The 72,089-nt window shown below is 42.6% G+C and overlaps 2 protein-coding genes across 3 annotated transcripts; both read right to left on the bottom strand.

The window, feature by feature from the left end:
- Window positions 1–47,518: 47,518 nt before the first annotated feature.
- LOC147458703 (aspartic proteinase nepenthesin-2-like) lies at window positions 47,519–58,093 on the bottom strand. 2 transcript variants are annotated; one of them, XM_086510143.1, is made up of 3 exons: window positions 50,242–58,093; window positions 48,967–50,041; window positions 47,519–48,500 (listed from the first exon to the last, which is right to left on the bottom strand). In XM_086510143.1, exons 2-3 carry the CDS (start codon window positions 49,059–49,061, stop codon window positions 48,143–48,145), a joined length of 453 nt encoding a protein of 150 aa, XP_086366269.1. In that variant the 5' UTR covers window positions 49,062–50,041; window positions 50,242–58,093; the 3' UTR covers window positions 47,519–48,142. The 2 variants fall into 2 exon arrangements, with proteins under 2 accessions (XP_086366269.1, XP_086366270.1); XM_086510144.1 differs by having other exon boundaries at window positions 47,519–48,504; window positions 50,242–58,092.
- A 4,100-nt stretch (window positions 58,094–62,193) lies between these two features.
- On the bottom strand, window positions 62,194–64,726 carry LOC147458702 (uncharacterized). Its single transcript, XM_086510142.1, has 3 exons — window positions 64,178–64,726; window positions 63,935–64,064; window positions 62,194–63,604 (listed from the first exon to the last, which is right to left on the bottom strand). Exons 1-3 carry the CDS (start codon window positions 64,308–64,310, stop codon window positions 62,470–62,472), a joined length of 1,398 nt encoding a protein of 465 aa, XP_086366268.1. The 5' UTR covers window positions 64,311–64,726; the 3' UTR covers window positions 62,194–62,469.
- Window positions 64,727–72,089: the final 7,363 nt, after the last annotated feature.

Raw genomic sequence — 72,089 nt, 5'->3', positions numbered from 1 at the left:
GAGAACTCAAGTTTCAATGGTATAGCCCCCACTAAAAGAACAAGAAAGAAGTGAATCTCCTGCCACCTCGGCGGAGATGGCTCCATAAAGACGGCGGGCATAACGCTCTCCAACGCCCCCTAAACAGAGAAGACCATCGCATACTTCTCTACACCATAATTCAAAGAGGAACGAGAGAAAACAAGAGAAGAAAAAGGCAAGAAACATGTCACCCTCTTTTCCATCTTCTTCATCCTCTTCCTCTTTTGAAGAAAGTGATGGTGCAAAAAAGAAGGAATGAGGAAGAAAAAGGCGAGAAAGAGGTCCCCCTCTTCTCCATCCTCCTCATACTTCCTCTTCTGAAGAAAGTGATGGGGCAGCTCTTGAACCACCTAAAAGAAGAGGCCATAGGAAATCCTATGCCGCATGGAAGACGCCGTTCAAGCTCAAAAAGTTCAAAGAGGAAGAAAAGAACATATTCCTTACCTATGATGTCACCTTTGGTGCTACGGACAAAGTCTTGGCCTTCATCCAACAATTCAATGTGGTGTTTGGAGATGAGGGCTTCACGAAGTCCTCTAAGCTACGACATGTAGCTATGCATTTTCAAAAGTCCGCCACACAATGGTGGTCTAGCCTACGGGCAAACAGTGAAGCTCCACAAACATGGAAAGCTTTAAGAGCTTCCATCATGAAGCAATTTCTAGCTACCGATGCCAAAGACAAAGTACTTACCGAATGGTGAAGCTTGAAGCTCTCTCCCTACGAATCTATCCACAAATATGTAGACAAGTTTTGGGACTTACATCTCAAACCACTGTCTTTAAAAAGATGGATGTTGGAGAGCAAAAAAAACAATTTTGTGCGGGTTTAACTGAAGATATGGAGAATTATGTAAACTCCCAAAGGCCACGCACCATATCTGCGGTCATACACCATACCATGGTGGCTTCACGAATCAATTTTCAACAAGGGGCTAAGAGAAATCCTAAGCCCACGGAAAACAAGGACTATAACAAGCCTAAGGGGAAGGACAATGTCCAAAAGTCTCCCAAAGGCAACGCCAACAACAACAAAGCTAAGGAGAAGGGAGTTTATAAAGGAAAAAATAAACTCTCTCCTGAAGAGCTAGAGCATTATCCGAAAGATAACTGTTGTTTCAAGTGCGGGGAGCAAGGGCATGCCTATTGTGCTTGCCCCCACAAGAATACACGTAATGAGCCTCCTAGAGCTACCTTGGTCGAAATTCAATAAGAGGATGCTCATACAAAGGATCTCCTCTATGCCATGCTTGGGGAAAGGTAAGAGAAGATGATGTTTTTATTCTCTTTGACTCTGGTTCTACTCACAATTTCATATCCGCAGAGTTGGCCACCCTGCTAGGCATCCAAGCCTATGAGATGGGAGATGTTCTACCTGTTGATGGTACTTTCAAGGGGCAACAAGCCTCAGTCACTCCCTTAATTGGGAAATTGAGGCTCCATGTCCAAAGCTATGTGGACAAGGAGGATTTCTTTATCTCTCCTCTCAAGCACGAGGATGTAATCCTAGGGGCACCATGGTTTGATTGCATGGCTGCCAATGTTAAATTCCCTGAAAGGAAAATATACTTTAGGTTCAGGGAAAAAGATATGTGCATAGATGCTAAGGCTTTAAGGAGTACCATACCTCTTATACATAAGCAAGCTTTCAATAAGTCAATAAAGAGCTCTATTTCCATGTACATGAACTTTGTTAAAGATTCTCAAAATGAACCTAATGCTTTAGCAAAAGAAAATATAAACAATCAAAAGGAATTAGAGTTATCCAATTTTCTCAAGGGGTTTCAAGATGTTTTTATTGATGATATCCCTTGTGAACTACCTCCAAAACGAGGCAATGATGACCATGCAATTGAACTTCTTCCAAGGAGTTCACCGCCTAATAAACCTCCTTATAGAGTTTCACAAGCTCAACAAGAGGAGATTATGCGGCAAGTGCATGAGTTAATTGAGAAGGTCATTCTTAGGCGTAGCTCATCTCCGGTTTGTTCACCAGTGTTATTAGTGTAAAAGAACGACAACACATATCGTATGTGTGTTGACTATAGAGCACTAAATACAATCACTATCAAAAATAGGTTTCCCGTTCCATGGGTAGAAGACCTATTTGATAAGCTACAAGGGTCGACCTACTTTAGTAGGATTGACCTAAAAAGTGGCTACCATTAAATAAAGCTAGTTGATCAAGACATTGCAAAGACCACATTTCATACTATGTTTGGTCTTTACGAGTACAATGTCATGACTTTTGGCGTGACCAATGCACCAGCCACATTTAATTTCTTGATGGAGAAGCTATTCAGTCCTCATCAAACCTTTACTGGAGTGTTGTTTGATGATATAATCATCTACTCTAACTCACTAGATGAACACAAGCACCACCTCCCAATAATATTTCAAGTTTTATGAGAGAATAAACTTTATATTAATCAAAAGAAAAGTGAGTTTTTCTTACAAGAGATTCAGTATTTAGGTCACATTATCTCTCAAGATGGCATCCAAATGGATCCATCAAAGCTAGAGGTAATAAAAGGATGGCCTAATCCAGGAAATCTACATGAACTAAGAAGCTTTATAGGTATGTGTGCATACTATAGATGCTTCATAGAAAAGTTCTCACAAATCGCGGGACCATTACATGACCTAACAAAGAAAAACGTTAGGTACATATGGTCCACCAAGGAGAACAATGCTTTCAAAAAGCTTATCTCTAAACCTATGCTTACACTTCCGAATCTCTCAAAGCCATTTGAGGTCCAATGTGATGCCTGTGGTGATTGCCTTGGAGCTGTTTTGCTCCAAGAAGGGCACGCCATATCCTACAAAAGTCGAAGGCTCGACCATGTTGAGCAAGCTCTAGGCATATATAAAAAGGAACTCTTAGCAGTTCTACATGATCTAGACTTGTGGAAGCACTATTTATTGGGGACTCCTTTCATTCTGCGGACGGATCACCAAAGCCATAAGTACTTCATAACGCATGCCAAGCACTCTGCCAAACAAATAAGGTTGGAAAATTTCCTTTCGCAATTTCATTTTCATATTGCTCACATTGCTGGCAAGCATAATCAAGTAGCCGATGCACTCTCAAGACGACCGAGAGTGAATGCGTTTTCCATAGCGACTCACAATGATCTATCTTCTATGATAGATGAGTACGCTATTGATCCTGATTTTAGAGATGTAATTTCAGTCCTTGCACTAGGGAAGAAAGAAGAACCATTTAGCCTACAAGATGGTTATCTTCTCTATGGCAATAGACTATGCGTTACTAACTCACTACGTGAGAAAGTAATGTATGAATCTCATGCTCCTCCTTATGCGGGGCATAGAGGGATTCGATTACCCTAAAAGGGATAGAAACATATTTCAATTGGCTTGCCATGAAAGCAAACATACAAGAGTATGTTTTAAAATGTGTGGTATGCAAAAGACAAAGTTTGATAGAGGGAAGCAACCTGGTTTGCTTCCACCTTTGCCAATCCCTAATTCACCTTTGCCAATCCCTAATTCACCGTGGGAGAGCATATCCATGGATTTTATCTTTGGATTGCCCAAGTACATCCATGGGAATATAGGAATATGGACAATAGTAGACAGGTTTAGCAAACAAGCACATTTCATACATGTCAAAAAGACTATCAAAGCCCATCAAATGGCAACCCTCTTTATATCGCAAATCTTCAAGTACCATGGCTTGCCAATGTCCAGACTGTCGGATAGAGATCTTAGAATGACCAGTAATTTTTGGAAGGGTCTCTTTGAGAATTTAGGGACAAGGCTAAACTTCTCTTCGTACTATCACCCACAAACGGATGGCCAAAGTGAAATAGCTAACCTAACAATTCTTGATCTACTAAAAGCCTATGTAACAGAAGTAGATCAAAGGTCCCAATGGTAGAACTACTTACCGTTGGTGGAGTATGCCTACAATAACACTGTACATATCTCCACTGAAAAGCACCTTTTGAGGTAATTGAGGGAATATCCAAAAGTCCCCTGCTACTTAAGGTACACTAGAAGATCTTCGCTTCTCTGCACATGAGTATAGCCGTGACCTACAAGAATCTTTCCAAAAGATTAAGTATGCTATCTCTATCTCACATCAAAGGCAAAATCCTGCTGCTAGTAAGTTTAGTTCATGGTTGGGTTTAGTTTTAATGGGACATTTGAGGCTGCGATTGTCTTGACACTTGTGCATGGGCCTTTGCACCATCGATCCCCTCACCTCCCCTTGTTGAAATGCTATATGGTGGTTTAGTGCTTTGCAATGTGATAAAATGTTGACCATCATAAGGGAGAATGATGAATTGGTTTGGTATCCATTAGTAGTCATGGTTCCATGTGCTTTGAATCTTTTCGAGAAAATATTAATCTCAATTTGATGATGATACCATTCTTGTACTTAATAAACGATAAATCTTCGATGTTTCACATTTGGGATTTGCTCAACATGTTTTGTACCGCCTAAGGCTCTAAGAGAAATCACTACAAAGCACAATTTTGAGATATCTTGGGTTTTATCGAAGAGAAAAGAAAGTAATTTTTGTTAGGAGGTGCATTTAAAGGGAAAGTCAATACTTGATAAGTAGACAAAAGGGGGTTTTCATGAGTTAAGAGAAATTGAATACTTTCAGAAGTTAAGTAGAAAGAAATGAAAGCTCTTCTCTCGTTGTCTGTATCCACGTCTGTCTCTCTCTCTCTCTTTCTCTCTCATATATATGTGTGAGCATAAAGATATGTCCCCTTTGTCACTATTTTTGTCTTTGGTGATCGTGCTTTCTCCCTTTTTTTTTTTTTTTGGGGGGGGGGGGGGGGGGTTGGTTTTTAAAAATAGCAAGGGCACATGCCCTCCATGCCGACGTAGGAAGGGGATGCATAGAGGCCACTAGGAGCGGTGCCAAGCAGGACAAGGAAGCCATAATGGAGAAAGAACAACGCTCGAGGAGCAAGAAGGGAGGACCAGGCAAGTGAGTTTAAGGCGATATGTTTGTGATGAGAATGGGATCGTGCTAGCTAGGGTAGATGGCAGAGAAACATAGTGCAAGCGTGTGTAAGCGAGATTATCACTCAAGTGAATTAGGTTCCAAGATAGATTAGCTTGGACTCATAATCACAATCTTGACTATTGACTTAGCTTAGCACAGGCTCACCAAAGACAAGCATCTAGTGCAAAATAGAGTTGTGTTTATTCATTCATGAAACGAGCTTTAACTAGATCTACAACCTTGCTCCATAACACGTGGGATAATTCCATCTTCTCTCCATGACTCACACTTTACAATCCTCCCCTAGAGATTTGCACTATGACAAAATACTGAAGATGCAATATCCACACATGATAATAAGTTGGTATCCACACAGCCACATAGGCTGACAAAATCACACAGGATGATAATAACCACACAGGAAAATAAAAGTCCTCCCCTACAAGTAGAGAGGCTGCAACTTCAAAGTATGTCATCATAGAAGGCAAAGTTGTTCTCACCTTTGTCTTCTACCATGTGAGATGATCCTTTATTAGGTCTTTTTTCTTTGTAGCTTCTGTTGTTGTTTCTACTACTGTTTCTTTTTCCACTGCTACTGCCTCCATTTGAGTAGCATTGAGAAGGAGGATGTCCCTTCTTACCGCATTTGTTGCAAGGTTTGTTTGTGTAGCAGTCTTTCACTACGTATCCCATTCTTCCACATTCATAACACTTTCTTCCAGCTGATGACATCGATGGCGAATATCTTCCCCTTGAGGATTTTGGGACAAAGGCCCCTCCTGATGAATCTTTATGCTTTCTTTCTTCTACTTGGATTGAGTTGATGACATCTTGGAAAGGTGGAGTTGGTTCTTTTTCTTCAAGAATTGTGACTAAGTGGTCATAAGAAGGTGGAAGTGCACTTAATAGTACGATCACTTTGTTGTCTTCTGGTACTTCGACCTGGATGTAATTTAGTTGCGTGCCAATGCTCTTAAGCCTATTTACTAAGCTAGCAATGTCCTCCCCTTCAGTCATAATGATATGGTAAAGTTGTCTTTTGAGACTAACTTTACTTCTTTTGGCCCTGGCTCCAAAATTACTTTCTAGAACATGCCAAGCTTCATGTGAATGCTTACATTCATCTATGAAATTCACATAGCTGTCATGCAAGGAGGTGATGATGATTCCTAACGCTTGTCCGTGTTTGGCCAAATTTTGTGCACTTGATATGAGTGTTGATGCTCTAGTATTTACTTCATCAAGTTTGGCTTGTTGCTCTAAGGTAGCATTGCTAATAGACCATAAACATGTTTTCATTAGGTAACCCCTTAACTTTGTTTCCAGGTGTGAAACCCCTCCACGTTGTACTTTGTTTGCTAGGTGTGAAACCCCTCCCCTTTGTACTTTTCAATTCCCTTTTCCCCCATTGTGCTAATAGAGGGGTCTTAGCTTAGGAGACTCTCCTAGTCAGTTTCTACCTCTTTACATGAGCACAAATTCCCTTTGGGGATGATAGAAAATTTATTTGCAATTTATTGTGCTTGGATGCAAAATTTTAGGGTTCATTGAGAGAGAGAGAGAGAGAGAGAGAGAGAGAGAGAGAGAGAGAGAGAGAGATCTACTTTTGATTATTCCTTTGTGAAGTACCTCTTCACCTTTTGGGTGAAGCCCCCCTTCACAAAAAGGTTTTGAAAGTTGAAGCCTTGAAGCTTTGAGTGTTGCCTTTGATTGCTTGCTTGCTTGCTTCATGAAGGCCTTTTTGATGCCTAGCTGTGCTCCCTCTTTGAAGTCTTGCTAGCTTCAATGTGTTTGTAATTCAAAATTGGCTCCTTTGAATGCTCAGACTCTTTAAATCTGGTAGCTCTCAAAGAGCTTCAAGTGGAAATACCCCGTGGGACGAGAGCGGGAGCACGTGTGATAGCATGTTGAGGTTAGCGTGCTTTAGCAAGAGGGAGCTCTTGGGTGTGGAAAGCGATGCTTTTGTTGAGCTCTTGTGTAGTAGGAGAAAGTTTTTGGGTCAATGCTTGCGGGAAGTGGGAGCACTTGTTTAGTAGGTGGCCTTCGGGCCCCAGGGGGGTTCTTGATACACCAACAGTGTGGAAGGGGGGTTGTCTTTTGTGGGCCGGGAAAATCGGGCAGATGGGCAAGACCTCTGAGCAAGTGCGGAAACCACGGGCAGTCGGGCAGTTAGACCCGGCAAGCACGGTCAGGGTGGGCAACTGGGTAGGACCACGGGCAGACGGGGGCAGGCGCTCGAGCAGCAAGCAGCTAGCCGGTACGACAAAGCGACTAGAGGTATCGGTGCTTTATTGAGGCAGGGTGCCGAACAATCGTGGGGTTTGCAAAGGTGACCGGTTGCACCCGTTCGCGGACCCTTCTGGCAGATTTCAATCAAGCTTATGTGGCCTACTTGCATCTACCCAGTGGCCTCGTGACTACGTGTGTGGACGCCCTTGATTTTTGGCTTTGCATGGGTTCCCACCAAAGTGGGGGCCAACCACTTGATTAATTTGAAGACCTTCTTTCCACAAGAGTTGGTGAGCCTTGAATGCTTCCCTTAGGCGCACATGCACACACAATTTGAAGCTGAGTTCTATAGCGAAGATTCTAGATTGTAAATTCGATTAATAAAAACATAATTTGGGGTATTACTTCTTGAGACCTAACTCAAATTTGGCATGCATAGCTCAAATGAGAGCTCTCCAGACAAGCTACACACACACATTAATTGCAAATGATAATTTTGCAAAAATAAGGCACAACTATTGAATGCAAAATGCAAGTTCCTAATGGAAAATTAATGAACTCTGACGTTAGTTAATCTTCCAATTAACCAATGATTAGTGGCCCCAAGCTCGGCCCAAGAGTCTTTAATTCAAGGACATGCTCATGCTAGCCAATGGAATACTAATTAAGAATGCGGTATGCAATAGAAGAGCAAACCTAATGGATCTAGCTAATGATGATTAATGAATGCTAATTGTACAAACATGCAAATTCATAATGGCAAACCTAAGCTAGCATACTCGTGGCTCTGATACCACTTGATGAAAGTGGGATCATGCTAGCTAGGGTGGATGAAAGAGAAACATAGTGCAAGTGTGTGAGTGTGTGTAAGCGAGATCATCACTCAAGTGAATTAGGTTCCAAGATAGATTAGCTTGGACTCATAAACACAACCTTGAGTATTGACTTAGCTTAGCACAGGCTCACCATAGACAAGCATGTAGTGCAAAATAGTGTCTTGTTCATTGATTCATGAAATGGGCTTTAAGTAGCTCTACAGCCATGCTCCACAACATGTGGGATAATTCCACTCTTCTCTCCTTGACTCACACTTTAGGACAAAGCTCACACGAGGGGGGGATGAGCTGGGTATGGAGTGGAGTGACTATGGGTGTTTGGGAGACTGGCTTAGCTCAACTATCACAGAGCGCACATCCTTGGCCAACATGGGTTCGAACCTAGGAGGAATAATTCTTCCTTTATTAGCAACACTGTTGGTGGTTACGCCGTGACGGATGTCAGCACAACGAGAACTCACCTAACAAGATTTGTCAGCTAAGGACGAAGTTCGATCCGCACGCATGTGGAAGCAAGCATAGGGTGTCAACCTACACTCGACTGACTATTGACTACTTCCTACAGAGATCTCTACCCAATGTCTAAGTTACAGCCTTCAAGAGTACACAAGAGGAGATTTCCTACAACGCTTTCAAGAGCCAAATACCCATCAAACGTTCTGGAAATGCTACGAAACTTGAGGGAAATCCTATTAACACCAATAGGTCGCTCTCCCTAAGTTCCGTGACCCAAAACCCCAACCCTAAGCACCCGGTGCAGAATCGCGTAGGATGTCTAGTCAAAATTTGCAGGTCTACGTTTTCTGAAACTAGCATTCCTAATGCGTAGCTTATCTCGATTCGGACACGTGGATATGATGCAATAAGAAAATAGACACCAAAAACTCACCAAAACCCTAGATAAGGCTCGTGGGTCTACCTCGCAAAAACGGGCCGTACGCGCGCAGTGATGAGCTTGGCGTGTAGCTCTCTTCGGCAGCAAGGAGCTGCACTTCTCGGTTCTTCAAATGGATCACCAGGGCATGCGTAGCGAAGCTCTGAACTCTCACTCTCTCTCTTACATAGAGTACGCTCAACTCACACAGACAAACTTATGAAAATGACAAAAGGTTTTTTGCATTAAGGTCAAAAGTGGTATAAATACCTTACAAATCTCAAACCCTAATGTTCCAATTTAACCATTTACTAAGTCTAAATGTCAAAAATGGGATACAATTTGGAAGCTTTTGCAAACCCCACTATTTACAAAGGTGAAATAATGGCGGTTTCTTCTCAATTAAGGAATGATCACAAAGGAAATTAGTATCCCGCCAGGCAATCATCCTCCATTGAGTGTGTCCAGCCGCTAACACTCCCCCCCTCCTAGATCATGTCGTCCCCGCCATGACAGTAGAACTGCTTCTTTAGTGGAGGCTTTCGCGCATCTTCAGAACAGACTCATACTGTGCATGCTGGGCCAGTAATGTAGGGCCGAATATATCTGTATCGATGGTGAAGAAACCGGTGTAGAGGGCTTCTTCAAAGGCCTGGAGATGGTACGAGGGCAAAAATATTATTCGTTGGTAGAGGGCATGTATCACCTCATGGGAAGGTTGAGCAGACAGTTCATACGCACATCTATATGTATCTTGGAAGAAAAATATGTTGTCTGTTGCCTGTCCAGGTTTAAAGATCTCAAAAACTGCCATAAGGGTTTTACATATCTTCCTGAGCATAATGCAAGAGAGGTCAGGCAAACCAGTGAACAATTTAATGGCGCCCGTTAGGGTTTTCACCATGTATTGCTTACTCATTCTCTCACCTGCCTTCAAGCGTGGAAGCTTTGGGTAGTTGAGCCACGTGGGGTGGCTTTTCTTCAGCAATTCTTGTTCTTTCCAGGTCCGCATCCTTGGTAGGGGGAAAAAGCTAAGGTTGTCTCTGATTATTTTAGGCGCCTCTACTAGATGTACTAAATACTATGGGTATTTAGTTAGCCATGCCTTCCTCCATTTTGGTTGAGAGTCCACAATAAGCTTAACACCTTCTGGTTTGGTGATATCTTCTTCGTATAGTGGCACTATTGGCTCCTCTTTAATCCTCTTGTTTAGAGTAGCAACTTCATACTTGAGAAGAGGATATGGGAGACAAGGTTCCATTCATGTCGAATGACATTTGCATCTAATTTCTCAATGGTCATAGACTTCAATATCCCAGTGCATTTCTTCTTTGGCAATGTCTTTTATGGCCACTTCTATTGCCTTTTGTAGATTGTCTTCTTCTTGTTGTGTCAGATCTTGGGGCTCTTGGGATGGTCCCACAAGGATGTCCTCTTGCATTGTTGTGTCCACTGGATCTGACACATTGTCTATATCAATTCCTTCCATAGCTGCTGGCCCTGTGCTCAATTGTGTCTCTTCAGTCTGCTGTGGCCTTTTAGCTCATCAATCTACTTTTGATATTCTTTCTTTTCCTGTTCATCTTGATCCCCCATGGTCACTAAAAGGTCGTTCAATTCAGCATTTTCTTTCTCAGCCTCTTCTAGCTTCTTCATAGTGTCTTCATTTTCAGTTTGCATCTTCTTGAGATCCTCGTCCATCTTCTTTTTCAAGGCTGCTAGCTCATCTTTCATGGCCTTGTTCTCATCCTCCAAACGGCTTTGCATCACTAAGGAGCCCTTGTCCAGCATCAACCTTTGTCTCTTCTCTAGTGTCAACTCCTTTTGGAGTTCCTTCATCTGTTCTTCATACATATCCTTCTCTGAAGCAGTGCTAGTCGAGGCCGCATCTCTGACTCTGCTCGGAGAAGCCCTTAGCCTCTGGATTGTCTGATCTTTCACTTTTATTTGATCTTTCAGCTCTATAACTTTGTCCTGGTTGGCCTCATGTTCTAGCTCAGCTTTTTCCTTAGCATTCCTCAAAGTCTCCACTTCTTTGGACTCATCAGCAAGCTGGAGTGTCAAGTTGTCCCTTTCTTTCTCTGCATCCGTCAAAGATTTGCCGATTTTCTTATACTCCTCATCTGCTCTTTGAAGCTTTTGGTCTGCTGCCTGACTCTGACTTTCCAGCTCTTGGCATCTTTTTAGTTCCACGTCCAGATCAGCTTACAGCTTGGCTTGCTTCTGTGTGTTCTCTTGGTCCTTTTTTTGCAGTGAGTCCACCTCGGCTTTGATTTGAACTTCATTTACTTTGAGATTATCACACTCAATCTCAGTGGCCATAGACCTTGCTCTGAGCCCAGTGAGTCTTTGCATCACCTCATCCCAATCATTGGCTTGTGGCTGTAAATCCATTGTATATGTGGCCATTTCCTTCAACTCCACCAATCGAGGGCTCAGCATATATTCTTTGGACCTAGTGCTAGACAACTGAAAAGTTGCATGAGCTGCCTCTTCTTGAGAGTATCCAGCAGCTAGTAGATCAAGGAATATTCTATAGTTTTTTGCTTCTGGATCTGGCTTCTCTAGCTCTGGTTCAGACTCTTTCTCTTTGTCCTGTTCTTTCTTAGAGACTTGCAGCTTCTCAGATTTAATTAACTCCTCAGCCTGTAGAGGTTGAGGAGGACTAAGGGAGGAGGTGGTGATGGTGGAGGGATGGATTCTCGGCTTGATGGTGGGGTTGTTGCTTCTTCTTGAAGTCCTGATCAACCTTTGTTTTCCTCTCTCTTTCTGCATTTTCTTGCTCTTTCAGCAGCTGTCATCTCACATCATCAACTTCTTCTTCGGTAAAAGGTATGTTTGGGATATTCTCAGCTGTAGCATCTAAGATCTCGAAATTCTTTATATAATCTTCAAAGTGATCCCTTTTAGTCGTTCGAGAAGATCCAGACATAGCCTCAAGTGAGGGCTTCCATAATTCGCTCAGATCCCCTTTTAGCATCCTCTTAGCTCTGAAACTCTCCATTAGTCTTTCCAGCCTTGCTGCTTTCTGTGACTTTGTTTCCTTTACTGGCACCTATAGAGTTTCTTTCTTCCCCTTCTTGGGCTGTGGTGGCTCTTTTGGCACTGTCTCTAAATGACGCTTCAACCTTGTGGCTACCCTTGGAGCCTTAGGAGGCTCTTCTTCTTTGTCTTCCTTCAGCTTGAGCCAATCATTTTGGGGGGGAGGTAGAGGCCAATTTCCCTTGGCATCCAATGCTCCATAGATGAATTTGGTTATCAACTCACCAGGCACAATATAAGTGGGATTTTTGGTCCCCATTCTCACAAGGTTGTAGTGAATGTAAGCGGCATAGTCTATCTCCCTCGGGCGGCTCTTCTACATCGCCCAAGTGAAAGTGGTGGCAATAGCTCTAGGTGGCATCGTGTATTTCTGTGGCCGCTTGGTACACATGTGGAAGTACTGATTGTATAATTGGCTCATGATGGCCACCTTCGTTATTTTTCTTCTCTGAGTAGACCTTAATGTCATCCCGCCTCTTAGTCACATTGTCTCCTGCATTAGAGAGGTCAAGTGTTGCTGCCACCACTTCCTCTGTGATGACAATCATCTTATTAGACTTGCCTTGCAGATCTGTAACTCTGGCTATGCCATTCTCTTTGATTGTGGTGACAAATTCCCACACTCTTTTAACATCAATCCCTGCTGGCAAGGCTTCAAAGTAATGGTGGAGATCTAGTTTCTCCAAGTAGTCCCCCATCTTGCTCCTGACGAATTCATTGAGCTCTTGATGGATCATGGGTAGCTCCACTGCATTTCCCTCCGGATCTTTAAACACTCCTTGGTAGATTCTCAGATCATTGGATTCTTTTAACATCAATCCTTGCTGGCAAGGCTTCAAAGTAATGGTGGAGATCCAGTTTCTCCAAGTAGTCCCCCATCTTGCTCCTGACGAATTCATTGAGCTCTTGATGGATCATGGGTAGCTCCACTACATTTCCCTCCGGATCTTTAAACACTCCTTGGTAGATTCTCAGATCATTGGCTTCTAGTAGGTCATCTTGAATCCAAGTGCTTGTGGGCTTCAAGGTTCCCTCTGGGATAACAAAAGACTCCACTTCTTCTAAGTAGTCCTTGATAGCCATCCTCTTCTTCTTTGCAGGCGACTTTGTGGCTGCCATGGATCCTGTTGCACTCAGTAGTCCTAAGTTCTGACTACCAAATGACTTGAAAATTGAAATAAGAACTCAAAAGGGACTAGGGAAGCCATGCTGTGTCCACAGTAGGTTTTTGGCTGAAAAATAAGCATGTAGACATCCTATGCGTAGTATGTCTACTTCGTCTGATTTTGATGAAACTTGACATGCTTGTGGCCCTTGACCTGTACAACATGGCTATGTACTTGGAATTTGGTTTGGACATCAAAAAGTACAATTTTGAGCAGATTTAGGCTTTTGACTCACAAAATGGGTGGGATGTCCTATATGGATGGGCAAATGATATCCAATTGGATTGAAATTTGATGTATAGGCTTCTTATACCATGTAAAAGACTCCCATGATGTCAACTCCTGCATAGAAGGTCAATATGACCCTACAGACATCCTACGCGTAGGATGTCTCTTATCTCAGAATGACTTGATTTTGGTTCTGTGGATAGCCCTTAGCATGTAGAACATGGCCCTGTTCTTAGATTTTGATTTGGATAAGCATTGGTGTTGTTAGGAGCATGTTTAGTGTTTTTAGGCTCAGAAAAGTGCATCTTTGAGGTTTTGGGGGTCAAATGTGATGGGTATGGCTTGAAATTTGATATATGAGCTTGTGAAGATGTTATAAAGATATGTGGGACTCAAAAACACCAGCTAGAGGTCAGATAGGGCATTTAGACATCCTACACGTAGGATGTCTATTTCACTATTTTTTCATATCTGACTCCACATTTAGCTTGGCAATGTGATAATGAGTATATTGTGCAAGTTTCATGTGATTTGGACTAGTTTTGGTAGGTCTATGACCCTTTATTGCCTCTATGCTCTGACTTTCTGTTTTTTTGATGCATATGAGGTCAACTCTTGTCCAAATGTGATGAAACTTGATGGCTAGCATGTATAAGCTATGTAGAAGCTGTGTATGAGGTGAGATATTGAGTTTGGCTTGCAAAAGAGGCCCTGAGACATTCTACGCATAGGATGTCTTCTGAGGAATTCTTTTGGAAGAAGTGCTACTAGTATATGCCCTTAGCCCCCCTGAGTCCCCTGTAAGCCTTGTTTCAATAAAAAAGTCAAAAAGATAGATAGAAACTCCCTGTTTGGCTTTCAGAGCCTCTGAGTCATTTTCTGACTCTTGGAGTGCTTTTCAGCGATGAAATTTCTTGATGTTAGTCTCCATAGCTTCATGGTTCCTTGGGGAAACTTGCCATATAGTTTTTGTTGGCTTTGGCTTCACCGGAGCTTCGTTTGGCGATTTGTCACTCTGGAAGAGCCCGTGGTTGTGTTTGCATGCCGTCAATGACTTGTGGTGGTCTACCACCATAGGACTTGGTTGTTGATGGTCTAAGCAAGCCGCTCGTGAATTTTGGTGGCAAACGGACATCCGGTTTGGCCATGAGAGCCAGTTGACCCTTTGTGTGTCCGATGCCGTTTCTGAAGCTTAGTCCCGCTTTGGGTCGCCTTATGGCCATGTGGGCTATATAGCCTTGTAGAGCATGTCGAGATGCTCCTACCCATGAGTTTTGGTAGCATTTGGGCGACTTTCCACCGATTTACCACTTGGTGGCCTCTTGCAGGGTTTGTGGTGCCAAGGTTTTTCCCAATGGTTTTTTGCCGCCTTTGTGCATTCAAAAGTGGTCTCCTATGCTAGGGTAAACCCCCTATGAAACTTTATTGCTATTGGGTTAGCCGTTAGGTAGCTACCTCTACCTCTAGGTCTCTACTGCTCATTCCCTGTGTGAACCCTACACTAGTTTTCGCTATAAAACATCAAACATACGCGAAAATCTCAAGGTGTTGAGCCTACCTCTCATATCTGGAGTGTGTCGGGTGGTCGTGTGTGTCATACAAGCAGCTGGAAGCTCGGTTCGTTCTAGGTGGCTAGAGCTCTCTCTCAAGAAGGAAATAGTAGAAATGAGCTCTAAGTGAAGTGAAAAAATCTTATAATGGGGGTCCCCAGACCACTTTCTATGAAATTTGACATGTGCTCCTAACTTCTTGCGAGATGCAGTTTAGGCTCAAAAAGTTCTTGATTTGGACTCCGTTTGCCCAGTTTTCGAGAAATTTGACGTTTCAGTCAAAATCTGGCTAAAACACTCCTCCTGCTACATTCACATAATTGCACCCCCATTGTACCATAGGTTGTCCTATAGTCGCTGATTATCTCCATTTTGTTTTTCATTACGACCGTATTTCACTTGCTTTTTGTTTTTTTGAAGTTTTTCTACCGATAATTAGTAAAATTAAAAATAAAATAGAAAAATAAACCCAAAAATCCCCAAAAATCACAATAACTCAAAAACATCACCGCAAAACACTGTGTACACTCACATGCAATTTTTATGACCGGATTTCTCCATTTTACCAATATTTTGCTCGAAAAATGGCTATTTTTACATATATACACACACCTAGAGGCCTAATTTGGTGTTTGGCCCCATATACTTGGAGATTCTTACTGTATAAGGGCATATGTATTTAGGTTAGTCCAGAAAATTTTGCAATCAAACGAAAACTCTTCAAAATAGTCGAAAAACATGCCCTTTTTTTTTCTCTTTTCACCCTTATTGGGTCCACATTGAGAATGCCTCCCCCCCTCCTAGTCGGAGTCCTCCCAGATGACAAGGTATCGCCTCAGGGTATGTGCAGTGCAAAGGTTAAAAATTGTGCTAATGCGCGGCCTTGTAATGTGGCCCTATTTGATGCATACTCAGTCAATGCATGGAAAAATTAATGATGTGCGAGAGGAGGGAATAAGCAAGATGCTTATGGGCATTCGACATCGAGGTTTCCTATTTGTTCTTGGTTGGGTTGGCAGTTTTTCTTTGCAAGTAAAAGTTGTAACTCTACAGCTCTTTGTTTTATCGTCTTCTTTGCAAAAGTTGCTTGGGTTGTCACTACTATCGATATGGCCGTGGTTGTCTCCGTGGAGAGAATTGTCGTGGCTGATGTGGCCGTAATCTCTTTCTTGCCATTTGTATCTTTGTTTTGGATGCGTTTGTAGGTTTATTGCCTCTTTTTTGGTCTTGGTGGCTTCTCTGTTGATCGGCATCCGCACAGATTGATTTGTCGATGTCGTTTGTCTGGCTGCTGGTTTTGCTTGTACTGAAGGGAGTTCCTGTAGCATCGCCTTGGGGATCCAAACGCGTTTCTCATGTAGTTGGCGATTGAGCATGTTCTTCGGTATCCATATCTGTTTGATGACTTTGTTTGGTGTTTGATTAACCTGGTTTTTCGGAGGCTGTCTACTAGTGCACTGTGGTTTGTAGGCTCGTTCACGTAGATCTTTCCGTACCCATACTTGTTGTTTGCTTATTGCTGACTTTGATCTATTCTTTGTCACCTGTGGTATATCATTTTTTGATTGAAGACAATTGGTTGTTTCTTGTGTATCCTTCTTAGGTATCTATTGCTGCTTAAGTGGCACCCATCTATTTTTCTCTTGATCAATTGATTGTGGCACCATTATTGGGTTCTTTCGGGTTGTCCTAGCAAAGGCTACCACTTGGTGTTCTTGTGCTTGTTGAATTCTGACTGTATTCGAACTCCAATCTATCTGCACATTATATTCTTGATGCCATGGTTGTCCCAATAACATTTGGTGTAGTGTGCTCGCATCCTCAACCACATAAAACTTGTGGGGATAAACATTCTGATGTACTTGTATATGCAATATCGTCCAGCCCAATGTGCTTAATGAATTTGAGGTACTGCTTTCCAGCACTTGTTGAGTAGGATGTAGTTGATCTTCGAGCTGGAGCTGATTATATAATTTGCAAGAGATCAGATTTGCTTGAGCTCTAGAATCAAGCATTGCGGTCGATTCAACTTGATTGCTACCCACTTTGACTGCAATTATATCTTCCACTGTGTCTTCACCAAAATTCGTTAATCGAATAGCATTTATTTGCAACGGTGATCCACTTTGTTGTTGTTTTTGTAGAAGCCTTTTGCAATGCGTTCTTTTGCTTCTGCTTGTGCTTCTTCTCGTACCCTCTGTTTCTCCTTCATCCGTTGTTTTTCTTGATGGATTTGTTGAAGCATATCCTGTGTTAGTGGTAAATGATACTTTTTTAACCGACACCCACTAATCCAATTTGGCATTTCTTCTCCTACCAATGTAGCAAGTTTGACAGCTCCACTTTGTGATAAGTCACTAATCACAAAGGGTCCCATCCCTCGCTTTTTGAGTTTTTTGGCATGTTGCTTCAAAGTATAAACAAGTACATAATCACCTGTTTTGAACTCTTTTGTACGCACATGCTTGTCAAAAAACTCTTTTTGTCTTCTCTTTTTAGCATAGATCGAAGCTACAGCTCTCAGTCGAAGTTCATCTAGCTTTTCAAGATCATCTATTCTTGAAGAGAGCTCATGGCCTGTCTATTCTAAGCGATTCGCTACTTGTAGAGTTGGAACTACAAACTCTATGGGTAATATAGCATTTAGTCCAAATACCATGTTGTATGGTGTGGTTCCGATTGATGTTTTGTAAGCTACCCTATATGCCCATTGTGTTGAGTGTAATTGTTGATCTCAGTCTGTCCTTGATTCTGATACAATTTTAGTCAAAACACTGCATAATGTTTTATTTGTGGCCTCAGCTTGTCCATTTGCCTGTGGATGATATGGAGCAGATTTTCTATGTATGACCATGAATTCCTCTAACAGGTATTCAATGACTTCATTAAGGAAATGTGTTCCTCGATCACTGACAATTTCTATTGGTAATCTGTATCGTACAAAGACACTCTCATACAAAAATTGTGCAGTGGTTCTTGCGTCTGCTTTTTGTGTTGCTTTGGCTTCAGTCCATTTTGTGAGATAGTCCGTAGCCACAATGATATATTGGGTATGGATGCGATATGCAGGGGGTGAAATAGGCCCCACAAAATCAATTTTCCATTTTGCAAATGATCGTGGTCCCATCATTGGCCGTAGTGGCATCTCATCTCTCTTTATCGGCACCTTAGTGCGTTGACATGTGTCACAACGCTTTACAAACTCCTCAGCATCCATGTGCAATGTAGGCCACCATATTCCTGCGATTAAGATAATTTTTGTCGTCTTATCACTTGAAAAATGGTCTCCACTTATTCCTCCATGTGCGTGTTCTAGAATCAGCAGGTATTCACTTTCACTTGCACAGATTCTAAGTTGATTGTCTTTTCCTCTCTTGTAGAGTTGATTTCCAATTAAATTAAAGTCTCGAGCCTCCAACTCTATAGCCCTTTTTCGTGCTTTTGTTATGTTTTCAGGAAATGTCCTTGTTGTTAAAAAATCAATGATATATTGACTCCATGCAGGTGCAATGGTTACCTGAAACAATGTCGCGTGATCCACCAGTCGTTTGGCACTACATATAGTACAATTGTTAACATAAGCATGTGTGTCAGCATACATAGTTGGCCAATAAACTCCTAAGTGTTTCAATCTTTGGTGTGTTTTCATTGTTGAACAATGAAATGCACAATCTTGGATGTGTGCTTCTTCAAGATAACACTCGAATTCCTCTGGATTTATACATAATCGTAGAATTTGGTCCGAGCCTAGATGGTACAGTCGTACTGCAATCAACTGAAATTTTTTTGTTTGTCGAAATGTTTGTTGTTTGGATCTGTCTTCCTTATTATCAAATCTACTTCCAAAGGAAAGAATGCTAACAATTTCCTGAGACCATTTGGGTATCATTTCAATATTGAAAAGAGAAGCATCAGTTATGTCATCATCTACCTCTTCAGGAGCTTCCCCGTTTTGTAGCCTTGAAAGACGATCCACCCGTAGATGAGTTTTACCCTTTTTTACTACCACTGTGAAGTCAAACTCTAGCAATATAATAAACCACCGTACAAGTCTCCCACTATTGCATGGTTTATTTACTAGATACAAAAGAGCTTGATGATCTGTGAAGAACACAAATTTGTTTGCAAGCAAGTAATGCCGAAATTTTTTTACAGCATAAATCATTCCTAATCCCTCTCTTTCAGTGGTGGTGTAGTTCTTTTCTGCACTATTTAGCTATCATCTCGCATAACAAACTGGGAAATCCATTGTTCCTTCTCCACGTTGAGCTAGAATACTCCCAATTACGTATGAAGAGGGCATCAATGTGAACAGGGAATATCTTTTCCCAATCTGGTGCTTTAAGTACAGGTTCTGATACAAGGTTTTTCTTAAGCTTTTGGAATGAATTTTCACACTCCTTAGTCCAGTCGAAACTGACTAATAATCAATATAGTGGTTGTGCATTGACCTCATACATATATATAAATCTTCGATAATATCCGCAATGTCCCATGAAGGATTGTACTTGTTTGGCATTAGTAAGCCTGGGCAAGTCTGCTATGACTCTAATTTTTTCTAGGTTAGTGGTTATATCATTTCTTGAGACAATATGTCCTAAGATGCAGCCTTGCCTTACCATAAAAATGCACTTTTTCGGATTGAGACAGATTCGATATGTTCTGCACTTCTCAAATACCTTTTGTAAATGGTCAATATGTTCTTCTCATATAAGAGAGTGGATACAAAGATCATCCATATATATTTCTAAGAATATTCTCAGGTATTCTTTGAACGCATGAGTCATTAACCTTTGGAAGGTAGCTAGGGAATTGGTTAGGCCAAAAGGCATAACTCTATACGCATATATTCCCCACTCTGTGGTAAATGCTGTTTTGTGTTGATCTTCTATTGCAATTGCCAATTGGTTATACCCCGAAAACCCATCTAAAAAGGAATAGGCCCGTTTTCCTGCCACCCTCTCAAGCACATGTTTTGTGATCGGCAAGGGATAATTATCCCTTATTGTGGCTACGTTCACTTTTTTGAGGTTCACACACACACATACAGCTTTCCGTTATTTTTGGGGACAACCACAATGGGTGCACTCAATCTGTATGCTCCATTTCATAGATGAATTCAACATCCATCAGCTTGTCAATCTCTTCTTTGATTCGTTTAGCGAATGTGTCATTATATGTGTAAGGACGCTCTTTGCTAGGTTTGGCATCTGATTTCAAAGGAATTGTATGTTGGCATATCGATGGATCAACTCCTTTGAGGTCTTTGTAGGACCATGCAAACACATCTTTATACTTCTTGAGAAGTTGTGTTAGCCTTTCTTCTTCTTCACGCTCTAAATCAGTTGCTATATAGACAGGCTGAGGCTCTTCGCCCGGTGCAGCGAGGTCTATCTGTTTTGCATTTTTCGGCCCATCGTAAGATTCCTGGTTTATTCTTTCCCTTATTGGTGGTGTCATTAAGATTTTTTTATCTTCGATGGTGAATTTTCGATAGCGGGATGGTACATTCATGTTTCCTTTTTCTGAATCCTCCTTACCGTCACTTTCTCCCTCAGTAGTCCATACCTCTCGTAACGACTGTTTTAGTTCTTGGTATTTCTTTTTACGCTCCATTTTGGTCCACTCTGGATCTTTTGTCTTTTCCTGTTTTTATTGTTGAGATTTTCTTGATTTTGTTTCTGTTTTAGTCTTTCGGGCTTGTTTTATTTCCTCATGTGTTCTTTCCCTTCAAACTCTTGAGAATCTTCCTGATATTTGGTCTTTTACACAATCCTCTGCCTTGACAAGCATTAGATAGTGAGTTTTATCTTTTATCCTGGGCATCAGGTTCTCTCTAATTTTGTTTTCTATTCTTTTTTTCCTATAGCATTCCTGACGTCTAGGGTGTTGATTTGCAAAATCATAAAATCTGATATCTGCAGTTGTTTCCCTACTCTCGCTTGAGCTGTTTGAACACTCGTTATCTGTATCGTGACTTAGTTTCAGATGCTCAGAGGAGTCATAAAACTCTTCTTGTTCTGGTGAGTCTTCTACATACTCATCTCCTGTTGGTATAAGGTTTACCATGTAATAGGGTAGCACATCATAGCCATCCTTATCGCAAAGTTTTGTCGTTGGGCTATCTGTAATGGTACAGACATCCAATGTTGCTAGTATGTGTTCCCATTCCAGAGGTTCTAAGGCATCTTCTGGAAAAGGTTCCGGAATGTAATCTTTGTCCTCAATAGCTCTTTCTAAGATGCATTCCTCTCTTTTTAAGATCCCACAATGTGAAGCTCCACACATCCATAGCTCTTTTTTCTGCCCTAACCATGCTGGGATTTCGGACCCTGCCAATGTATCTGAATCAAACTCTTCCACTGGTGTCTGGTTCACATCCTTGTAACTATGGTCTTTTAGGTATATTTTGGTTGTAGTCTCCCCACGTCTAAGGTATATGTGGTCGTAACCCCAATCCTGGACCATCTTTAATTGTCTCATGAATGGTCTTCCCAAGATGATCTCGTAATTGTTCTTTTTGTCGAAATTAACTATTGCAAATGTATGCTCATACTCGATTCCGCAAGAGGTGAAAATTACTTTTTCTAAAAGTCCTAGAGGCTTTTCCATGAACCCATCTGCCAATTGCAATTTCATTCTGGTAGCTCTCAAAGCCGGTTTTCCCCATTTTTTCCAAATTTCTTTGGTGGCGATAGCGACTCCCGCTCCACTGTCAAGAATAGCTTTGGATACTACTCCTTGAAATTCTACTGGTAGTGTGGTATTTCCATCTTCTCCCTCGCAATATTCTCCAACCTTGTTTAAAGGTATTGGCCTAGTGTTTAGTTGAGGCTTGTCCAATTCTCTGATCCCTTCTTGAAGCTTCGAGGTAGGGTCTTTTACTCCAATTTTTTCTAAGCATTTGCCTACGGTGGTCCATATGTTTGGTCGTAACCTCAGGAGTTCGGCTAACGTGATTGTGCATGCCACAGGGGTGGACAATAACTCAATCAACCCTTGTGAATCCATCACTCTGTTGGAAGAAAGTCTTTGAGATGGGATTGCTCTCACCTCAGACTTAGCTTCATACTCCCCTAGGTAGGAGGGTAGAGTTTTTAGCGAGTCTGATTGGCTGTGCCCCGAACTAATTAAACCCTAGTCCCCCCCTTGTGAATGCATATCAAAGTTCATTTGTGATCTTGCCTCAAACTCTTCAATGGGAGGTAAGATCTCATTTTCTCCTTTTTAGTGCTATTATTTTGGTGGTTCACCCTGTTAGCTTCATTTGCTTCCACAGGTCATCTAGACTGTTACAATCCTTACCCATTTCTACCAATGTTTTAAGCTGGAAACCATCAATTGTCTCATCTGTTGTATTTGGCACTATGATAGGATCTCTCCTAGACTCAGAGGCAGTCGTGAGTCTCTCCTTCGTATCTACTTGTTTCTCTAGAGTTGGTTTGATAGGGGTTGGAGCTGGTACCTCATGCCAACTTGCAGGTTTACCAAGCGGATTTTCTATCAAGTATTGGGCTGTTTCAATCATCTTTGGACACATTTTCAACCTCTGTTTTTCTATTTCTACATATGGATAAGTCATCCATCTTTGCTCTTGGTTTTGGTTTTTTTTGAGTCTAGCTTCGTATGCTTTTAAAAGTGCGTCCAGCTGCTCATTTACTTTTTCTACTAGCACTGATCCTCCAGATCCTGCACTTTTGGGTTCTACTATTTCCTTGGCTCCTTTGGTTGTAGCAACGTGTGAACTTAAACTAGTTAGATCCTCTAACCGCTCCAATCTATCTTTTGTGTTTTAACTCCTCGGATAGAGCCGTTTGCTCTCGTTCTCTCCTGGCTTTCAAACACGCCTTTCTAGCTTTCCAAGTGCTTCTCTGATTTTTCATTTCTTCACTTGGGGCGTCGGTCATTGGCTCTTCAATTATGGGTTCGTTTGTCATTCGTTGAGCTTGTGCTCGTGTCACTGCCTGAATAGGTATTACTGTCTCGTTTTCTGACCCTCCACTGGAAGGCACTGCTTCCAGCATGTTTAAAGTAGTTTTTGCTCCTTTGCTCGGGTTCTTAGGGCAATCAAGAATCAAGTGAGTAATTCCACACTCGGTGCAATACGCGTTGACTCTAATGATTTCATCGTGAGGACAATCCCTTAGCCAATGATCTCCGCCACACTTGTAGCAGGGTCCCTCAGGCTGTTGAGGTGCTCCTTGAGCTCCTCTCTGTTGGTACGCATGCCTCTGCCCTCCCATGCCTCCGTTGGCTATGAACAATAGTGTTCGTTCATCCAAGTTGTATCTTCCTTCTCCTACTACCTGTGCAGCTATTGGTAGTCTTGTACTTTCGATCATGCTCTGAGGTTCTGGTGTTGGGGGTTCTTCCGGTGGATAATAGACATGATTTGCTACATATCCATTGGAATCTTTGTAATATGCATGCATAGGTACCAAAGCCTTCTCTTCTGGTTCGTTTACCGTTGGTGTGTATCTTATGCCGACCGGTCGTAATCGTGGTAGGGGTGATTGTTGCCCAAATACTGGTTGTGGTCTTTCAACACCTACAGGTCCTGGTAGGTTGCCTGCTTGATACCTAGGCATCGGTGGAAGTTGAGGAGATGCTACCTGAGCTTGGGGAGCATAAGGTCGCTCTCTCACATATCCCTTGTTATAATAACATTCCTCCGTCACATGGTTTGTCCATTTTTGTTCAATAGCACACCACTTCGTCTGCTTAGCCTGAGGCTTGGCATACATATTGATTTTTGTTAGCACTTCCTCCACAAGCTACTCCTGGCTTACAGCTACTTCTCCTTTCGGTGATGTCTTAGCGGACTTGCTTCCACTTTGTTGTGAGGATGAATCGTCATCAAGATCCTTGAATTCACCCTCCTTGTAGACCGCACAATTGTCTACAAGGTAAAGAGCCTCCTTAGTTAACTCATTTAACATCGTGCTCCTCTTCATATGTAAGTCCTTCTAGAGATCTGCGTTCCTTAGTCCTTGAATAAATATAAGCATAAGTCTGGACTGAGTTGGCAGTTCTTCCACAGGGCACAACTTCACATATCTTTTTAGTCGTAGGGCTACCTTTCGCACAGATTGCCCTTCTTTCTGTTTTAATTTATGGATTTGTGAGACTGTATTGTGAGCTATCCCCCTTTGTGAGAATCCTCAATAAAATCGTCAAAAACCTCCTCCATAGACTCGAAATCTCTATACAGAGTCAAACCAAGTAGCGGCATCCTCTTCTACGGTAAGTCCAAACCCTGCAAATTGAGTAGGGAATTAAGTCCATAACTTCTTCAGCTCTAATTACACGCACAAAGGATGCTACATGATCCCTAGGATCTTTGTTTCCCGTGTATTTCTTGTTTATCCATTTTTGCACCTGAGAAGGTCTAATTCTATGATGGTCTATAAATATCATCATTGTTTCTCCTCGTCCTACTCGATATACCTCCTATGGCCTTCGGTAGTGGGAGGGTTCCTCTCCTAGAGGTGCCCCTAAGCCATAATTTTTGATGGTTCTTGCAACAGGTGGTTCATCTCTTCTAACTCCTTCTATGGGTTGTCTTCTAGGCTCTGTCAACTCTTGCGTTTTTGGCTTAATCTCACCTTGATACTGTGAATACAGTGGTCTTTCTTGTAATTCTCTTAGCCCTTGCGCGGCTGGATAACCATCTCTATTTCGGTCTTGTTCTAATGTCGCACTTTGTTGAAGCCATGCCTGCAATGATGGTTGGGTTGCTTGTTGGTTCTGGTAGTTGAACGTCTATTGTCGGTTAGAATGTGATGTTGCGTCGTACTCTTCTGAAAATGGATTTGTTGACTTGCTAGGGGTATAGGTGGACCTTGGTACTTCTTCGGGGGTATATGTTGATGTTTCTGGAACTGTTGCCTTTTCTACCTCCTCTGGGAGAATTCGTTTGTATTCTCGCCCGTACCTATCAACAAAAATCATATCCTTCCCCATATCAATTTTATAAGAGAATAAGTAAAGAACCTTGTCTTTGCTTAATTCATTTGGATAGGGTTCTTTGCATCGAAAATAAGAGACTACTCCCTCGCTCTCATGCTTGTAAATTCCCACATTCTCATTATAGGTAGAGACCATGGTTGTTTTTTTATCATACATAAAAAGAGATCCAGGTCGATCAATTTTTGGAGGCGGCTCTTGAGCCTTTGAGACCATTTTTCCTTTTGCCACATTATCTCCATATCTATTGTAATCCTCAGGGTTACTAACTATCAGATAGTGGTTCCCCTTTTCGTCTCGGAATCTATCTCCATCATCATAGACTCAAATTATCTCCAGTCTCTGAGAAGGTCTTTCCTCTATACAAATACACTTGCATCCCCGATAGTCAGAATAAACTAGGGCTCCCCTAGAGTTTGTTCCTTCTAAGAAGATTATAGTGAACTTGACATCGTTCAAAGGGTTTTGGGAGGTACTTCCTCCTAGCATTGGTCCTTCACAGGAGAAATCTCCTGGCTGTTGACTACCCATCATGAAGATAGATTTATCTAATGAAGTGCCAGTATCATTGACTTCAATATCATGCCTTAGACATACTACGCGTAGCATGTCTAACTGCTCAAAATTTCTCCAAATTCAAACCACAGACTCCTCTTAAGGTTCTGATCACTTTGGTATGCTCATAGTTGGATTTGGAGTGCTAAATCATTGTGAACACATCCTACGATAGGATGTATAAGTGCTCTGTTTGACTCCAAACTTGAGCCACAGCTTCTCCTTGATGTCAACAACCCAATGCTATGCTTAGATTTTAGTTTGGATTTCAAAAGACCCCAAATTTAGCTATCCTAGCCTTTTTCAATTAAAAATGCTAAAGTCTGCTTAAAACCCAATTGAAATGAAACCTTTCTCATGCACTCAATAACTCATGTAGATCATGCTCATGAAGACATCCTATGGTTTTGGTCTTAAAATAATGCCTTGGCACAATTTGGGTAGGATGTTTGGCAATTCCTTTCTTTTGGCCTTATCGTGTCAAGATATGGTCAAGTTCCCCCTTCCAAGTGAATATAGGGTAATTGCTACCTTCTAAACACACTAGTCAACTCAGATTTTCAAAATTCTCACCAAAACACCCTGTAGACATCCTACACGTAGGATGTCTACTGCTCCTTTTCTCAGACTAAAGTGCTACTTTGCCTTCCCTATGCTCTCAGTAAGTGCCAATATTCCTTACAAGTGCAAAAATATACAAATTTCTCTCAAATTAAACCTTTTCTGAACTTTTACGTTTTCTGAGTCCGCCTTTTAGCTTTTGGGCAATCCAATAAGGGAAAAACACTCAAGTCTATATGTTACTAGGGTGAAACCCACCATCTGAACACACAGGTGACCTCAGTTTCCCCAAATTCCCTGCCAAAAACCCCCTGGAGACATGCTATGCGTAGGATGTCTACTGTCTTAAATTTTTATATTTTTTTTACAGAAGTACTCCCTATGCTCTATATACCTCTCCACAATACTCCCAGAAAAATTTGGACTCCAAAAAAGCTTCCAAACACAAGTTTCCGTTCTTTCCTACTTAGCGTTTTCTACTTTCTGATGAGCCTATCAGCAAATAAGACATTCATAACATGCTCTAGATCAGCAATCATGATATCCTACTTATCCTACTCCTGCTCATCATGTGAGATTGTGATTTTTAGTGCTTCGGTTGCTTCCTGGCTTCGCACGGACTCTCAAGCTCACCTAACACCGCATCTACCACCCTAACTGCTACTCTCTACACCACAACTTAACTAATACCTAAAACTACCTATGTCAGAAGATCTAGGCCAGGCACACGCTCCCTAGACTCCTCCTAAGACCTAGAGAGTACACCACCCTCTTATTCTATCTAAATGTAAAATAAGACTCTGACAAGCCAGAGAATCCCTATCCTCAAGGACTACTTCCTACAGAGGTCTCTACCCAATGTCTAAGTTACAGCTTTCAAGAGTACACAAGAGGAGATTTCCTACAATGCTTTCAAGAGCCAAATACCCATCAAACGTTCTTGAAACGCTACGGAACCTGAGGGGAATCCTATTAACACCAATAGGTCGCTCTCCCTAAGGTCCGTGACCCAAAACCCCAACCCTAAACACCCGGTGCAGAATCACGTAGGATGTCTGGTCAAAATTTACAGGTCGTCGTTTTCTTAAACTAACATGCCTAATGTGTAGCTTATCTCGATTTGGACGCATGGATATGCTGCAATAAGAAAACAGACACCAGAAACTCACAAAAACCCTAGAAACGGACCATACGCGCGCAGTGATGAGCTTGGCGTGTAGCTCTCTTCGGTGGCAAGGAGCTGCACTTCTCGGTTCTTCAAACGGATCACCAGGGCGCGTGTAGCGAAGCTCTGAACTCTCACTCTCTCTCTTACACAGAGTACGCTCAACTCACACAGACAAACTTATGAAAATGACAAAAGGTTTTTTGCATTAAGGTCAAAAGTGGTATAAATACCTTACAATCTCAAACCCTAATGTTCCAATTTAACCATTTACTAAGTCTAAATGTCAAAACTGGGATACAATTTGGAAGCTTCTGCAAGCCCCACTATTTACAAAGGTGAAATGACGGTTTCTTCTCAATTAAGGAATGATCACAAAGGAAATTAGTATCCCGCCGGGAAATCATCCTCCGTTGAGTGTGTCCAGCCGCTAACAAACACTGCCTCGAAGATGATAATATCTCCAAAGATTCTATCTAATGAATTGAGGGTTGAGCAATTAGTATGTACATTTGGTCTTCTATCTCTTTCCCTCCCCACTGGTTACATGATTAGGGTTGAAAGAAGTCTTTTTGGTTACTTGGTATCCCTCTTGGATTTAACGCCCCTCTCAAACAGAGGTGAAATCAAGTTGTGTCTCACTTGCATACTAAGTTCTTGAGGTAGATAGGTCTACAAACCTCTCTCATAGGGAAGGTTTTTGTCATGAATAATTTTTTGTCTGCCTATGTTCTATCTTTTCTTTCTCTTTGGCACCCTCTTGATAGCCATCTCAAGGAGGTCACAATAATTTCTTATGGGTGGGTGAACGTTTCAAAAGAGGAGAGCTTTGTGAAAGAGAAATGGGAGGTTTGTTGTCTACCCAAAGAGAAATTTGGGCTAGGCATCCTAAGTATTTTCCAATGGGCAAATAATCTAGCCGTCAAAGTCATCATCATGATTGAGGAGTCCCCCACAAGGAGTGGGCAGTGATCCTCTTTGAAGTTTAAATCCTTTCTTCTTGCATAATCATCAGAGGTGGATCAATTTTCCTTGAATTATGTGGAAGAACACAACTTGGGGAGGACCTTCAACTAGCTTTGTTGTTTGACTGGCTATTCAATGTTTCAGGAAGTAAGGAAATATATTAGAGTTAGGAGCTGCTTGGATGGCTCTTCCCATTTGGAGGGTTCTGGTGAAGCTTCATTTGCAAAATTTAACTAATTGATAGGGTCCTCACATAAAAGACACGAGTTTTTATGAATCCAAATTGTCCATAGTAGATTTAAGCTTTAGGAGTGTGTCATAGGAGAATGTCTAAACCATTGCACTCACCCACCATAGTCTCGCTCTAGGTGGCTTGAGGATGTAATGGGAAGAACCCTATATGGAAAAAGTCCAAAGGATGCCTTGAGTTAGTAGGACATTAAAAAAAAGGGGGCACAATAGTCTCCTCATGAGCTTTGTTCTAGAACATAGCCCATTGCCTATACCACATTTCTTTGCCTTGTTGGAAGTTCAAAGAACCCTTTGAAGAACCAACCTTTAAAGGATAGCTCCATTCAGATCTAGAACTCCTAAGACAAAGTTTCCAATGTAGAAAAAGTTCATCTTTCGATGATAATAGACAATTTCTCTTCTTGTCAAAGGATTTATAGAGTAAAGAGGAATCATATCTGGCCGAAGCGAGTAGCCCTTTATTGGGAAGATAAACTGGCACCTCCTTATTGAAAACCTAAATTCTTTGGGCTATTGGCAAGGCATCTCTCCACGACATTCCATAGTTTCTCCTAAGAGATTATGAATGTAACATTTAATGGTCTAGTAACTTGTGTGTAGCGGAAAATAACATATACATAGTGAGCATTTCATTTAGAATAGATTCCTGATGAGCATACAAGAGTGCTTGGTTAAAGAGAGCAACGAAAGCATAACACCTTGTTAGATAGGCATGAACAATACTTCAAAAAGAGAGAGAAATTAAGCTATTCACAACAGTTGAGGACCGGATTTACATGGAGCCTGTCACCCCTCCAAAAGACTTCGTATTATAGGTTTCCCTCATCAAGGGAGACATTTTACAATACAATACTTTGTGTTCCTTCAATAACTTGCTAGTGCAATGAAGATGGAAGATCAATTCCCTCACGGTCTCAGACCCAAGACCTCACACACCTTCAAAGATGGTGAGAGCTAGCGGGGTATAAGAGTAGATCTAGAGGAAGAAGAAGTATTCTTACGAGAAAGAAGTATTTCTCCTCACATAATCACTCTTAATAGTTTATCTTAGCTTAGTAATTAGCATGGTAGAGGAGATGAGAATGCATTGAAGCTTGGCTCTTGGTTGGATTTGCATCACAAAGCCAAGAGTTGTTGGTGTACGCCTCCCTTCTCAAAAGCTTGGAGAAGATGATGAGCTTTCCATTAAAACTTGGACAAGGAGAGAGAGTTCTTTGCTCCACACATGAGTTGTGTGAGTGTGTGTGTGTGATAATGCCTTTGCAAAATCAGCCCCCTCTCTCTCTCTTGGTCGATCCCTCTTGCTATTTCATCTTGCTGGCCCCTCATTGGCTCATGCCAAAATAGGCCAAGCTTAGCCAAAAGGAAATAAGAGGTCAAATGGAGAGCCTTGTGACAAGTGTCCCTCTTTCCCCTTTAGTGAGAGCTTAAGTAATTTAATTAATTCATTTAAATTCCCATCGGACCTGTTAGTCTTCTAGCCAATAGGCCCATTAAGCAAGCCATTGGGCTCTTAATTCTCATTGGACCCCTTGGCAGACTGTCCACTAGTCTTCTAGGGAACTTAATTTTCATTGGTTCTTTTATCAAGTGTTTTTAAATTATTTAGACTAAATTTACTCTAGCCTAATTCTCATTGGTCCACCTCTATGGCCATCCAATAGGATTTGAATGGGAATTGGGGGCAACTGGGCTAGGAATCTGACATGTGTCTACTATGCCCTTTGTGTAAAGGGAGCTTGGGAGAGTGTGTGTGTGTGTGTGTGTGTGTGTGTGTATGTGTGTGTGTGTGTGTGTGTGTATGTGTTTCCCTCACTTCTTCTCTCTCTTCCCCTACCTTTAGGGCTCGTCCCCTCCTTGATAGGGATGTGGGAAGACTTTTAAGTCTTCCTAAAGCATCCAATTTTCCCAAAATTTGCCAATGGAATTTTTAATTGAAATTTTGAAACCTTAGCTTTTGGAATTCTTAATGGGATGAATCTTAGGGCCTTTATAGCACCATTCATGCACATTGCTCTTTTGTAGATTGTCCCCCTTTGGATCCCTATTTTCCCTCCTTTAAATCCCTACCAAGGCCGATTTGCCAGCCTAACCAATATTCTAGCTTTTTCTCCCCTGGTACTTCCCCATATTAAATGATCAGTTTAACATGAGAAAATTATTTAGGAGAATTAGATATTATTTATTATGACATTACCTCTCTCTTGAAATCATAGTCGTCCTTGACTATGAGGTAGAGAAGATAAAGTCTAGTCATTAGTCTGTTTGCTAGCGGGTAGAGGATCCCTATTTTACCCTACGACACCGTTCCAGATGGATGACTAATCCATTTGGCGCTTGAAATCCTTAGCTTCCGCAAGCATGTATGTGCGTCAGTCTTATCAATCTTTCATTGTAGAGTGACAAGCAAGCTCTACTTGGTGTTCGGGAGACATTGTCTCCGCAAACATGATCCTAAGCATTCATACTTCTTAACATTTGTGCCCAATAAAGAAAAAGAGAGTCTTATAACACAAAAAATTTGTTCATCCTAAGCGTGCATACTTCTTAACATTTGTGCCCAATAAAGAAAAAGAGAGTATTATAAGACAAAAACTTTGTTCATTTAAACATAGTTATATTTGCTTACTCTAGGGAGCCATTGTAAGCATTGAAAAGGTTTAGCTTATCCTTAGATTGTATTTGCATCCATCTAGCATCTTCAAAAGGATAGCTCTTAAACTTAATAAGATACCGTCCGATAATCTTACCGCCTCTCAATACCTTGTTTTCATGTCGGAGAATAGATTCGAGTTGCAGCACCTCTTCTTGGTCCTCAATCTCCAGTGGGTCTTCAATAGTTGGTTCTTGAGGTGGCTCTCCTTTGTAAGGCTTTAGTAGGCTCACATGGAAAGCATTGTGTATGAGCCAAAGACTGGGCAACTTGAGTTGATAGGCCATCTCATTGATCGGTCTAAGAATCTGGAAGGGACCGTAGTACCTTTTTGCTAACTTAGCATATAGTACTTTTGGTGTCGCGTAGAATTCTTGCCCGTTGTGTGCCTTAATCGAGCCTTGGAAAATTTAAGCAAGACCAATCATTTTGTTTAATTTCTTGAGCTCTTCTCAACAAAGAATCAATCCCAATGTTTACTTAGAGTATATAGTTAGTAGCTACAAACACAAGCATGAATACTTCTCCCTTTTTTGAAGAAAAAAAGTGGAATTTGTAGGGGGAGGGACATCCCCCCAAAAAAAAAAAAAGCTACATCTCTAAATTGGATTTCATGGATAATCTACTAGCAGAAAAATACAAGGGGAGGATGGTTCTCCATTGCTGACGTCTATGTAACCTTTGGAGCTGTGACTGGGAGACCACCAGTGCATCTTTGATTTGCATATAGAGCTTTTCAGCTACTTTTTTCAAGTCAAATTGAAGAAGAGAGATGTGTAGGCAATTGTTCCTGTGGACTTCAACATTCCTGTCATTCCAGATAAATCAAATGGTGATGCCTCTCCAGATGTTCCATATGGGGATATCCATATTCCGACATTCTCCAAGAAGAAGTTCTTTGACACCAAGACTTTGCTGACTCCCATGATTTTTGTATCAACTTAATAGCTTGCTTGTTAGTTTGGCAAGAAAAGAAAAGGTGACAAACAACTTCCACTCAATTTGAACATCTAGCACACAACTCATCACTAACACCTTCCATGGCATTGCTTGGTCATGTCCAAACACCTTGATGTACAATTAGCCACAGCAAAAAACTATGCTTGTTGGCTACTGGGAAAGCCCATATACACCTAAATTTGTAGGGCCATTGTTTTTTACTCCGCTCCAATCTCCGTTTCATATTCAACTTCTTTTTTAGCCTTCAGAAACCCCTCCCTTATCTTTAAACTAAGAATAGATGACTTTGGAAATTGGATGGACTGAGGTGGACTTCATGGATCCTTTGAGGGGAAAGTGGAATTTATTTAGAATTGTAGACAATCTCTCCAAGAAGCATTGAGCTTCAGCTAAAGAAATATTGAACTCCTGTTGAATGGCATAAGGGGCTTTAATGGTGTAGTACTGGAAAAGATCACCCCAGCAGACAGATGCCTGCTTTGAAACATTTGTGAACCCTCCTTTTAAATTGGAGCTTACACTTAACTGCAAAAAAGCCAAACCAAGGAGAACCATCAAGGAAACAGTGGTAGGTATGCCTACATTCTTTGGGTGGGGACCATTTGAGCTTTAGCTCATTCCAAGGTGCCCAAAATCTGTAAACAAGTTTAGAGACACAGGAATAAAAAGAGTTGCAGCCATCACATTATCTATGAGGGACAGATTAGTCCATGCTTTTTAGTTCTTTACTTTGAATCTGTTGATGTCTCTCTTCAGGAGCAGGGCCCAATAGTCATAGTTGAGTAGGCCCATGCCTCCCTTATCTTTGGGTTGGCAGTAGATATCCCATGCTACTTTTGGGATTTAGGGTGGTCCAGGTCTCCTCCCCATGAAAATGACATGAACATGGAAAAAGCCTTTTTAAGTTAATACCTAGCAGGCTGCCAACACGACAAAAAGTATAGAAGTGTAGGCATCAAAGGTCCTTGAGGAGATAGAAGTTTGGTGCTGCTGCCATTGGACCAGTTTCTACCTTAATTTATTGAGTACCTAGTCCCATCTTTGGTTCAAAGTGACCTTGAACCCCATGGGTATGCCAAGTAACCTAAATATGTGTCCTTTCTAGATCTTTTACACCCTGCATCTGAGATACTTTTAGCAGCAACATGAAAAACTTTTTTAGCATGACTCATATAGAACCACTGGCTAGGCAGAAGGTGTCCATGGAATCCCAAAAACACTCCGTTGTCTGAGTTTCATTGATCATCAATGCATTAGTGTCATCAGCAAATTGTTACAAACAAAGGTCCTTGTTAGCACCTAGGATCCTTATACCTTTGATCTTTCCTTTACTCATGGTAGCCCAAGGCATCAGAGCAAATTGCAAACATTGATGGAGCAATGGGGCAGCCCTGTCTTATGGATCTGCTCAAAGGGATTGCATCTGTTAGTTCACCATCAGCGTAGGACGTGTTGTAATGTGGGGCCTGGAACTGTTGAGCAAGAGGATGATAAGCCCCTTGCTGATGCAATTTTAATTGCAAGAGCGGCCTCACCTAGAAAAGGGGCCGGGATTGGAGACGAACGAAGCCTGGGCATTAGGGCTAGAACCCACAGGTAGCAGGGGGAGATTATGGGTGATGGGGAATTGTGCACAAAGCCATTTCTCAATGCATCCTGAATCTCCATGTTCCCCCCCTAGGGGAGGGGGAGAAGGCATTGAGACTATAAATTCCCTTGATTAGAGACAGGCGTGATGATCGAGGGGAATGATGACAAGGCAAGGGTAAAGGTGCACAGGGTACTACTCATTCACTCTCCTCGTACTCCCTCACTCTTCATCCCTATCTCGCCTTTTGCGCGCATTGTTCTTTGCCGTAAATCCCATGACAAGGTCTTCATTAAGAAACACCCCCCCCCCCCCCCCCCCCCCCCCCCAAAAAAAAAAGAAAAGTTGTTCAAATCATTACTTGTAATGAAAGATTGGAGCACTGAAACATGGCCGGTCATGGGGCCAATTTGGAGACATTTAAAGTATAGGGCATGTGTACCCTAGTCCGTCCCTACTTCCTGTTGACACTGTTGACGCATAATTTCCGACGCTTCATGTTCTAGGCAACGGAAAATTGATTTGTGAACAGAACAAATCAAGTTGAGAAAAGCATGTCAGCTCGTCTAAGCATGTCTCGTCTTATCTGGCTTACTCCGGCAATTGTGGCATGCAAACTCGGCAACGTGCTGAGAGAGAGAAAGAGCGATACACTGTGTACATGCAAGCTGCAGATCCCCACATGCAAGGAGAGATACACTGTTAGTATGTGTACAAGCAAGCTGCAGATCCCCACGTGCAATACAAATTTTCCACAAGCATCAGCACATAGCAAGCAGCAAATTAAATAGCAAGCGAACGACGGAATAGCCACTCGGCGGACATGGCGGGCCAGATGCAGTTGGTGGTGGTAATGGCGACGATGATCGTACTTATGATGGGGTGGCATGCCCAATTCAAAGAGTAGGGTGCGGGTTTCATAATCAGCGCCTCTGCGGCTACGACATCGTCCAGCTTATTCATTGCGGCGAGCACGATGGGTGCAGCGCTTGCCAGTGGCCAGTGGGCAAAGCAAGGAAAGGTGCAGTCGCCAGCGCTTGTAGTGTTCAAAATCTTGCTATCCATGCTTATGTGCGCATGACAAGGGGTCACACACACACACGCGCACACACACACAGAGAGAGAGAGAGAGAGAGAGAGAGAGAGAGAGAGAGAATCACGGTGACTAGTATTCAGGATAATCATTTTAACAGACATACAGTTTTCCTTTCCTTGAATTTGCCAAAAGGAAATTTTAGAAAAATAGGTTTGTGCTTTAGGCTTTTACACTATTTTGTCTATTTTGGGGTGGAATTTCTCCTATGTCCCTTGCCCTCAATCGGCATTTTTGAAATTGAAAACGGCATGATATTAAGCTAAGACACATTTTTTCCAAACACTGTTGTGGACTCCGTCTGCATTTGTATGAGAGAGAGAGAGAGAGAGAGAGAGAGAGAGAGAATCACCGTGATCAATATTAGGGAAAATCGTTTTACCAGACATATAAAATTCTTTTCCTTGAATTTGCCAAGAGAAAATTCTAGAAAAATAGGTTTGTGCTTTAGGTTTTTACACTATTTTGTCTATTTTGGGGTGGAATTTCTCCTTTGTCCCTTGCCCTCAATCGGCATTTTTGAAATTGAAAATGGAACGATATTAAGCTAAGACACATTTTTTCCGAACACTGCTGTGGACTCTGTCTACATTTGTGTGTGTGTGTGTGTGTGTGTGTGTGAGAGAGAGAGAGAGAGAGAGAGAGAGAGAGAGAGAGAGAGAGAGAGAGAGATGACAGGTCACAGGTATCAGCACCATAATGCTCCCATGCTTTACAAGAATCAATTGTAGCCGACAGTTGCCGTCTGCAACACATCAAGTCATCCCCTCTCTCCAAGCTCCAATAGCCTCGACTTCTGATGCCCAATCCCCAATTTCGCATGAATGGGTGTTGACCTCTTAGTGAGGTGTGGACCTTGGGGTTCTACAAACTACAAACCACGCAAGAGAGAGCGAGAGAGCCGCAGCCACTTGCGATTGTGTGTGTGTGTGTGTGTGTGTGTGTGTGTGTGTGTGTGTGTGTGTGTGTGTGTGTGTGTGTGTGTGTGTGTGTGTGTGTGTGTGTGTGTGTGTGTGTGTGTGTGTGTGAGAGAGAGAGAGAGAGAGAGAGAGAGAGAGGCTCCCTTTCCGCAGAACGACTGGAAGTTGCCTTCTTCATGAGGTGTAGGCCTTGGTGGTTTACAGGTGACCACCTATACACGAACATCCAAGATTCAGTGCATGCATGTGTGTGTGTGTGTGTGTGTGTGTGTGTGTGTGTGTGTGTGTGTGTGAGTGAGAGAGAGAGAGAGAGAGAGAGAGAGAGAGTCGTTCTAAGGTTTGAAACCTGTAGCAAAGGCCTTGAAAATTGTGTACAATGGATTCTCGCAGCTCCAACCATCCCCCAACTTTCAACATAGCTTCGTTCTCTCTCTCTCTCTCTCTCTCTCTCTCTCTCTCTCTCTCTCTCTCTCTCTCTCTCTCTAGGTCCCTTCTTATTGATGTCCATCTTGACCACCCGATTGGCCAGCCCACATCAGAGTCGGTGCTCATATACATAGGTTTAGTGTGATGATCCCACTTGCAGCCAGCAAGTATTCGGGAAAAATCATTTTTCCAAACATACAAAATTCCTTTCCTCGAATTTGCCGAGAGGAAGTTTTAGAAAATTAGTTTTAATTTTTGGGTTTTTAAAAATAATTTTCTCCATTTTGGGCTGGAATTTCTCATTTTCCCCTTGCCCTCAACTAGCATTTTTGAGATTAAAAATGGCATGACATTAAGCTGAGACATTTTTCCCGAGCACTGGAGCCTCTAACCGTACCCCTGACTCTCTCTCGTACCCCTGACTCTCTCTCTCTCTCTCTCTCTCTCTCTCTCTCTCTCTCTCTCTCTCTCTCTCTCCCCATGCGGATCCATGCTTATCGAGGTATGCGATGTGTGATTGTAGGTCCATTTTGACCACCTGATTAGTAGGCTGCATCTGGGTCGGTGCTCACCACAAACCTAGGCATATTGTAATCCCACCTATAATTTGTGGGATTTACCTCTAAATTTTAACTTTTGGAGAGAAAACCTACAAAATTTAGAGAAATTTAGTGTAAAAACCATCAAATTTAATCAATTTACCTCTAAAATTTAAAATATGTAGGTTTGCCAAGTGTTTCGAAAAAGTTTTTTCGAGCACTGATATGAGTGCAAGGATAACCCTCAAGGCTTCTACATGTTGATGCATCCATTAATGTTGTCAACTTCTTACTCTCCTTTCCCTATATCTATATAAACATAATATCTATAATGCCTACAATAGAGGGAGGGATCCGGGGGCCCTGCCACATAGCGCAAGGAGTTTCGTCCGGTGGTGTTCTCTACAACCTCGGCGATCAGAGGTACACAAAGAGACAAGGAGACGTGCTGACCAGCGTTAGAAAAAGAGATACAGAAAGAGAGAGGCGGCTCAAGGGGCCAAGGCTAGAAACATACATTTCCCTAACCCATTCGAGCTCATAGAGGGGAAAGAGCCCTTCAAGTACCATAAGTCGGAGGCCGTCAAGAATCTTTTAGGACAGGTGTCTAGGTTGTCTCCCTCAATGTCTCGCATACGGCTGCCAGCGTATGGTAGCCTACGGCGCCAAGCTCCTGCTCTCTTTCTCCCATCATTACTAATGTGCTTAATTAGGTTACTCTAGCCAACTGCACATGCAGACCTTTAACCTCCTAGCTTGAATACGAGCATCATGAGTAGGCGATGGCGATGCTTCAACAAGCCCTACAAGTAGAGTAGTCTTAGCTCCCATCAAAGTCTACTTTCGCCAAGCTCTCTCTCTCTCTCTCTCTCTCTCTCTCTCTCTCTCTCTCTCTCTCTCTCTCTCTCTGAATACATTTTCCCTAACCGAAGAAAAATAACGGCAAACTTGAAATTTCCAATTGTTGGGGTATAGGCGTCTGTGCCTTGCCCGGCCGCCCAGAGTCTGGGCGCCCACTGACTTGTATACCTTATACATAGCATAAGTGTATAGGGGGCTGCTCACTCTTTTTTGAGTCTCCCCACCCACATCGTGTGTGTGTCTCCTTCTCTCTCTCACACTCTCCGTCTGTGGTGCTCCCCGATCCCCCTCAATTGGTATCAGAGCTATGGTGACCGCGGAGAGCACGACGGCTTTGAGAGCTTCGAGGCGATAGCTCGCTCGCTCTCGACGGTGGAGTTCGATCGCGGAGTTTCACGGAGAGCGATTTTAGCTTGAGGAGCATTGTCTTTGGAGCTTAGGAGCTTGGTGTGGTCAAGCTTGGTCGAGGAGGCGGTTGCGGCTTCCTTGGTGAGAGGAGCTTTTGAGCTCAGTGGAGCTCGTTAGAGAAGTGCTCGGCGGAGGAGAGCTTGACATTCGAGTGCTTGGATGCTGTTGTGGCAGAGCTCTTGTGTTGGAGCTTGCATTGAGAGGACATTGCATCACGTAGAGTGGAGCAGGAGCAGGTTCAACACTGTGTGCAGCTCGTTTTTGCCATTTTCGGGCTCTAAAACGCAGTTTTTTGCGTAGCTCCGTCATACAGAGTCAGATCTACATGATCCAAGAGTCTAGGTCAGGGTTTTGGCACGCTCCGGACGCGATGGTGATGTCTATTTTCTGAAAATATGCTTTGAATTACAGCAGGTACAGCAGCAAGTTTATTTGTGCACTCTCGGGTCCCAAAAACACTTTTTTTGGCATAGCTTTCACACCCGGACTCAGATACATATGATCCAGGAGTCTACCTTGGGGTTTTGGCACGCTCCGGACGCGCTCGTCATATCAGAATTTTAAAATTCTGAACGCTGAATTTTCTGCAGCAGCAGTTGTTTATTGTGTGTTGAGGATTCCACACATGGTTTGCTCTCAGATGTGAGAGTGATATTTGCTGCAAGTTTCCTCACAGGTGGGAGGATACGATGTATGCCTTATGTGGTTTGATGCTCAGGGAGACTAATGTGATTGCATTTTGAGCTCGGCAATGTATGCCTCGAGCATGTTTTTTGGCAGTCACAGGTAGAGCAGATATTTGTGTACTAGATTTGCAGGTGTTTGCAATGATGTATGCAAAGTGTGGAGATTGGTGCATGCATTTGGAGTACAGTTTGATGCGCTTTGGTTGCTCATGGTTTTGAGCGTGCAGTCAGTTTGGTTACTGGTTTTGTGGCCGTTTTACTGACGAAACTCTGGCGAAATTTTCTCAGGAGTTTTATGCGCATCATTTATGCGATCTAGGTAGAGATTGCGGGTTGCACTCAACATTTGCGTGCGGTGTTCTCTGCAGGTGGGAGATTTGTGCGTGTGTATGCATCGATACCGTACAGTGTGGGCTTGGTGATTAGCTCACGGGTTTGACAGGCGTACAGTTATCTTGGCACACTCACAGGAGTGAGTATTGTGATGTATGCTTGTGTGGCTACGAGCTAGGTAGCCGGATTCGAGCACTAATGGCTTGAGGTTTTTCAGCAGGTTTCAGCTACAGGTTTACAAGTTTACAGGCAGGTTTGAGGGCTTATTTGGGCGCTGAATTTTCAGCCATTGTTTCCTCTTTGCAGGTGTCCATGTATGGCTCAGTTGTAGGCTGATCTGGGACACATTTGTGACTTGTTTATGCAGTTGTTTAAGAGCTGAATTTTGGGGCTGTTTTGGGGCTGATTTGCAGCCATATTTGCAGACTTTTGTTGATGCAATTCGAGCCAATTTAGGGCTGATTTGGTTGACATTTGCTACTCATTGTTGGTTGCTCTTTTGCGAGCATTATGACTGATTTTTCATTTGACTTCCAGCGTTATGGTCTGACACAGTTTGATGGTGCAGATTTTGTTGCTTGGAAGGAGCATATGCTTGTTGCATTGGCGGATTTGGGGCAGGATAAACCCTTGCGTGGTTTATCGGCAAAGCCCAAGTCTATGCGTGATGATGATTGGCAGGATCTTGATGAGTTAGCAATGTCTACGATTCGTTTGCATCTGGTTGAGTCTGTTTACTGGCAGGTCTTGAGGGAGACTACAACTCATGCTTTATGGCAGAGTTTACATGCTATGTACGCGACATCCATGTCTACAGGGAAGTCTAGTCCCACTTCTATGTCCATGGGAGAGATTGGTCCCACACGCAAGTCTCGACGGCATAGAGACTTGACATGTTGGCATTGTGAACATAGAGGGCACATTAGGCGTCGATGTTTCAGGCGTTTGAGACAACGGAGGCGACAGATGCGTGATGCAGATTTGGGCATGACAGATGCTAGTGAGATCAGTACGGTGGTTACTGAGTATGCTTGTGACGGCGATGTCACATTTACATCTAGCTTGTCTTCAGACAATCTTATGTCTACGGATTGCATATCGGATTGCACATTGTCTTCACATTGGTTACTAGATTCAGATGCTACATTCCATGTCACGTCGCATCGTGAGTGGCTTAGCACGTTTTCTAGTGGGAGACTTGGTTGTGTGCACATGGCTGATGGTGTTGTGTATGACATTGAGGGTGCACGAGACGTATGTTTGTCCTTGCCCAGTGGTATGAGATTTACCCTGCGTCATGTGTGCTATGTGTCAGATCTGAGACGGGATTTGATCTCAGTCAGACAGTTACGGGATAGTGGATGTCAGATTTCGCTACGAGAGCGAGATTTTGTGATGCATTTGGGTTCGCTAGTGATTGCGAGAGGTGCCAGGAGTGGTACAGGTTACCCATTGCATGTGGATCACGCGAGAGACGGTGTTGTCTCTGTGATCATGCAGCCAGGTAGAGAGCGAGAGAGCAGGCGAGTCTCTTTTGCTTGTGGGTTGCAGGATGCTTTACATGGAGTGCAGAGTAGTGAGATCGTTGTGCACACGGTTGGGGCACGACTTGAGCAGTCACATAGAGAGGTGACAGAGTCAGACATGCATGCTTTGCTAGTGACTGAGCAAAGGAGAGAGTCAGTTGTGCGAGATACTTCTATGCAGGATAGACAGGTAGAGCGGTCTTGCTCTAGTGAGTCACGACAGGAGGACGTTGTGCAAGAGTCTATGCATACGGAGTTAGAGCATGAGAGCTCTAGTGAGTCACAGCAGATTGAGTGGTCATGTTTGCAGTGGATGATTGCAGAGGAGGCTGAGATGTCAGCGATTATGCAGTCATTCCTTTCTATGCTAGACAGTGAGCATGGGGATATAGTTGTGCAGGATATGTCTTCTAGCAGACATCTAGAGCAGCTGGTTTGCTCTGAGGTTGCACGACAGGTTGATGCGTCTTTTGTGGACAGTCAGGAGATGCATGTGGCTGACACGCCTTGTCAGTCAAAGATGCCTATTGCCAGGGATATATATGTTGATGCATGCTCCGTAGAGCTAGCAGGGCCCGCTAGCATTGCATCGGCATTCAGTGGTCTCATGTATGAGATGTTTATCTTGAGACCGGATATCGCAGCTGTAGTGGGAGCATTTGCAGTTGGGGTTGTCAGTCGTTTGTTGACTGATGATGGCATAGTGCACGAGGGAGATATGCAGGTATTGCGTACATACTTGCAGTACGTGTGCGGTACGTCTGTTGGTGTATGGACTTACACGGGAGCAGGACAGCCGGATGCACACAATCACAGCCAGCCAGTGGGCATCGGTTGAGAGCGGTTTTCTCTCGCCTTTTGTAGTCTTTAGACTAGGTTCTCTTGCTTAAAGGCACAGTCGCCTTTAAGTGGGAGGTTGTTGGGGTATAGGCGTCTGTGCCTTGCCCGGCCGCCCAGAGTCTGGGCGCCCACTGACTTGTATACCTTATACATAGCATAAGTGTATAGGGGGCTGCTCACTCTTTTTTGAGTCTCCCCACCCACATCGTGTGTGTGTCTCCTTCTCTCTCTCACATTCTCCATCTGTGGTGCTCCCCGATCCCCCTCACCAATCGAGCTCAGAGAGTCAGAGCACTTTGACCACCAGTAGACAGTAGGAGGCCGTCAAGCAGCTTTTAGGACAGGTGCCTAAGCTGTCTCCCTGAATATCTCACAGACGGCTGCAAATGTATTGTAATGGAAATGGCCTATGATCTTTGAGAGTAGCGGAATTAGAAAATTAGGTGAAGCACTTTTGAGAGATTACTTTGTGAGCATAGCGGGTGAACTTAATTGGTGGTAGCAACATAAACATGGTACTTAATTAACTTGGCATGAACAATACTTTTGCAAAAGAGAAGGAGTTTAGAGGACATGACAATAGTTGAGGACCGGATTCATATGGAGCCGGTCCCCCCTCCAATAGGCGTTTGTATTATAGTTTCTCCCATCAAGAGAGACTTGGTACAATACAATCTTCGTATTCCTTGTGACCTACGTGATGCAATGAAGATGGAAAGCTTCATGCATCACAAGCATAACATAAACTTGTAGAAAGCATTAACTATCCCAAGCCTCAGTCCCAAGGCCTCAAACACCTTCGAAGGTGGAGAGAGCTAGCGGGGAATGAGGATAGGGAAGAGGAAGAAGAAACATTCCATAGGAGAAAGAAATAGTTCCCCACTTATCATTACTCTTCTTGCTAGCATACATAATAGCATAGTAATGAAGATGGAGAATATGGCAAGCTTAAGCATTGAAGCATGACTCTTGGTTGGATTTGCATTCCATAGCCAAGTGTGTTGGTGTAGGCTTTCACTCTCACAAGCTTGGAGAAGGAGGTGGTGTTCCTCAACTTTCACCAAGTGAGAATGTCCTTGCAAATGAGTGTGTATGTGTGGAGTATATCCCCCTAGCACCCCCCTTCCTTGATTTGGGCGAAATTTCTACATGCTGCAAGCTCATTGGACCCCTCTGCCCTTAGCCAATTACATGCAGCATGCAGTCAAGCACATGGGTAGTTTTTTGACAAGTGTCCTCCTTACCCCTTAGAGAGAGAGAGAGAGAGAGAGAGAGAGAGAGAGAGAGAGAGAGCTTGAAAATATATAGATATTTGTTAGATGGAAGTAGAAGCTCATTGAACCCCTCTTTAGTCCAACCAATAGCATTCAAGCACACCATGTGGTTAAGCTTAGTAAGAGTCTAACATGTGTCCCATGTGCTCTTTTAGAATTCCCCTAACTTTGAGATTTTTATGCATTGGAAGTTTCTCAAGCAACTTCCTCATTAAGTGTGTAGGTTCTCTTTTTGACTCAAGCATCTTACCCCCCATGCATAGGAAGATTCTCAAGCAACTTCCTCATTAGATGTGACAAGTACCTCAAGTACCTTAGTCATCAAGCATGACAAGCACTTTAGGTGGAGTTCCCACCTCAAGCCCTAGCTTGCTTAAGTTTAGGTCAGGTTCCCACCTCAAGCACAGCCCTAGCTTGCTTAAGGTTCCCACCTCAAGCACAACCCTAGCTTGCTTAAGTTTAGGTCGGGTTCCCACCTCAAGCTCAGTCCTAGCTTGCTTAAGGTCAAAGGACTTTTAACACTAACCATTGGATGTCTTTAATGAAGCTAACCCTAAGATCTTTTAAGCTTCAATAGTTGACCTTGCTCTTTGACAGACCATCTCTCATTTGGGCCCCTTTACCATTGGCCCCGTGTTGAGATAGATCCGTAAGCACATGTCTATATTCTAACCCTTGTTCCCGTTTATTATCCCATATTAAATGATAAGTTTAATATGAGAAAATCATTTGGGTTGGTTAGATATTAGATATTTAATGACATTACCTCTCTCTTGAAATCATAGTCGTCCTCGACTATGAGGTAAAAGAGATAAAGTCATAGTCATTATTCAATTTGTCTTAGCGGGTAGAGAATCCCTTTTTACCCTACGACATCATTCCAAGATGGATGGCTAATCCATTTGGTGCTCGGGAGACATAGCTGCCGCAAGCATGTCTGCACTTTAGTCCATTTCATCCTGCCAAATAGAGTGACAAATTCTATATGGTGTTTGAGAGACGTCATCATCCCAAACATGAATTTAAGCATGCATACTTCTTAAATTTGTGCACAATAAAAAGAGAACTAGTCTTATAAGACAAAAACATTTTTCATTTAAAATGCATTTTCATATGCTTACTCTAGTGCAGCATTGTAAGCATTCACAAGGTTCATATTATCCTTAAGCTAGGTTCCTTGCATCCATTTAAAGAATAATTCTATAAGTTAATAAGATATCGTCAGATGATCTTACCATTTCTTAATACCTTGTCTTCATGTCATAGGATGGACTTAGATTGAAGTACTTCTTCTTGATCTTCGATTTTTGGAGGGTCTGCAGCTATTGCTTCTTTTGATGGCACTCCTTTGTAAGGCTTATGTAGGTTCTCATGGAAAACATTGTGCATGAGCCAATGGTTGGGCAACGTCAATTGATAAGCCATCTCATGGACTAGCTTATGAATTTTAAGAACCATAGTATGTTTTTGCTAGTTTAGCGTCATACTCTTGGTGGTCCGTAGGACTCTTGCCCGTAGTATGCCTCAGATGAGCCTTGAGGAACTTTAGCAAGACCCAATCATTTTCCTTAAAGGTTAAGACTATTCTGTGCTTATTAGCAGCAACCCTTTTGCCTTTCTTGTGAGATGGATATAGCCCCTTTAATCTTTGGAAATAGATTCTTGTAGGTCTCGGCTATATTCATCAGCAACGAAGATCTTCACATGTACTTTTAGTAAGGGACTTTTGGACCTTCCTTCTTTAACCTCAAAAGGTACTTTCCCCATAGAAGTATGTACAGTATCATTGTACGCATACTCTATAAGAGGTCTTCCATGACATAGGCTTTTAGTATATCAAGAATCGTTAGATTAGTTATTTCACTTTGGTCATCCATTTGTGGATGATAAGCCGAAAGAGAAATTTAATCTACTTCCTAGATTCTCAAAGAGACCTTTCTAGAACTTAATGGTCATTCTAGGATCTTTGTCCGACACTATGGATGCTGGAAATCCATGATGCTTGAAAATTTGAGGTCTGAAGAAAGTTGCCATTTGATGTGCCTTAATAGTCTTTTTGACAAGCATTAGGAAAATTTTGGGGTCTCTTTTGGGCCTTGTAAGATTTTCCACCTCAACACAAGTCTCTTGTAAAAAAATGATTTTCCATAATTTCTTGAGAGAGAAAGTGTAGGCTAAACCCAAGATTTACTTGATCTTCTAGCTCGTTACTCGTGCATTTTAGTGATGCAGAGGTAGCCTACCTAGTTACGAGAAAGTGATGCTGCTTCTCTCTCTCTCTCTCTCTCTCTCTCTCTCTCTCTCTCTCTCTCTCTCTCTCTCTCTCTCTCTCTCTCTCTCTCTTTCTATAATGGTGAGGATGTCTTCCACGAGAGTAAAGCCAAGCCATGGCAGTAGAAGAAGCATGTGACTATCCAAAGAAGAGCTAATTCTAGACCTTACTTTATTGACGCTCAGAGATTAAAGTTGAGGAAGGCGCTTCTATGATGAGGAAAGCCCCTTTGAATCCTTCGTACCCCTTCATCCTCTCCTTCCTTGCCCCGGCTTCCAACAACTTTCTCTCTGAAGGGAAGATTGCGGCTCACTCTTAGATCTCCTCAACCTATCCTCACTCTCATTTTGCAGATGCAGATGAACTCGATTGTCCCCACCCCTCCCAACTAATAGATTCACAAAGCTGTGTTGTCCTACAAAGCCATGCATCTTGAAGGCTTGTGGCATTGCCCAAGACTTTGGATCAGCTAGAGAACGGATGAGGAGATTTCTAGTCATGTGCTTGCAGAAATATGGCTTGCTTAGTAGTGCTTTCATTGGCATGTATGGAAAATGTGGCATCCTCACAAAAGCATGAAAACTCTCAATCATCTTCTTGTGTGGCACCAGCTCTTAAAACACACTAGTTGCAGAATATGCTCAGCATAACTTTGTTGAAGAAGCTCTCGGTTGCCTTCACCAATTGCAAAGTAAACTCCAGATTTTAGATGCAATCACCTATGCTTTTGCACCTTGAAGGACTGTGTTGCACAAGACGTTATGAGATTGCTAGTCAGGGATTGTCGCAAAAATATGTCTCATGCTGGAAGTGCTTTGGTCTACTTGTATGCCAAATGTGGTGTCACAAAAAGTTCTTGCTAAGCGCTGGAAAGTCCTCTCTTGGAGTATCTTGATTGCAGGATATGCCTAACATTGTTGTGGTAAGGAATATTGGGGACATTTCCAGAAGATGCTAAGTGGAATGCACTTATAGGAGGATATGCATAGCAAGTCCTGGCCATGCTAGATTTTTTGCAATGCACAGATGCACTCATATCAACTGGATCTCATGAGCTTTTTGTATAGAATTTAATCTCTTGGAAGGAGTTTATTGCCGGATACTGCTCAATTTGACTACAGTCACCTATTCTTGCACCTTCAAGTCATGTGCAAAGACATGGACATGGATAAATGATTTGCGATGAGATTGCTAGTCAGGGGATATTGTAGAAACATGTCTTGCTTGGCAAAGGTTTGGTTGCTATGTCCTCACAGAAACACAAACAAAAGCGCGAGAAGTTCTTTACAGTCTCCTATACAGGATGTCTTTTCTTGTAATAGGTTGACTGTAGGATATGCCTAATGTGATTATGGCCCAGTTTCAGCAGATGCAAAGTGAAGGCCTGTTTCCAAATGCAATCACCTATGCTTGGGCCTTGTGCTCAAGAAGTTGACATGGGTGAGATTTCACGATGATATTGAGAAGATGTTCACATGGGCAAGGGAATTTAGAATGATATTTCCAGTCAAGAGATTTTACAAAGCGACGGTTTGTTAGCAACGGTTTGGGTGACATGTTTGCTAGTGTTCTCAATGCATGTAGTCTTTCAAGTTGACTGCATGTCATGAGTGTTGTGTACAATAAGTAGTCTCTTGGAACATGTTGATTGCAGGATAATGCCCAATATTACCATAACGAAGACGTCTATCAACATAGTCGGGGTGGAATGGGCAACCCCATGTTGCGTGTGATTGTAGTAGGCTTGTTTCCAGCCCAGTGTGCATCTTGGGCTATGTGCCTTATCATTAGTTATGGAGGATTCAAAGTGTATGTAAGATCCACATGTCTTGAGTAGTTTTTGTGTTGGCTCTGAGAAAATGAGATGAATGTTGGAGCTGCATTTGGATGGTTTTAGTACACATTCTAATGTTGATTTTTTAGCCAATGGAGGCTGATGCAAACAGTGAGATATCACCAATATGAGAGTGCTTCCCACTCCCCATTTGGACTGATTTGTAAGATGCATGCAGGTTGATATTTGTGGTGATATTTTCTTGCCATTAGAAGTGAAATATGGATTGTGTAAGTCCTTGATAAATGGATGGAGGTGGTTTCCACACGTCTTGCTTTGGTAGTGCTCTAGTGGACATGTATGCCAAATGTCACGTGCACACAAAAGCAAAAAAAAAATCTTACTCAGCTTCTCATCCTGAATGTTGTAAAAGCACACAACGTTCTTTGTAAGTTTCTTGCATCAAATATCATCTTTTGGAATGCCTTGATAAAAGGATATACCCAATAGAACTCTGGCAAAGAAGCTTCAGGCTCGTGTTGGCGTATGCAAAGTAAAGGCTTGTTTACAGGTGCAATCAACTATGCTTGCATCTAAGTGGCATTGCCCAAGTTTTTGAACATTTGCTCTAGTGGACATGTATGCCCAATGCGACATGCTCACAAAAGAACAAAAAATTCTTATTCACCGTAAAGGCATGCAAAGAGATGTGAGGTGAGGTTTCTCCTCATATGCTATCACATATGCTTGCAACTTGAAGGCTCCTGGCACTAACAAAATGTTGAAATGGGCTTAAAAGGATGATCATAAAAAGATTTAAGGACATGGGCTGCTAGACATGGTTGTGATTTGATTGACATTTATGTTTGCAACCCCTTGTCATGTATGCTTGCAATCCTCCACAATTCTCTCAAAATACATTTCACACATGCTCGCATCTTGAAGGCCTACAACATTGTGCAAGACATTTTGAAATCATGAGATCAAATTTCCAGCCATACATTGTTGGAAAGAATGTTGTACTTGAGACTTGTTGTGTATTGGCAGTTGCAGCAAAAAGGTTAAGTACTTGACAAGATACGCTCTATCAAGTGCTTGATTCCAAGATATGTCCAACAATGGCAAGGCTAACCAGCATTGATATGCTTTTAGTAGATGCATACACAGGTAGTTACGGGATGCAGAGCCAATTTGCGCATTATCAATGTTGTAGAGCACCTTGTAGTTTTAATGGAGCATGTTTTCTATAATCTGGATGTCGTCGACAATGAGGATCATGGCAAGGCAATAGTTCCCCTCGTTATGCACTTTCCTTTAAGGGTGAATCTAGGCTTATCCTGGATTCATCTAAGTATATAATTCTCCAGAGGGAGGTCTAGATCTAGTCCTTGCATGTGGAGAGTGAAGGGTGGGATTGTCGTGCTTGGCTACCCACTTGTTGTGTAATAGAGAGGCAAGTTCGGATGGTTTGTATATCTTGGCAGCCTCATAGATGCATCAAATGCTTGTTGCAATGCAACGAAGGCAACATTAGTCACATATGTGTATATAGTGTCTGAGTCGAAGATCATGCCCTCTCCTCCCGTGGAGTCTATTGAAATGTGCTGGCTAGGATGTTGAGACTCCGATTAATGACACTGAACCCAAGCACATCAATGTAGTAAAAGGCCACTACCACATCCGGGTTCACAAGCATGGGCATAAAGCCCATTGACGAGGCGTTCTCTATGGCTTCCTTGCCCATGAGCAGAGTCATAGCTTTGCTAGAGGATGTGTCAGTTGGAGAGACAAGGCAATAGGAGAAGTTCTTGCCCCCTAGAGCCTGGTTGAGCTGCGATGGGAGGCAGAGGGCCCTTTGCCCCATGCTCACCAATCTAGCAATAGCCCCATATTTGCCTTGATTGTTGTAGTTGCACCCAAAAGCAAGTCCGGGGAATGTTGTTGAAGTTCTGTCTACATAAGACATGATGATGATGAGAAGAATATTGGAAACCCAAAGGCAAGAAATGAGAAAAGAAGAAATCTTGATTATCATACATCTACCTATTGAGAGGAGAGTGTGAGTGTCACTGCCAAATTGGCCATGGGTGCTGGCTTGGTTGGTATAGCAATAAGTGTAACAATAAGAGTCAAACTGGCATTTGAGTTCTTCTAAAGTAACCCACATTAAAACTCAGTTTCCATCCTTCTTCTGAATAGCATTGAGTGCGGTTACAAAAGGAAAACTCGTTGCTTTCACCTTCATCATGCATTTCTTGCATGCTTGACGTGTGTAGCAATTATTGACCAAAGAACCCCCATGCACTAGATATTTGTCCAAGGGCCACTAACTAGAAATCTTATCATAGCTAGCTTACTGCGACGACAGACCTTAAAGATGCATGCATAAGTGATGGCATTTGGAGAAAGGCCTACCCTTCGCATCTGCTGCTGTAAACATGCGTGAGCATCCTTTTGACGGCTATGTTGGGCATATCCTTCAATTCTTGCATTCCAAACCAGAAGATCATTATAAAATTTCTATCCTTTTTGTAAGGGCACCACAATCAACATACCTAGTGACCAGCAACATTGAGCATATCCTGTAATTACTGCATCCAAAACACAACATTGCATACAAGAATCTCATCATAAATTTTTGTGGTTTTGTGAGGGCACCACACTTTGCATACATTCTAATCAATGTGCTCATGCCATATGAATTATGTTGTTGCTTTGCAAATTCTCAGCATGTATCCTATGTTCTTGGCACAAATTCTTCTTTTGAAATCAAGCTTCAAGTGTAGTCGGCTAGGAAGCTTGTCGTAATATTTTCTACAAGATCACCAAACAACATACCATGTTAAGCCTTGTGTTTTAAAACAACACGTGTGTGCATACAAAATAGTGCTTCTCAGTTGACCCCTTGTTCATCACAAGCTCCTACAGGTCCCACCTCTTTAAGCTTCTTAGTCTTCATTTTATTTCTTGCAGGCAACAAGCACAACACTTAATTTATCTTGAACCAAAGGAGTCTCCAACATTGTGAAGAGTATACAATAGATTACAAAGCATAGGTAGACTCTCCAACACTCCTTCTACCTGAGGATGACACAAGTGATCATACATAACAGACATGCCACATAAAAGTTTCTTAGAATAGTTCCCCTCACATCTCTTCTACACTCAAGATTTTGGTATATTCAATGATTACAAAATCACTTTGTTGTCTAAACAAGGATCGTATAGAATACAAACCTCATAATAGGTCTCTTTTCCACCTGTTTTATTCAAATATCGAGGGATTGTCTTCAATGATGCGATCATTTTTCCTCATTTTATAGACTAGTTACCCTCAAATGCAAAGACCATTAAGAAAGCGCATCTGTAAAAGATTTACCTGGTTAAATGATGACTAAAATGTGCCATACTATTATTTGCTTGCCATTTTTTGAACATCCAATAAATGCAGCTTCTTTATTCCTGTGCAAAGGCCATTGAAAAAGAAAATCTGCAAAAGAAAAAAATTGTTACAAAAAAAAGACTTGAATTTGTGAGAACAGCACTTGGTTGACACTTGGAACATGCAGTACAAATGAACACAAAAAGGTGCATAAGTTGAGATGGCTTAGAAGAAGACAAGACTGCAAGAAAAGATTATGCTCATACAATTATGAGGAGATTGATACAAGCATGTTCCATTTGTGGTACCTTTTTGTTCCATAATTGCTTCTCTCCCCTCTTTTTAGTACCTGCATACCAAGGATTCTTGCAATGTCCAAAAGAGAATGCCCACCAGCTTTTCGTCATCATATATGGCCCTCTTTAGGAAGTTCCTAGCTTCACACACATACTTGCTGCATGAGACCTTAAACAAGCTTCAACATCATACCTCACAACATTCCTAAAATAAATGTAATCATATCTTAAGAAACTTGGGAAGCAAGTGCCTGCACCAAGGTAAAATCTTCCATAGTCTGTATCTTTGTCCAAAATCCAACTGTCTACCACGTAACATCTTTAAATCTAAGCACTTACATTACAAAGAAACACTCTTAATTTTCTCAAAAGCCTCCAAACAATACAATCCAAAGCTATTGTAAATAGAATGCATAATTATTTAAGAGAGATCAACTCTTACCTGTAAGAAAGTAATCTTGCTCATCACATTAGCTGGCAAGGATAAGACAACATTGTAGGTTCTAATCCCCGAGAGAGAGAGAGAGAGAGAGAGAGAGAGAGAGAGAGAGAGAGAGCATGTTGTAAGTGATTGTGGACATGGGAAGGGAAAGAAGCAGGGTAAGTCAGTGGATAATCTGCCGGAGGGTGTTAAAGAGCGGCTACATCCATAAGGTCTGCCAAGAAGAAAAGCACAAAAGTTGGTGGTCATGGATCCTTCCATCTCATACTATTGCGCGCACACACATGAGAGAGAGAGAGAGAGATATTTCATGGACCTGTGCTAATGACCCACTCGTTGCAAGCCTTGTATATGCCACAAGAATCCATGGCTCGACATGCAGAAGAGTAGCGCCACAGACAGAGAAGAAGAGAAAGAGAGAGGGGGGTTCATATTCTCCCGCTATTTTCTACTTCGAGCCTATCAAAATTTGTTTCACCTTAAATGCCAAGATCATATGCAAGATCTTCTAGTGAGAGAAACCTCCATTTTAACAAATTTGTCACTGTAACGGTAGCCCTTTTCTTATTGGAGGAGCTCCATAAATCCCAAATCCTTAAAAGACCCTCTTCAAACCCCAAATTTCTCCTAATGCATAGAGTGTGTTTTCTTATTAAGCCTATCGACTGAAACAATCCAAGTTGCTTCCCTCGATCAATTTTCAACTTTTGGTATACCATGCATTTTGAAACATACTCTTGTATGTTTACTTTCATGGTAGACCAACAAAAATACATTTCTACTCCTCGAAGAGTAGACTATGGAATCCCTCTTTGCCCTGCATAAGGAGAAGTATGGGATTCATACATGACTTTCGTATTGTATGGGTGATTAAAACATAGCCTATTGCCGTTTGGAACATAACCATCCTTCAAGGTGAATGGTTCTTGTTTCTTCCCTATTGCAAAGGTTGTAATTACATACTTAAAGTCTTGGTCATTAGCATACTCATCTATCATAAAAGATAGATCATTGTGAGTTGCTATAGACACCACACTTACCCTTGGTCGTTGTGAAAGTGCATCGACCACTTGATTGTGCTTCCCAACAATGTGAGTGATATGAAATTTAAATTGCAAAAGAAAACTTTCCCACCTCATTTGTTTGTCGGAGACCTTGGTTTGTGTCATGAAGTTCTTGAGGCTTTCTGATCCATTCGTAGGATGAATGGAGTCCCCAATAGACAGTGTTTCCACGTGTTTAGGGCATATAGAATAGCTAGTAGCTCTTTTTCGTATTTTCCCAATACTCACTTATCGAAGTTGAGTCTTTGACTCTCATATGCTATGGCATGCCCTTCTTGAAGCAAAATAGTTCCAAGGCAATTACCACAAGCATTACATTGGACCTCAAATTGCTTTGAGAGATCTAACAGTGTGATCACACATTGAGATATAAGATTTTCCTTAAGCTTCTTCATAGGCTTCTTGCACTTTTGCAGTCCATGAATACTTAACGTTCTTTTTTGTTAAGTCATGTTATGGGCACACATACCTACAAAGCTTCGTACCTCTTGTAGATTCCTTGGATTACGCCATCTTTTTATTACCTCTAACTTTGTTGTATCCATACGGGTGCCATCTTTAGAGATAATGTGACCTAAGTATTGAATCTCTTGTAGAAAAAATTCACTTTTCTTTTGATTAATGAAAAGCTTATTCTCTCTCACAACTTGAAAGGTTACCTGGAGGTGTCGCTTGTACTCTTCAAGAGAATTTGGATGGCCTGAAGATTTTTGTCCATCATAAGTTTGAATGCGTTTAGAGCATTTGTCAGGCCAAAACTTGTAAATTATCAAATAGATTTTCTACCCGTGGCACAGGAAATCTATTTTTGATAGTGATCTATAGTCGACACACATGTGATATGTGTCGTCTTTCTTTTGCACTAAAAGAAATGGTGAACAAAATGGAGAGGAGCTAGACCTCACCATTCCCTTTCTTTTTTTAAACGAATTCATGCACTTGCCTCATGATCTCCTCTTGTTGAGCTTGTGAAACTCGATAAGGAGGCTTGTTAGGCGGTGAGCTTCTTGATAGGAGCTCAATTGCATGGTCATCATCCCTCATTTTAGAGATAGCTCACTAGGGCTATCATCAATGAAAACATCTTGGAATCCATTTAGAAAATTTAACAACTATAATTCCTCTTGATTCCCTTTATTGCAGGGATATGGTGTTCCCCAATTCATTAGCATCTATGTACATGCTCCTTTCCCTGTAGGTGAAGTAGATTCTCCTTTCAAGGAACTTCATGTTGAAAGCCATGCGGTTAAACTATGGTGCCCCAACGATAACATTCTCATGTTTGAGAGGAAAGATGAAGAAATCCTTTTTGTCCACATAGCTTTGGACATGAAGCCTTAATTTTCCAATTAAGGAAGTAACTGAGACGTCTTGTCCCTTGATCTAGCTCCATTGGCTTTCAATGTATCTCCCATCTCGTGGGCTTGTATGCCTAGCTTAGTGGTCAACTCCGTGGATATAAAGTTGTGAGTTGAACCAGGGTCAAACAAAATAAAGGAATCATACTCTTGCATCTTTCCCCAAGCATAGGAAAGAAGAAATCCTTGGCAATGAGCATCCTCTTTTTGGAGCTTCAAACATAGAGGCTCTAGGAGTCTCATTGCGGGCAATTCTCTTGGGGTAAGGACGATAACCATGGCCTTGATCCCCACACTTAAAACATTTGTGGTCCTTACGAAAAGCTTCTAGCTCTTTAGGAGAGAGTTTATATTTACCTTTGTAAACTCTCTTCTCCTTGGACCGATTTTTTTTGTTGTTGTTGCAATGGCCTTGGGAAGAATTTTGGGCATTGGATTTCCCCTTGGCATCACTTTTGTCTTTACTTTCCATGGGTTTGACATTCCATCTAGACCCTTGTTGGAAATTGATGCCCGAAGCAAACATGGTGTGGTGGATTTCCTTGGTGATAAAACCGGGCCGTTGAGAGTTGACATACTCGGCCATCTTTTTGGGTAATCCCGCATAGAATTGTTTCTTTTGCACGGCAAAGTCTTATCTTTTGAAGGATAGTAGTCTTCAGATGTAAATTCCAAAACTTTTTCACATATTTGTGGATAGACTCATGAGAGAGAAGCTTTAAACTTCACCATTTGGTAAGCACTTTGTCCTTTGCATCACTTGCAAGGAATTGCTTCATGATGGAAACTCGTAGAGTTTTCCATGTCTTTGGGGCTTCGCCGTTGCCACGAAGTCTAGCCCACCATTGACGAGCCAATTTTTGGAAGTGCATAGCTACATGGTGTAGCTTGGAGGACTCTATGAAGCCCTGTCTCCAAAGGCTGCATCAAATTGTTGGATGAAGATCAATACTTTGTCGATAGCACCAAAGGTGCCATCATAGGTGACAAAACAGATACTCTTTTAGAGATACTCTTTTCTCCCTCTTTGAACTTCTTGAGCTTTGTGACCTTTGCCATGCAAGATAAGATTTGCGATGTCCTCCCCTCTTGTATTCTCTAGGAGATTGACTATTGATTTCATCGGAAGAGGAGGAAGGTGAAGAAGAAGGAAAAGAGGGTGACCTCTTTCTTGTCATTTTCTTCCTTTGTTTCCTCTCTTCCCTTTTTGAAGTGATGAGGAGAAGGACTATGGGTTAACCATTTCCTCTTGGGAGGAGTTGGCGATCGTATAGCCCGCCATCTTCCTGGAGCCACATCTTCAAAGGAACTTAAGGATTCATTACTTTCTTGTTCTTTGGATATCTCCTCTTGTATGGGAGAGAGTCTTCTTTTTGGGGTCTCATCAAGAGGCCTCCTAAGCTCTCTCTCCTCTTGGAGAGGAAAGGAAATCCCATAAGCACAAAGTTGTTGAGTAACTTCGGCTTGCAAAGCGGGGTTGCCCATAGTTTGTTGCAACTTAGTGACAAGATAATTAACAAACATGGGGGCATCATCATTAGTACCTTCATGTGCAAAATCAAAGTTATCAATGTTCATTCTACTCTCTTGATTATTGTCAGCCATGTTAATTAAACTTATGTGTTTACTTAGTGTATGCTTTGGCACTTCAAAACATTAGTTGCTACTCCTCTTAGCCTTTGAAAATAGGCACTTAAGTATCTACACCTACGGCTCGAATTAGTTGATTATAGAGAGTAGTGGAGTGAGTCTAACATAGAGAAGTTGCCGAGGGATAGCTCCTTTCGGACTTCTTATGGCTCAATAATGGTAAAGCCGTAGACACATCTAAAAAGACTCCATTATTAAGACCAAAGCTCCCGAGGTGTGCACTATATCCCACATAGTGGGCTCAACAAAACCGATAATAGATCCCATACCCACTTACCCTAATATAGTTAACAAAAACAACCATTAATAGGCTACTTAAGGACCTCTCTTCTTAAGCAAGAAAAGAGAAACCAAATGCTCTGATACCAATGTAATTGAAATGGCCTATGAACTTTGAGAGTAGTGGAATTAGGAAATTAGGTGAAGCACTTTTGAGAGATTACTTTGTGAGCATAGCGGGTGAACTTGATTGATGGTAGCAACATAAACATGGTACTTGATTAACTTGGCATGAAAAATACTTTTGCAAAAGGGAGGGAGTTTAGAGGACATGACAATAGTTGAGGACCAGATTCATATGGAGCCGGTCCCCCCTCCAATAGGCGTTTGTATTATAGTTTCTCCCATCAAGAGAGACTTAGTACAATACAATATTTGTGTTCCTTGTGACCTACGTGATGCAATGAAGATGGAAAGCTTCATGCATCACAAGCATAACATAAACTTGCAGAAAGCATTAACTATCCCAAGGCCTCAAACACCTTCGAAGGTGGAGAGAGCTAGCGGGGAATGAGGATAGGGAAGAGGAAGAAGAAACATTCCATAGGAGAAAGAAATAGTTCATCACTTATCATTACTCTTCTTGCTATCATACATAATAACATAGTAATGAAGATGGAGAAAATGGCAAGCTTAAGCATTGAAGCATGACTCTTGGTTGGATTTGCATTCCATAGCCAAGTGTGTTGGTCTAGGCTTTCACTCACAAGCTTGGACAAGGAGGTGGTGTTCCTCAACTTTCACCAAGTGAGAATGGCCTTGCAAATGAGTGTGTGTGTGGAGTATATCCCCCTAGCACCCCCCTTCCTTGCTTTGGGCGAAATTTCTACATGATGCAAGCTCTCTCCCCTTAGCCAATCACATGCAGCATGCTGTCAAGCACATGGGTAGTCTTTTGACAAGTGTCCTCCTTACCCCTTAGAGAGAGAGAGAGAGAGAGCTTGAAAATATCTAGATATTTGTTAGATGGAAGTAGAAGCTCATTGGACCCCTCTTTAGCCCAACCAATAGCATTCAAGCACACCATGTGGTTAAGCTTAGTGAGAGTCTGACATGTATTCCATGTGCTCTTTTAGAATTCCCCTAACTTTGAGATTTTTATGCATAGAAAGTTTCTCAAGCAACTTCCTCATTAAGTGTGTAGGTTCTCTTTTTGACTCAAGCATCTTACCCCCCATGCATAGCAAGCTTCTCAAGAAACTTCCTCATTAAATGTAACAAGTACCTCAAGTACCTTAGTCATCAAGCATGACAAGCACCTTAGGTGGAGTTCCCACCTCAAGCCCTAGCTTGCTTAAGTTAGGTCGGGTTTCCCATCTCAAGCACAGCCCTAGCTTGCTTAAGTTTAGGTCAGGTTCCCACCTCAAGCTTAGTCCTAGCTTGCTTAAGGTCAAAGGACTTTTAACATCAACCATTGGAGGTCTTTAATGAAGCTAACCCTAAGGTTTTTTAAGCTTCATTACTTAACCTTGGTCTTTGACAGACCATCTCTCATTTGCGCCCCTTTACCATTGGCCCCGTGTTGAGATAGATCCGTAAGCACATGTCTATATTCTAACCCTTGTTCCCATTTATTATCCCTTATTAAATGATTAGTTTAATATGAGAAAATCATTTGGATTGGTTAGATATTAGATATTTAATGACACGTATGGTAGCCTATGGCACTACGCTCCTGCTCTCTTCCACCTCTTATTACTAATGTGCTTTATTAAGTTACTCTAGCCGACTACACATGAAGATCTGTAACCTCCTCTGAAGTCTGTTGTGATGCTTTCTCATCTGAATGCCACGTATGTAGTCTAAAGAAATCAGTGATCTTCCTTTGTGAGTATTTCCAATTGTCTCGTCTCCTCCAGAGGCTCTCCCTACGTCTACGCAGCTCCAATAAAAATAGCCCAAGGCATCTCTGATGATGTTATCTCATAACTTTGGCCAGTGGTCCAAAACCCTCTGTGAATGGACAGTGGAAGCAAGGGGTTTGAGGGTAAGAGGCGCCATGCAGCCGCGGAAGGCAGCGCTGTTTCACTAGTACTATTATAAAAGGGGGAGGGATTTCACCCCCCCTGCCACATGGTGCAATTTGCTTGCTCCGGAAAATGTGGCATGCAAACCTGGCAACACAAGTGTGAGAGAGAGAAAGAGCAATACACTGTACACGCGAGCTGCAGATCCCCACGTGCGAGGAGCAATACAGTGTTAGTTTGTGTACATGCGAGCTGCAGATCCCAACGTGCAATACAAATGTGCCACGAGCGTCAGCACATAGCAGACAGCAATTTAATTAGCGAGCGAGCGACGGAATAGCCACACGCCGGACATGGGGGGCCGGATGCAGTTGGTGGTGGTAATGACGACAATGATCGTACTCATGATGGGGTGGCATGCCCAATTCACAGAGCAAGGTGCGGGTTTTATAATGAGTGCCTTTGCAGCTACGACATCGTCCAGCTTATTCACTGTGGCGAGCACGATGGACGCACAGCAAGGAAGGTGTAGCGCTTGCCATTGGCCAGTAGGCAAAGCAAGGAAGGGTGCAGCTGCCAGCGCTTGCAATGATCAGAATCTCGCCATCCATGCTTATGTGCGCATGACAAGAGGTCACACACACACACACACACAGAATCACGGTGACTAGTATTCGGGAAAATCATTTTACTAGACATACAAAATTCCTTTCCTTGAATTTGCCACGAGGAAATTTTAGAAAAATAGGTTTGTGTTTTAGGTTTATACACTATTTTGTCTATTTTGGGGTGGAATTTCTCCTTTGTCCCTTGACCTCAACCAGTATTTCTGAAATTGAAAAAGGCACGATATTAACATTTTTCCCGAAGACTGTAGTAGCAGCACCACCATGTCTTGATGCATGAGGGTTGTTGAGCACACCTAGCTCCCCTATATATCCCACCCATGAGTCCTTCCTAGCTCCCAGAGTATCGTCGAAGCTGAAGCAAAGACCCCTGCACCTAGGGTTGTTTCTGTGAATGTATCTGTGACTTGTTCTATTCCAATGTTCTACATTCATATTTTCAAGTTTGTGCATGCATATAAATGTCACACACACGAGAGAGAGAGAGAGAGAGAGAGAGAGAGAGAGAGAGAGAGAGAGAGGCTCCCTTTCCGACACAATTGGAAGTTGTCGTCTTCATAAGGTGTAGGTCTTGGTAGTTCACATGTGACTACATGTACACGGACATCCAAGATTCAATGAATCTGTGTGTGTGTGTGTGTGTGTGTGTGTGTGTGTGTGTGAGAGAGAGAGAGAGAGAGAGAGAGAGAGAGACGTTCTGAGGTTTGAGGCCTGCAGCAACAAAGGCCTTGAAAACTATGTACAATGGATTCTTGCAACTGAAACCATCCCCCAGCTTTCCAAATAGCTCCATTCTCTCTCTCTCTCTCTCTCTCTCTCTCTCTCTCTCTCTCTCTCTCTCTCTCTCTCTCTCTCTCTCTCTCTCTGCTTATCGATGTCCATCTTGACCACCCGATTGGCAGCCCGCATCAGAATCGGTGCTCGAAAGATACATAGGTTTAGTGTGATGGTCCCCCTTGCAGCCAGCCAATGTTCAAGAAAAATCATTTTTCCAAACATACAAAAATCCTTTCCTTGAATTTATCGAGAGGAAATTTTAGAAAATTAGTTTTTATTTTTGGGTTTTAAAACTAATTTTCTCCATTATGGGTTGGAATTTCTCATTTTCCTCTTGCCCTCAACCGACATTCTGAGATTGAAAACGGCATAACATTAAGCTGAGACACATTTTTCCCCGAGCACTAGAGCCTCTAGGCCCTACTTCTCTCTCTCTCTCTCTCTCTCTCTCTCTCTCTCACTCTCAATAAAATCTGACTTTTGATCCTCTCTCTCTCTCTCTCACTCTCAATAAAATCTGACTTTTGATCTAAGCAGTGATCTCGGATCTCTGTAGGAAGTCCCAAGGTAAACCGCTCAATCTATTCTTTGAACGAAATCTTCTTAAATGAAGAGGATGGTAGAAAATAGCTCCAGAATCTCTCGCAATATGCGTCCAATGTATCCTTCTTGGTCATCCAAAGATGGTTCCAAGAAGTTCGTGTGTCGCGTTCGTACTCTCGAGTCAACCAAAAAGAAATAAAAATACTTTTAAATTTCAGTCATTTAAGTGGCGGTCTTGTTCAATAGAAGCGTGGACCACCCAGTTCGAGCATTTCCCTTGAAGTAATAGGTAGCCCTCTGAATCTTGGAGTTCTATGAGTAACACCCTCCGAAGAAAACTATATAAAACTGTTGTATGAAGGCTTTGGCCTTCAAAGCATCTCGATATCCAAAAAATGTGTCAAATTTAATTGACTCTCTACCTTCTTTAAACTCTCCGACTTTATTTCTTTTATCCTCCAAAAAGTCATATTGGTTGTCTTGATAAGAATTCTTCTTCTTTGCATAAAAGCTGTTGTCATTAGAGTCCGAACTATCCGAAGACAAGTCCTCTGTAGAACTATGAACATCTGGGCGAGATTTAAACTTCTTTGTCTTTTTCTTGCCCTTTTTGAACCTTTTCTTTTAGCTTCACTTTTTCCCTTTTCTGTCTTCTTTGCTCGAGTCAAAGGAACTAGAAGAACTACCAGAAGAAGAAGAAGAAGAAGAAGAAGAAGAATTGGGTACTCCTTCAAATCGCACATGCTTCTTCTGCTTTCTTGCAGAGAAAAATTTAAAGTGATGACCCAAATAACCCGAGAAGTCAGTGCCTTTCTTTTGCTTCTTGTTGTGATTTTTAGCTTTGTTCTGTGAGTCAAAAAGCTGAGAAATCCATGCATCAACCACCTCTTCTAATTCTTGCTCTGTCAACATCCTTGGAGTAGGAGGTTTCTTGAGTGCCGGTTTGAGGGGTGGTTATGTTCCATTTTTCTTAAACTTGGGAATGTGTTGCTTAAGGGAATAGACTAAAACTAAATTTCCTTTCTTGAAGATTTTGGTGATTAAGTGGGAATCAAAAAACTGTTTTTGTTTCCGCTTTTGTACATAGATGTGAGCTACAGCAATTAGCCTTTGCTCATCTAACTTTTCCAAATCTTCAAGTCTTTCTGACAATTCATGTCTAATCCACTCAAGATTTTGTGCTACCCTTAATGTCGGCAATAAAAATTCTATTGGCAAAATGATGTCCAGACCATAAACAAGGTTAAAGATTCTCTCTCTCTCTCTCTCTCTCTCTCTCTCTCTCTCTCTCTCATGGGGGGGCATGCTTATCGAGGTGTGCGATGTATGATTACATGTCCAATTTGACCACCTGATTGGCGGGTGCATGTGGGCCGATGCTCACCACAAACCTAGGTATATTGTAATCGCACCTAAAACTTTTGGGATTTATCTCTAAATTTTAAATCTAAAGGAGAGAAAACGTACAAAATTTAGAGAAATTTAGTGTAAAAACCTTCAAATTTAATCAATTTACCTCTAAAATTTCACATATGTAGGTTTGCCAAGTGTTTTGAGAACAATTTTTCGAGCACTGATATGAGTGCAAGTATAACCCTCAAGGCTTCTACCTGTTGATGCATCCATTAATGTTGTCAACTTCTTACTCTCCTTTCCCTATATCTATATAAACATAATATCTATACTGCCTAAAATAGAGGGAGGGATCCGGGGGCCCTGCCACATAGCGCAAGGAGTTTCGTCCGGTGGTGTTCTCTACAACCTCGACGATCAGAGGTAGACAAAGAGACAAGGAGACGTGCTGACCAGCGTTAGAAAAAGAGATACAGAAAGAGAGAGACAGCTCAGGGGGCCAAGGCTAGAAACATACATTTCCCTATTTCTTTTCCCTATGTCTATATAAACATAATATCTATATTGTCTACAATAGAGGGAAGGATTCCGGCCCCCTACCACATGGCGCAAGGAGCTTCGTCCGTTTGTGTTCTCTGCAACCCCGACAATCAGAGGTAGACAGAGAGACAAGGAGACGTGCTAACCAGCGTTAAAAAAGACACAAAAAGAGAAAGGTGGCTCACGGACCAGGGCTAGAAAAATACATTTTCCCTAATCAAAAAAAATAATGGCAAACTAGAAATTCCCATCCGAGCTCATAGAGGGAAAGAGCCCTTCGAGCACAAACAGTCGAAGGTCGTCGAGAAGCTTTTAGGACAAGTGTCTAGACTGACTCCCTCAATGGCTCGCATGCGGTTGCCAACGTATGGTAGCCTACAACGCTACGCTCATGCTCTCTTCCACCTCTCATTACTAATGTGCTTGATTAGGTTACTCTAGCCAACTGCACATGCAGACCTTTAACCTCCTAGCTTGATTACGAGCATCATGAGCAGGCGATGGCGATGCTACAACAAGCCCTACAAGTAGACTCGTCCTAGCTTCCATCAAAGTCTCTCTCTCTCTCTCTCTCTCTCTCTCTCTCTCTCTCTCTCTGCCATCATTTTACGGACACAATTAATTCCCTTCCATGATGAAGGAAGATCTTCTTTTTCTTGCACAACATCGGACCAAGGACAAATCTTGGCTCTCTCTCTCTCTCTCTCTCTCTCTCTCTCTCTCTCTATATATATTTATTTATTTATTTATTTTATTATTTATTATTTTTATTTTTATTTTTTTCCTAATTGAAGAAAAGTAAAGGGAAACTTGAAATTTCCAATCGCTCAGAGAGCCGGAGCCCTTTGACCACCAACAGTAGAAGGCCATCGAGTAGCTTTTAGGACAAGTGCCTAGGCTGTCTCCCTCAATGTCTCACAGACGGCTGGCAATGTATGGTAGCGTACGACGCTATGCTCCTGCTCTCTTCCACCTCTCATTACTAATGTGCTTTATTAGGTTACTCTAGCCAATTGCACATGCACATCTATAACCTCCTCTGAAGTCTGTTGTGATGACTGCTCATCTGAATGCAAAGTATGTAGTCTAAAGAAATCAGTGATCTTCCTTTGTGAGTGCCTCCTATTGTCTGGTCTCCTGGAGAGGCTCTTTCTACGTCTACGCAACTCCAATAAAAATAGCCCAAGGCATCTCTGATCCTCTATCTCACAACTTTGGCCAGTGGTCCAAAACCCTGTGTGAGAATAAGCAGTGGAAGCAAGGGGTTTGAGGGTAAGAGGGACCATGTCATAATAAAAAGCTACAATGCTTCAAGACTCCAGACCCAAAGGAGAAGCAATCAAACAGCAAAAGTTGTAGGCAAGATGCGCAAAAAGGCTATATACCTTAAGGGCAATAGTGCCATCAAAAAACAAGGCTTTTCATGATGATTAAATTCTTCGGTGATTATCTCACATCTAAATTTGAGAGTGTGGCAGATCACGGGTAGCTGGTAACGAGCGAGGTTGGAGACATCAGAGGGAGCTCAACTAAAAACATGCAGTATGCATCCTTGAAGCACGCTTCGAATCAACCCACGAAGCGAGATTCAAGGGTGGATATAACTTGAGGCCTATATAGTTACATGGCTGCACAATCGCTTCACAAGTAGATGCTTTCATGCGCTGTCATTGGCCTTGGAGAATCAGCTAGCAGGTTATCCCAATAGTGATCCAAATCATCCTCACTAGGAATCTTGATAACTAAGGACTTTTCAGAACTGCAAATATCCTGTGAAGTCAGCTCCAGGTCATCTAGCAAACTACTGCTGGCTCCACCCTCCTCACCAATCACGTCTGTTGCTGCGTTGTCGGAACCATGGAATTGGACAGAGGCTGGAATGGAAGATAGCAAGCCTGGAGGGTCTGCAACACATTCTAACTTGCTACCAACTTGGAAATCATCAAGCTCTATGTAAGACCGCGATCCCACCGTATCATTTGAGTAGCTACGGGCAGGCCCATCCTCAGACATGACTTGCTGCCATGTTTCACTCCACGAAAGCTTCACAGACCGCCTTGACGATGGTAAAGAGTGGGCAAGGCTGCTTTGTGTAGTTGCCACATCAAACGAACATAAAGTGGAGGTGGGTGATCCATGATTCATATGTTGATCTTGTGCTGAACTACAAGAACTAGACTCCTGCTGTCCAGCCTGGTCAGATGCACTTGTGCTTCTGCTTGATAACCTCCATGAATTGGGCCACATCAGACCTGCCTGTCCTTGCAGTGAGTTCTCCCAATTTTGGAAGGAATTTATGAGTTCCATCGAAGTCGAGCTTTTGAACACATTACTCTTGGGTTTATGAGAGCACAGTGCACTATCGCTTTGTGGCAACGAAGATGAAATGAAACCGCCCAAGTCTTGCTTCAGTAACATGGTATCCATTAAACTCTGGTTAGAAGATACCTGATCACATGTAGATGCAGGCTTCGACAGTTGTGAAGAAGATGGGGCAGGCCAGAGGCCTTTAGCTCTGAGAGCTGATTCTCTCGCCAAGCGTGCTTCAGCTTCGAGGCGTGCACTCTCCCATTGAGTCATGTGGCAAATTGATGAGCTGCCATGGCTACTGTTGGGAGACTCTGAAAGCCTGCTCGTATCAGAAATGGGGGTCTTAGGCTTGTGGGTTGCGGGATCTAGGCCCAAGTTTATAAGCCTCTTCTTCAGATGTGTGTTCCAATAATTTTTTATTTCATTATCTGTTCGTTTGGGGAGATGGGCGGCAATGGCAGACCACCTGCAAGGAAAGAAGCAAGTGCAAACAACTGACTTAGGGATCCAAGCCTCTTATGATCCAAAAAGTGTATAAGGAGATTTGCTTTGCTTGATATACTCCAAAATGCAGCCAGAAGAGAAACAAGCATTATATACGCTATGCTGCTGACGCAGAAAAGGCAGCAGCTTCACTGAAGGAAGTGCACCTAAATATGCTTGAAATTCAAATGCATCTTACTGGGAACTAGCAGGATTAATATAATGCACCTTTGCTACCAATCAGAATCAGCATTCAAATCATTGACGGACTAATTTTACAGTTTGGGCTCATATGCAAAAATAAACTATTTACCTGTTGCCGAGCAAAGCATGGAGCTGAATGATGGTTTGCTCCTCAAGAGCAGTGAACTCTCCTCGCTTGATATCTGGTCTCAGGTAATTGGTCCACCGCAATCGGCAGCTTTTACCACACCTCAACAGGCCTATAAGAACCCAGAATCACCAATCAATTAGGCATATGAAGATCATCTAAATGCAAAAACATCATCATCCTTTCATGGGGATTTACAATTAATCCAAGGCGTAATATACAAACCAGCTTTCTTGGGGAGAGCTCGCCAACTTCCATGGCCATGCCTACTAATGTAGGAGGCCAGCTTCTCGTCTTCGTCCGCAGTCCAAGGGCCTTTCTTCAGCCCTACTTTATCGCAACAAGGGGCGCGTCCCATAATAGGAGTTAGGAGCTGCTTATAGGATTAATCACGGGCCTTAGAATGTTTCATCCTAATGGGACAAGGCTCGTTCCGCTGCACCTGTTAGTAGTAAGTACTACTGAGTACACACTTCTTACATAGCAGTTGATGGACCGCTGCACAGCTGCTGCGGCTGCCTATGGAGCCCAGCGACGACCTGCAGACAAAACCGGCGACTGCCTGCAAGCATGTGGACACATCATGTGGATGCAGGCATGGTGTGTGTGTGTGTGTGTGTGTGTGTGTGTGTGTGTGTGAGAGAGAGAGAGAGAGAGAGAGAGAGAGAGAGAGGGTTATATGCTATCCAGGGAAGGCAGGAAGGAGGAGTGAGGCGGAGAAGACAGAAAGAGACCTTGTTGGGATGAAGCTGTGCTGGGGCCGGGGGTCACAAGCTAACTGATAATATAGCAGAGACAAGGGGGGGAGACTTGGAGAGGAGAGCGGCAGTCAACCGACGGTGATGAGAGAGGGAGAGATTGATTAGCGGACGCATGTGACAACCGTCAAGTGTCGGCCGTCGCGACCCTACCTGGTCGCGGAGCGCAGGAAAAAAGCAGGACAGTAATAATATAAAAATAAATAAAATGAAATATAGACTATATAGTAGTCTATAGTAAAGTATAATCCTATACTAGTTATATACATATATACTTTGGAATGTTGAAATATAATAGATAGTAGGTATAGGTGTGGAAATGGGAGTCAACCTAAAGCAAGCCTGCCTGCCTACAGTAGGGATGGGAATGGGAAATATTTCTGTGTTTGTTGTTGGAGACATTGGTTGGATGCTTGTTTTCTTTTCTTTTTCAACCTTTCCACGCGGTTTCATTTAACCCTTCTCCTCCCAGTCAACACGCTTTCGCCACGTGGCCCTTCCCCTTTGCACGGATTCTACGACTTCCCATCATCACCCATAATTTCGTAAAATCCAGACTCTCTAGAGTCTCATCAGGATTCAGCGTCTGAGAGCGATGCCAGTCTTTATCCAGCCTTTCTTGTGACGTCCACCCTTACATCCGTGCCCCCCTACGCAATGCATGCATAGATAGGATACGTCATACATGGCTTGCCGCTACTACTCATCAGGACTCCCAACAGCACTCGACTTCTCCACGAAGTAGGAGTCACTTAGTCGACCTTGACCAATAAATACTTCGTTATTTAGAAGCACTAGTACAACGGTGCTGCCGCCTTCGGCGGCACTGCCTCAGGCAGTGCTATGCGGATTTTCTTACTTTAGACATGCCAACACTATCTATACTATCTGGAGAGACACCATCACTTAGCATCTATCGAAAAACGTCCAAACCTCCTTGGTCCTGCCCAAGCTGGACATAACTTGCCATTAGTGTATTCCAAGAGAGGACATCCTGGACACGAAGCACCTCAAGCATCTTTTGTGCTTTATGAAGTGCACCACATTTGGCATACATGTTGATCAAGGCTTGCTATATGGATTAGGGCATACACTTGCATGCGCCTATATGGAGATTTAACAACACCACGGTCGACTCAGCCGGTGCCGACAAACTCCATGTCATTAACACGACCTTGTCCGCCTAAGACAACATTAGCAGGGCACCTCAAAGAGAGAAAGAGAGAGAGAGAGAGAGAGAGAGAGAGATGGGGGGACAGGGGCTTCGAAAGCCCTCAACCATTGTAGATGAGGAGGTGAAAAGAAGTGGGCCTTTTCTTGAATAGCAAGGCTTGAGAGGTTGTGAGAGGTAATTGAGAGCAATGCAGAGTGCACAATACACAAAGCCGGTGGGATAAAAAAAGACAGTGAACATCGAAAAAACACTGGAGGTCACATTTGGTAACACGTGGTCCCTTACTCCTTTTGCGGTAGTGACATCTCTCTCTCTCTCTCTCTCTCTCTCTCTCTCTCTCTCTCTCATTGTCTCGTCGAGCGACCAAATTAGGTCGGAGGTTTGGTATTCTTTCCTTATCACTGCCTACATTGGGTGTGAAATCTCAATCCTTATTTTGAGCTTTGGCTCACCGCAATGCACTCTCTCTCTCTCTCTCTCTCTCTCTCTCTCCTGTCCTCCATGCTCCATGCAAATCCTCTTTCTCTCTACGTGGACACAAAGCCAATGATTTGACGCTCACACCAATGCTCTCTCTCTCTCTCTCTCTCTCTCTCTCTCTATATATATATATATATATATATATATATATATATATATATGTTCATTGCAGAGTGCTCAAGACTCGAGGCTATTCTAGCACGACATGGGAGACATCCAATATGACCATTCACAAAGGCAGACATTGACGATGCTCTTCAGTGATCGATGCAATACTTTCTCGGACAATACTGATGCCGGGCATCCTTGGACATTGATGATGATGATGATAATAATGACTTCAATTTTTTACTTTATTTCATTTTTATTTTGTACCAGACATTGTATAAGATCTACCAACAGAGAAGAGGCAAAGACAGAACTGCAAAATAGAAAGGTCTTCAAAATGTGTGTGGACCCAACGATTGCAAACAAATGCCCATGGAAAGCCATTGTCTTCATCACAGCCTGTTGGGTTGAACAAATCAGGCGACCTCTCTCTCTCTCTCTCTCTCTCTCTCTCTCTCTCTCTCTCTCTCTCTCTCTCTCTCTCTCTCTCTCTCTCTCTCTCTCTCATCTGAACACTCCAATTCAACGGCTCCTCCCCAAGGACAAAGTATGGGTTTTATGGTCTGCTTGCTAGTTGGAACACGCAATCAATACACGTAGCTCAAGGATGTATAGCCTTGAAGGTGTGCTTGTCAGCAAGCAGTAGAGTGATATATGACTGCCTTAACACAGAGTTAGAGCGAGAGATGCAAAAAAGTGGGGGAAGACGTAACAGGTATACATGCACTCCCTCTTGCATCATACTGCACTCCCTCTCTCCCTCTTTCTCTGTCTATCATCATACCTTCACAAATATGCAGGCCTAAGAAACCCTGAGGCTTGAAACCACTGCAAAATGGGCTCGGCCTACCATATGGGCCTGGAAGAAATTCAAACTGTCGTTGAGGCAGGTCACTGCCTATTCTATACATGGAGCGATGAGCGTCTCACTTTTGGCCATCATGTAGAGAGGAAGAGAGGAGAAACGGGGGACTCCTGGCTCTCGAATTGCAGATAGACACCAACTACCCAGACTGGGAAGGGTGGCCCTTCTCTTGAGCTATGGCCAGCCACTTCCATCGTGGCAATGCGCAGAAGCAGCCACGTGAAGATCACTCTAGTGATCAATCACATGAAGCTCACTTTTCCCTTATAACCCATGGGCATCGCAATAGATCACATGGTTGATATGGCGGTAGACATGGTCCATGTAAGAAATGGTAAGAAAGATGAAGAGACCATGAGGGACGACATTACCATCTGTCCATCCCTCGAGAGCGGTCTGTAGTAGCAGCGACGTGAAGCTCACTCTAGTAATCAATCATATGAAGCTCACTTTTCCCTTATAACCCATGGGCATCGCAATAGATCACATGGTTGATATGGCGGTAGACATGGTCCATGTAAGAAATGGTATGAAAGATGAAGAGACCATGAGGGACGACATTACCGTCTGTCCATCCCTCGAGAGCGGTCTGCAGTAGCAGCCACGTGAAGATCACTCTAGTGATCAATCACATGAAGCTCACTTTTCCCTTATAACCCATGGGCATCGCAATAGATCACATGGTTGATATGGCGGTAGACATGGTCCATGTAAGAAATGGTAAGAAAGATGAAGAGACCATGAGGGACGACATTACCGTATGTCCATCCCTCGAGAGCGGTCTATAGTAGTAGCCACGTGAAGCTCACTCTAGTAATCAATCATATGAAGCTCACTTTTCCCTTATAACCCATGGGCATCGCAATAGATCACATGGTTGATATGGTGGTAGACATGGTCCATGTAAGAAATGGTATGAAAGATGAAGAGACCATGAGGGACGACATTACCGTCTGTCCATCCCTCGAGAGCGGTCTGCAGTAGCAGCCACGTGAAGCTCACTCTAGTGATCAATCACATGAAGCTCACTTTTCCCTTATAACTCATGGGCATCGCAATAGATCACATGGTTGATATGGCGGTAGACATGGTCCATGTAAGAAATGGTATGAAAGATGAAGAGACCATGAGGGAAGACATTACCTTCTGTCCATCCCTCAAGAGCTGTCTGCAGTAGTTGTAATACTAGAGAGTCAGCCACGAGTTTCCCCTTGCTGTTGAAACATAAGTAGTGCAATGGCAAGGAGAGCAAAATTTGGTTGAGCTGGTTAGCCCTGGCGCAAGTGGCTAGCATCCTTGAAAAGAAAGCGGTGGAGGCCAACGCAAAATCCGTTGTGCAACAGATTGCAGATACTCCGGTCGTGTCAGATATCTGGCTGGACCACTGCTGTGAGCAGAGAGAGAGAGAGAGAGAGAGAGAGAGAGAGAGAGAGAGAGAGAGAGAGAGAGAGAGAGAGAGAGAGAGAGAGGACATAGATACAAAAATTGATTGTTTGTTGCACAGCACCTAGCGAATCGCCGGAAGCCTCATCATCGCTAGAGAGAGAGAGAGAGAGAGAGAGAGAGAGAGAGAGAGAGAGAGAGAGAGAGAGAGAGAGAGAGAGTCACTTGGGGAGCAATGGAATGACAGGAGCCTACAATTTATGTCATAAAATCTAATATCTAACCAACCCAAATGATTTTCTCATATTAAATTGATCACTTAATGTGGGAGAATAAACGGGAACAAGTGTTAAGATATAGATATGTGCTTATAGATCTATCTCAACACGGGGCCAATAGTAAAGGGGCCCAAATGGGAGATGGTCTATCAAGAGCAAGGCTAACCAATGGAGCATAAGACCTTAGGGTTAGCTTCATTGAAGACCTCCAATAATGTGTGTAAAAGTCCTTTGACCTTAGGTAAGCTAGGGCCGAGCTTGAGGTGGGAACCCGGCCCAAGCTCGAGGTGTTTGTCTTGCTTGAGGTGCTTGTCGTGCTTGAGGTGTTTGTCCTGCTTGAGGTGCTTGATTAAGGTGCTTGAGGTGCTTGACTTACTCCATGCTTGAGGTGCTTGACTTGCCGCTTGATTAAGGTGCTTGAGGTGCCTTGACATGCTTGCCTGAGATGCTTGTGGGAATACCCCCTAGTCCAAGTGCTTTGTCATGCTTGATGACTAAGGTGCTTGAGCTCCTAAAGTCAAAAGCATCCCTACAAGAGGGGGGGCGAGCCCTTTTCCTAGGGATTAGAGAGAGAACACACACTCACACTCACAAGGGAAGCCCCAGCTTGAAGAGGCAACAAGGACACATGCCAGGTCCCTACCCATGTTACCTTCATGTGTTGCTTGAAGCCTATTGGCTAGGCTTCAAAGGGGTCCAATGATAAATTACTTGAATTATCTAATTGTTTTTGCATTTATCAAGTCCTCTCTCTCAAAGGGGAAAGGGGGACACTTGTCCCAAGGCTATCCTTGTTGCTTGTAATGACCTCTGCTTGTGATTGGCTAGGCCTGGAGGGGTCCAATGAGCTTCAAGCATGAGCTACAAGGGGGGGTCGACCCAAGCAAGCTAGGGGGGTGCTTAGGGGGTATACTCACCAACACACACTCACAAGCACTCTCATTGTGTGCTATGCAAAGTGGAAGAGCTCCCTCTCCAAGCAAGTAAAGGTTGAGAGCCTACACCAACACTCTTGGCTATGGAGTGCAAATCCAACCAAGAGCCATGCTTCAATTCTTAAGCTTGCCATCTCCTTCTTCTTCATTACTATGCTATTATGTATGCTAGCAACAAGAGTATGATAAGTGAGGAACTAATTCTTTCTCCTACGAAATGTTTCTTCTTCCTCTTCCCTACCCTCATTCCCTGCTAGCTCTCTCCACCTTTGAAGGTGTTTGAGGTCTTGGGACTGAGGCTTGGGATAGTTAAAGCTTTCTTCAAGTTTATGTTATGTTGGTGATGCATGAAGCTTTCCATCTTCATTGCTTCACCTAGGTTACAAGGAACACAAAGAATGTATTGTAACAAGTCTCTCTTTATGGGAGAAATCATAATACAAATGCCTATTGGAGGGGGGACCGGCTCCACATAAATCCGGTCCTCAACTGTTGTCATGTTCTCTAAATTCTCTCTCTTGTAAAAGTATTGTCCATGCCAAGTTAACTAATTGCTATAATTATGTTGCTATCTTCAATTATGTCTACCCGCTATGCTCACAAAATCATTTCTTGAAAGTACTTTCATTAAATTCCGCTACTCTCAAATTGAATAGGCAAATTCCATTACATTGGTATCAGAGCATTTGGTTTCTCTTTTCTTGCTTAAGAAGAGAGGTCCTTAAGTAGCCTATAAATGATTGATGTTGTTAATTATAATAGAGTAAGTGGAACTGGGATCTAATATCGGTTTTGTTCAGCCCACTATGTGGGGGATGGTGCACACCTCGGGAGCTTTGGACTTAATAATGGAGTCTTTTTAGACTTGCCTACGGCTTTACCATTATTGAGCCATAAGAAGTCCGAAAGGAGCTAACCCTTGGCAACTCTGCTATGTTAGACCTACTCCTCTACTCTCTATAATTAACCACTTTGAGCCGTGGGTGTAGATACTTAAGAGCCGATTTTCAAAGGCTAAGAGGAGTGGCAACTAAGGTTTTGTATTGCCAAAGCATACACTAAGTATAAACATAAATTTTGTTAACATGGCTGACAATAATCAAGAGAGTAGAATGAACATTGATAGCTTTGATTTTGCACATGAAGGTGCTAATGATGATGCTCCCATGTTTGTGAATTATCTCGTCACTAGGTTGCAACAAGCTATGGGCAACCCTGTTTTGCAAGCCGAAGTTACTCAACAACTTCGTGCTTATGGAATTTCCCTTCCTCTCCCAAAGGAGAGAGAGCTTAGGAGGCCTCTTGAAGAGACCCCCAAAAGAAGACTCTCTCCCATTCGAGAGGAGGAATCCAAAGAGAAAGAAAGCAATGACAGTCTAAGTTCTTCTGAAGATGTGGCTCCACGAAGACGGCGGTCTAGACGATCGCCTACTCCTCCCAAGAGGAAAAGAGAAACCTATAGTCCTTCTCCTAATCACTCTGAAAGGCAAGAGAGGAAACAAAGGAAGAAAAGGGCTAGGAAGAGGACATCCTCTTCTCCTTCTTCTTCACCTTCGTACTCTTCTGACGAAAGTTATGTTTATTCTCCTAGAGAATACAAGAGGGGAGGACATCGCAAATCATTTCCTGCATGGCGAAGGTCACAAAAGCTAAAGAAGTTCAAGGAGGGAGGAAAGAGTATCTCTTTTCTCACCTATGATGGCACCTTCGGTGCTACTGACAAAGTGTTGGCCTTCATCCAGCAATTTGATGCGGCCTTTGGAGATGAGGGATTCATAGAGTCATCTAAGCTACGCCATGTAGCTATGCACTTCTAAAAATCAGCTCGTCAATGGTGGGCTAGCCTTTGTGGAAATGGTGAAGCCCCAAAGACATGGAAAACTCTACGAGTTTCCATCATGAAGCAATTCCTTCCAAGTGATACTAAAGATAAAGTTCTTACCGAATGGCGCGGCTTGAAGCTTCTCTCTCATGAGTCTATCAGCAAATATGTAAACAAGTTTTGGGATTTACATCTCAAAGCTATTGTCTTTCAAAAGATAGACTTTGCCGAACAAAGACAGCAATTCTGTGCGGGATTACCTGAAGAGATGGCCGAATACATCAACTCTCAACGACCCGGTACTATTACCGAAGTAATCCACCACACCATGGTT

Source organism: Adiantum capillus-veneris, chromosome 4 (genome assembly GCF_014529385.1).
Source record: "Adiantum capillus-veneris isolate H3 chromosome 4, ASM1452938v2, whole genome shotgun sequence".
Taxonomy (NCBI): Eukaryota; Viridiplantae; Streptophyta; class Polypodiopsida; order Polypodiales; family Pteridaceae; genus Adiantum; species Adiantum capillus-veneris.
Note: the sequence above shows the minus strand (reverse complement) of the source record. Positions and strands in the feature narration are given on the sequence as shown.

Coding starts and splice junctions, on each gene's coding strand:
- LOC147458703 (XM_086510143.1), bottom strand. CDS start 49,061: ATGATCTTCTGGTTTGGAATGCAAGAATTGAAGGATATGCCCAACATA. Junction 48,501..48,966: donor TACAGCAGCAGATGCGAAGG/GTAGGCCTTTCT, acceptor TTATGTAGACAG/AACTTCAACAACATTCCCCG.
- LOC147458702 (XM_086510142.1), bottom strand. CDS start 64,310: ATGGGACGCGCCCCTTGTTGCGATAAAGTAGGGCTGAAGAAAGGCCCT. Junction 64,065..64,177: donor AGCTCTCCCCAAGAAAGCTG/GTTTGTATATTA, acceptor GGGTTCTTATAG/GCCTGTTGAGGTGTGGTAAA. Junction 63,605..63,934: donor CATGCTTTGCTCGGCAACAG/GTAAATAGTTTA, acceptor CTTTCCTTGCAG/GTGGTCTGCCATTGCCGCCC.